We start from the raw sequence: 72,089 nt of genomic DNA, 5'->3' as shown, positions 1-72,089 counted from the left end.
TTAAATAAAATAAAAGAAAAACGAAATTAATTTATATTTTTTAAGTTTAATAACCATTACTCTTGATTATTGCACCTAATTGACACCTCTATGCTTTCTTAGGGAATTTCTATAGTTTCCAGATTTTCCATCACCTGGCAAAACAAAAAATATATATATATATTTTGATTCCATTTTCTTTAACCCAAGATTCGAACCCACATCCTTCCAACCACTCGACACATGCAAACCAAAAAGCCATCACGTTATTCGTATGACCTAAATCATGCTGTCACATTCACAATATAATTGCAAAATAAAACAGAATTAAATAAATCTACTAATGGCCTGCTTGGGACTTGAACCTAAGTCCCTTCAACATAATTAAGTGCTCTAAACCGCTTAGGTTCACATTGTTTCTTGTCTAGGATTCATCAAAGAATTCTCCTAAGGTAGTCTCAAGCCCTCATTTCTTATATTCTATTAATTATTAATTTTCATGAATTTCCTAGATCTCACAGTATGAAATGTATGTTGAATTAAACACATATGCTTTGCTTGTTTCGTAAAATTTTGGGTTTCTGGAAATTTTCCAGAAACCGCCTAGCGGGTCGCTCATGGCCGCCAGGCGACTCATCTCAGTACAATGTATCCTGGGTTTCCAAAGAAGAACCACCTGGCAGTAAATTCCCGACCGCCAAGCGACGCGTGCTATTTTATTCAGTTTTCTAGGCTATTGTTGAGCTGCCTAGCGGTGATGAACTACCGCGAGGCGATGCGAGTCATTTGGACTCAATTTGGATGTTTTGATGTGTCTGGATTGATTTTGAATTGGGAGATTTGGAGTTCTATAGATTGTTCATTAATTGAGTGTGTTATGTGGCTGAATCACATGAGATTGGAGGTTAAAATTAATGACATTGCTATGAAAGCTAGTTTAGGATTGAAATTCCCGGATTTGATTGTATCACGAACAAATGGATATAGTTTGGTTACAAATTTTTATAATAGAGAGAGAGATTGAGTGGGAATTGATGGAGATCAGCGAGCAAGTGGAAACTGGGAAAAATTGGGGTTTCTTAGGTGCATGAATTTTTGGGAAAATCTCCAGAATTCTATGCACCCCCTGGCGACACTTGCATAGCCGCCAGGCGATGGGCGCTAGACCAAATGTGTTGTTGTGGTTAAATGTGCAGTGGGGAAAATATTGGGGAATTGCCTAACAACACTAGAGTATCAAAAGAAATTTCGAATTCGTTTGGATAGTGCATAGGTGGTGAGGTAATACATAAGATAGATAGTGTAGGGAGGTAAAATCATGTTTGTGGAGTGTAATTGAAGGTCATGACAATGGGTTTCAGGTTAACCAATCTCAAGTGGGGTTTTGATAGATAGACATCTTGTGATTTAGGTAAGCAATACAAACTTACGAGTTTAAGCTAGAAGAATCGTGTGATTTTGAGGAACTTATAATGGTATAATATTTGAGGAATTGAAAGGCCATATACTATGTGAGTATAGGTCTATAAGATGGCCAGTGACAAATTAGGTTTTGGCAGGTTGAATGTAAGTAAGTACAAAAAGGGTAAAATCTTGAATTTATGAATCTAAAATGGCATATGTATTGTGGTGACGAGATGAAAATGTTAGAAGTGATATAGTTCACTGAAGGAAGTTTAACATAAGTGTTAATAACCATTTTAGACGTGTGCAACTTGTAACATCCCGACTGGATATTACGGATTTAAATAATAAAATAAAAAAATAAATAAAAAAACTTTATTTATTATAACTTATGTTCCAAAACGCGGGAAAATTTAAACCTTATAGTAGTAATAAATAATCTCAAAACCTCTACTATAACTCAAACATAAAATCCATAATAAAAACCAAGTTTAATAATATAAAATATTACAACTGTTCCAAAACATAATAAAAACTCTGATAAAAATCTTCTCCAATACTAGCTCCGCTCCGTCTCTAGGCCTCACTAGATCCACCTGCAATATCATCTGCTCCCGTGTACCGCGTACATGATAATCGCCAAACACAAGCAGATAGGGTGAGCTAACAGAATAAACATATAAATAAACCAAATATTTTCATCAGATAATCACACAAGTACACCAAAGGAATTTATATCCTTTGATTCCATAACACATGGCCACTACCATGTCAACCGTGTTCTACGTCTTCTAGTGACTACCTCAAGATGTCTTGCTACAATACCTATTGGCCACAACTGATAGAGCACGTGCGGGAAACCATGCTACGGATCATACACCGTAACGTCCTGTGGAGTTCCCATATACGAACATAGTTCGTAACGTCCCAAGACTACCAAACTCGTCAGCTAATTACTGAGGAGGACAATATTTCTGGAACCATCCGTACTAGCCACAACTAGCACACTCACACCGGCAACACTCGCTAACCCGAGCTCAACTCAAGGGTTCCTCGTGTTCATCTGCCATCTCGAGCTTAACTTGAGGGATGTCATTCCGAGCTCAACTCGAGGAATGCCACGTGCTTAACCCCTATCACGAGCTCAACTCAAGGGATACGTTCCGAGCCACCACTCAAGGAACACCAACAAGCCGACCTTTAAGGCATCACTAAAGCTTTGTAGATCACGCACGTCAAGAGTAAGAACACCAATACCGTTGCAGTACAATCGCCTGGCGGGGAACACGTACCGTCAGGCGCTGCTCGCTTCCAGACCGCCTGGAAGGTGTGATGGGTCGAACCTTTGCTCACATTAAATAATTGAATTTTAGGAATTTAATATTGTTTTTGCACTTAAGAAGTGATATTAATTGCATCATATATGTTTGGATAATATTAAGTTTAATAATGCAACTAGAATTTAATTTAGGTCCTTAAGAGTGTATTTAATGAATATTTTAAGTCATAAAATAAGTCCTAAAATCAAAATTTTGGAGAGGAATAGTTCAGGTACTAAATGCACCCCCAATTTTCATGTTTATACCCCCTTTTTCAATTGTAGTATCTATTTCTGAAAAGGAATATTTCTGCAGCTAACTGCACCTCCAGTTTTCATGTTTACACTCCCTTTTGCAATTGGACTTTCTATTCTGTTATGCACCCCTTCTTTTTACTAATTTGCACCCCTAATGTCACTTAAGCTCTAGTCCACCATATTACACCATGTGACAATCCTCTGCTTACTAAATTAACCAATGAAAACATGTCATGTCCTCAATCCCCCACTCACTAAAATAACTAATTATAGAGTGACACCTCATCACTCTCTCTCCACGCCCAAGGCCAACCGTCACCGCACCGCCGTAAACTTCCTCCTCCGCGCCTGTGACTCGTCGGAACAGCCCCCTTTTCGTCGCGCCACCGTCACAGTCTTCTGCCGCAGACCAAAATGAAACTTCGCTGCTCTATCTGCGTGCCACCTGCACCACTGTCTTCTCCGACGCGTCAAGCTGCCACCACCACCTGCTCCTTGCCGTTTAACGTCACGCCGGAAAACCACCATTGCTGCTCCATCAAAGATTACGAGACCTACAACAGCCAACGCGAAGCTCTACTGCGTCGTCCTTGCGCCATCGTCGTGTCCCCTTGAACCCACCATGTGCGACGTTGTCAGCCATGGAAGCCACACGAAATGTCATTTGCACGAACCGGCGAAGTCATCTTCTTCCTCGCTGCAACGAGCTTCATCCCCCACCTGAAGCCACAATGAGTTCGCGCCTGCAATAGTAGCAGTGCTTCACCAACACGAGTCTTTCCTCCCTCTCACACTACCATCACGCATATGAAGAGACGAAGCACAATCATGCATCTCCACGCGAGTTCTAACTATCACAGATCTGCACCAGTTCAAACCAGACTGAACACCACCACGTTGTCATCGTGAGCCTCGTCAGAAGTGCATTCGGAGTCATCGCGAACCATCTACGATAGTTCGATCAGTCATCCTCACTGCGGCCGTCAACCATGGAAGAAACACACATGGGAAACCCTAATTCTAGAGAGAGAAAGCGCACTGCCACATGTCCGCTTCTCAATGGGCAGTCCTATGAGTCAAACTGGTCAACTAGTCAACTCTGAGCAAGGCTTGGTCAAAGTTGGTCAAACAGACTATGTGTCACTATTTTTGGGAGGCGATTCCTCTGTAGGAACCCAAAATAGCCTAGAAAGGAAACAATCGTCTGGTCGTAGTTCATCGCTGGCCAGATAGTTTCTGGAAATATCTAGAAATACTAACTTAATGGAATAAAATCTCAGGCATAATCATACTAAATTTAGCATGCCACTCAGACTTAATCATAAAATTAACACATAAAGTTACTCTATATCAAATTAACACGTAGAGTTACTCTATTTAGCATTTCAGACTTAAAATCAAATTAACGAGTAGAGTTGCTCTATTTAGCATTTCAGACTTAAAATAAAATTAACACGTAGAGTTACTCTATTTAGCATTTCAGACTTAAAAGAAAATTAACACGTAGAGTTACTCTATTTAGCATTTCAGACTTAAATAAACTTAACGTGTAAGGTTACTCTATTTAGCATGCCAATCAGATTTGAAATGGAATTGATGCGTAAGGTTACTCTAGTTAGCATGTCAATCAAACTTAAAGTAAAATTAACGCGTAAAGCTCCCCTAACCTGGATTCCTTTGCTAAAAAGGGAGATTCTTGGGAGTTCCTCTTTGGTCACTCTCCAATTTCGTATTCCTCTGACTATGACACAAAGACAAGCATAGAAACCCTTCTTCTCACCCAAAATTTGTCTTTTAATGATACCTTAATGTACTAAAACGAAAATTGCCATTAACTAGAGTTTAAATTACCATTCAAGGTCCATTTAGTGCCCATTGTCAACTAGGGTTTTTCTAACCTTTCACCTTCATGCCAAACTAATTTTAGCAAAAAGATATTAAATTTATATCTACCAAGGTTCAAACCCATACCCACACCAATGTTAATTCCATGCATAACCACTCAACCAATTCATGTTTCATGATATTTAATATAATTCTATGATTATATTATCACTCAACATGATCAAGCATATTATTAAAAATAATAATAAATTAAATAACAAACAAATGACATACTTAGGACTTGAACCCAAGTCCTCTCACACAGTACTCTCAACCACTTGAGCTAATACTTTTCCACATCATATAAATATATAATTAATGCCTTAAAAGCTCCCACTACCCGCATTTATTAATTAATTAATATTAATTAATTAATTATTTAATTAATTAATTTTCACGGGACTTACATTCTCCCCACCTTAAAAATTTTCGTCCTCGAAAATAGGACTTACCAGAAAACAATTGTGGCTATGATTTCCACGCGATGTCTTCCATTTCCCAAGTCTTCTCATGCTTATCCTTATCCCAACGACCTTCACTAATCCTAGATTAAATTCTAGTATCCATCTCACCACATCTAGGCTCTTCCATCTTTGAGATCCTTTGTCTATTCTTCTCTTATCTTTGTTGGGTAACCCTGGTTCACACAACCCCTATTCCCTCACCTTCTGCCTGATCCACAAATTGTACTTCACGGTCAAGTTATCTCCTTTGTGTCATCGATGCCAGTTTGTTGGTATCCCCTCGCTCGGGAAAGAAAGCAAGGCATAACCAATTTCCTTGCATTTCTGCCCCAATCTTACAAAGAAGTCGATTCCAATTATCGAGATTGAATCCTTTGATCCCCGGTAGACCACCATACAAGAATAATTCTCCCTTGGTCGTACTACAACTGAAAAACCAACCTCTCACTACCAACTACCTCCTGCAGACTATCGGAACCCAAATCCCTTATGGACAAAACCCAAGGTATACGATCTCCATTAACATAAAATTCACATCTCAGGCACTACTTTTATACCTTGTATCCTTGAATGTGCTTGTTTGCTTCAATTAGTCCATCACCATCTATCATTCTACATCCCATAGAACATAGAGGACTGAGAGTTCGTGGCGTCGGGCGGCAGGGATCGTCCCGCCAGGCGATAACGGCAAAATCAGTGGGCTCTTGGAGTGCGTGTGCCTGGCGGTGTGGGCTGTCCTGCCAGGCAGCGACTATTGTGATTGATGGTTTTGAGGCGCTTGGCGATACACATTCCCCGCCAAGCAGACCGGAAGCGGTTGCGCCTGGCAGTATGTGTCCCCCGCCAGACGATTTTGCTACTGCAACCTTGGGTTGTTGGGTTTCCACATGCGTGATCTATAGGGCTTTTAGTGATGTTTCAAAGGTGGGATTGCTAGTGTTCCTTGAGTTGAGCTCGGAACGTATCCCTTGAGTTGTGGCTCAAGATAGGGATTTAAGCATGTGGTATTCCTCGAGTTGTGGCTCAGAATAGCATCTCTTGAGTTGTGGCTCGGGATGGCGGATGAACACGAGAAACTCTTAAGTTGTGGCTTAGGTTGGAGAGTGTTGCCAGTGTGAGTGTGCTGGTTGTGGCCAGTACGGATGGGTCCAAATAGATTGCTTTCCTCAATTGTTGACTGATGAGTTTGGTAGTCTTGGGACGTTACGAACTATGTTCGTATTTGGGAACTCCACCTGGCGTTACGGTGTGTGATCCGTAGCAATGGTTTTCTACACGTGTTCTATCAGTTGTAGCTGATAGGTATGGCAGTAGGTCATCTTGAAGTACTCACTAGGAGATGTAGAACGCAAATAGCATGGTTGTGGCCATGCAATGTGGAATCAAAGGAGAGAATTTCTATGATGCGTTGGGATGATATAAATATATGTGTATATTGGTGATTAATATTAATATATGTGTTTTATATGTTTAATCTATTAAGCTCACCCTATCTGCTTGTGTTTGGCAATGATCGTGTATGCGATACACGTGAGCAGCTGATGTGGATGCAGGTGGTTCTAGTGGAGCTTAGCCACAGAGAGAGGATAGCTCGGGAGTTTTATGCTTTTATTATGATATGCTTTTGGAAATAATATGTAAACTCCAAGGAGACTAATTGTATTGTTTTCGTTTTATAAACTATGGATTTTTGGTTATTATTGAACATTAATAAAATTTTAAATTTCCCGTGTTTTGGGAAATGAGGTATTATTAAATGCTGCGTAATTACTCTTTTCCTCTTTTATTCTTTAAATTCGTAATATCCGGTTGGGATGTTACATCAAGCAATCATTGACATGAGGAGCCCCAAGAACGTCAAAAAGGTACAACGACTACTTGGTCGGCTGACAGCCATATCCAGATTCCTACCAAGGTTGGTTGATAAAATCCAACCCATGATAAAGCTCCTAAAGGAATAAACTAAACTTATGTTGGATGAAGCCTACCAACAAAACTGCGACCAACTTAAGAAACTACTTACCACCCTACCAATTCTAAGCAAACCTAATACCAGCCTCCCCCTAATCGTCTTTATAGTAGCCTCTGCTAGCGTTGTCAGTGTCTTCGTCGTGCAGGAAATTGACTAAACTCAACGACCAATATACTTTGTTAGTTGTGTGCTCCAAGACCCCGAAATGCACTATCAAATGATGGAGAGGATAGCCATATCTTTGATAACAACCATCAGAAGACTTCAAAGGTATTTCAAAAGCCACACTGTAATCATCAAAATGGACTATCCCATATAGAAGATCCTCCAAAAGCCTGATCTGGTCGGAAGGTTGTCTTCTTGGTCGACTATCCAAGTTCAGCATCCATTATGAATTCCACGACCCTATAAAAGCTCAATGTTTAGTTGACTTTACCAATGACCTCAAGACCAATAATCCCTTGAGGAAGGATGGTGGACAATGCACATTGACGGGTCGTCAAACCCAAAGAGCGCTTACATCATTCTAGAAAGACCAGGTGATATCCTAATTGAGCAATTGTTGCACTTCAGCTTTAAAACCCTTAACGACTAGGTTGAATACGAGGCTATCGTTGCCGGCCTTAACCTCTTCAAGGAAGTGGGCACTCATTGTGTGTTGTGCAAAACTGATTCAAGGCCCACTATTGGACACCTTACAAGTGAATACCAAGTGAAAGATCACATGTTGTTGCAGTATTGCCACCTATTCATCAGAATGACTAAGAAGCTTACCAAGTTCAAAATGGAACATGTCCCAAGAAATGACAACACCAGAGCCGACATATTGTCAAAACTCCTAAGCACAAAGAATAAGGGTTGTTATCAATCCTTGCTGCAACAGGTCCTAACCATGTCGTCTATCCAGCGACCAACTGAATGCATGCAAATAGCCACAAAGGTACGTGGATGGAACCATTCATCCAATACTTAGAGAATGGCACAATACTGAAAAATGAGGAAAAAGGGTGGACAAGGAGGGTTGCCTATTACACATTAATCGGAGGAGAGTTATTTAGAAAGGGGTTCAAAAGACCTTTGTTAAAGTGTATAACAAGCGAAAAAGTCGTCTACGTCATGCAAGAAATACATGAAGACATCTACGATTACCACTTTGATCCTAAAACAATGACAACTCGAATCCTACGAGCAAGCAACTTCTGGCCAACCATGGAGGAGGATTGTGCTAATTATGCACGAAAATGCATCCCATGTCAATAGCACGGAGCCACCACTCATGCACACTAAGAAGAGTTCCATCGTATCTCCTATCCGTGGTCGTTTTCTAAATGGGGCATAGATATCATTGGACCATTCATGTTAGGCAAAGGATAAGTGAAATTCCTAATAATAGGGGTGGACTACTTTTCTAAGTGGATTGAGGCCGAACAACTACTCACCATAACAATAAAGCAAGTTCAACGGTTTGTCAGGAAAAACATTATTTGTCGGTAAGACATATCCCACACTATCATAACAGGCAATGATAGTCAGTTTATTGATAAAGGCCTAGTCGAATTTTATCACGACCTTAAAATCAAACATATCACAAGCTTAGTCGAGCATCCACAAATGAACAATTAGGCAGAAGTCGCCAATAAAGTCATCTTGGGATAACTGAAGAAACGATTGAACAGAACATAGGGGAAGTGACCGGAAGAGATATTAAAAGTGCTATGAGCATATAGATGTACATCACAACCGTCAACTCGAGAAACCACTTACAATCTAGTTTACGACACCGACACCATGATATTAGTAAAAGTCGGAGAACCCTCGATGCGGTAAGAACACCATCACCAAGGCCTAAACGAGGAATGCATGAAAATGAACCTAGACTTACTCGTCAAAAGAAGGGAGAAAGCGTATATCCGGGACACAACCACCAAGCTTAGAGCCACCATGAAATATAACTCCAACTACACCCTCGATCCTTCCACAAAGGGGACCTCGTACGAAGAATGGCCAACAAAGCAAGGAAACATTAGCGTAAATTTTTGGCTAATTGGGAAGGACCCTTATGAGTATTTCAAGATGTCGGGAAAGGCGCCTACAGGCTGGAACGACTATCAGGAGAACCTATCCCAAACACTTGGAATGTATTGAATGTAAAGTTTAATTTCAGCTGAATCTTAATTGTAAATTGCATACTTATAACTCAGATGTACTATTTCCTAACCTGACATTTTTTCCCTAAGCGGAGTTTTAACCTGGTAGGTTTTAATGAGGCATCCATCCAATGAAATAAAGGTTACGATAACCCATGTGTTTCACACTACTAGTGTTCTCAGCCACTAATTTAAGTGTCGCTAGTCGAATATACCAAGTAACAAGTTCTTAGTCACTAATCCAAGTGTCGCTAGTCGAATATAACAAGTAACAAGACTAATATAAGTTTAACGGGTCAAATATAACAAGTAACAAGCTCCCAACCACTAATCTAAGCGCCCTTGGTCAAATAACAACTAACAAGTTCCTAGTTACTAACCTAAGTGTTGTTGGTCGAATAACAATTAATAAATTTCAAGCCACTAATCTAAGTACAACTAATTAAATTTAACACTTAATGAGTTCTTAGCTAGTAGTCGCTGAACGGATACTACAGCCACAATTGCTAACTTGAAAAGCTGCTAGCCGAGTAGTTCGTTTAACAAACTCCAAGTTGCTAATTATACAGGGCACTTGTTTGATCTCCCTCAATTATCAAAACATGACTAATTAGCAAAGAAATTCTACAAAATCACACATAACGACATTAAAGAAACAACAACACGAATCATAACGAATAATAATCAATAACCAAGACTTATGCAAAAAATTGATTTCATTGAGCAAAATCAATTACAAACAAATCAACCAAATGTGGGATTTAAAAAAAGGCACTCAAGCTGCCAACCATTTACAAAAAAGGAGGAAAATGATTCACAATTACTCGACATCCTCATGCCCCTTCCCGTCAACATCTTCTTGTGTCATCTCCTCACCCTCCTCTTACACTGCATCATCAACATTCGTCTAGGACCTACCAAAATCATCCCCTTGTCACCTACTTCCAAAGCCTTTAGAGTTGCCTTCAATCGACTGATCTCGCCCACATCAAGCATACAGTTGTCATAAACATCCAAATTAACACCAAAGTGACAATCAATGACAGACACCTCTTTATAAACGAAGTCTGCCTACCTCAACGCTTTCTTGAAAAAGTTGATATGTTAGGACAATACGTGCCGCTGAAGGCCTAGGATCTCGAATTCTGCCTTTGCCACGGTCGTATCCTTTTTGGCATGAACTTCATCCAATTCCACCTGAATGGCCTCCAGCTTCTTCTCACATCACGCCAAGCTCCTCTTGAGTTTCTTGACTTGTTCCTGCAACCTCTTCTTCTCCTTAGCCCATGCACCTTTCTCCTGATCCATCTGCCCCTTCAAGGTGGCAAGCTCCTCACCAACTTTTCTTTTCCCCTTCCGCCAGCTCACTCTGTAGGATACTAGCTACCCTTTAACTAATTATAAACCACTTGCCAGATACTCAACCATGGCCTTCAAAGCCAACCTGTCTCTACTGCCTCCACATTGTCCATCTCATGGTCACTTAGTTTGACCTCAACACCCCACCTCATTTACATCCGCTAGATATTAACCCACCACCCTTTGCAAGGGGCTTTAGCTTTTTCCTGTCCTTCCCCACCCCTTTCAATTTTAAAGGAAGCGACCTCTGACCAGCCATTTGAGGCCTATGAGTATCCACAACAAGCGCCACCAAATTAGGCACTTGAGATTGCCATTCTACCTTAACCATTTCTGTCATCTTATCATAAAGCTACGCAAACAAATCCTTATATGCCCCATTCTTCTTTGAGTAATGAGCCATGACACCTGCAAAAACAAAAATTAATTCATATTAGACCAACATTTGAATAACAAAACATTTAGAATATACCGTAGACATCCCTATCCGGATTATTGGTGAGATAGAAACAAATTATCCATTTTTCGGGCACTCTAGTTGGCAACTACTCTAGGATATCCTCTATTCACCTACTATCAGTAGCAAGGGACTCCTTAGACATCCCGACCAGCCTACATAGGGACTGAGTACAATAGAAAGGAAATTTTGGTTTACCAGCCTTCTTACAATACAAAGAAAGACCACCAGAAGTCATGTTAACCCGAAATAACCCATCCTTGAAACCCTTAAAAGACTACATATACCCGTACAACACACACGACCTTGGTCTACCCACCGAAGATAGCCACATGATGGGATCTCTTGGACGAGTAAGGTAAATGTACAAGAAAATTTCAAGAGTAGGCGATAAGTACAACGCCTTGCATATTAATCTGAAAGCCTGCAAACTACCCTAACAATTCGGATGTAGTTGAGTAGGAATCACGTTCAAAATCCGTAAAACACCCATGCTAAACTCATCCAAAGGGAGGCACACGTGAAGCTTCACAAACATAGAAGCATACATATAAAAGAAATCCTCCTCAGCCCCCTCTCGACCATGGCAAACGCTTTTAACACCATTCACTCTCTGAATGGACATAGTACCTGGATCAACCCTCTTTCAAACAAATAAATACTTCTCATCCATGAATTCAATATCTATTTTGTTTATTAGATTTGATGAAAATTCTTGTCTATTACGATTATCTATTTTGTCTACTTTATTGTCTATTTTGTTCATTTCCATCAAATCTAATAGACAATAATTTCCATCAAATCTAATAAACAATAAATGACTCTGTAGTACCAAATAAAAAGTCTTGATTGCTAAAAATGATAGTTAGATATCTCATTATTAGAGATAAATTCTTTGTAATGTGAGAAACAAAGCTAATCAAAACAAAAATTTCTTTTCAATATTGAATGTTTATGGAGACTCTAACCTCTAACAAGTGAAGAAAAGGCGAGTTGGCAGAGCAACCAATCAATCACTCCAAACAATTGCTTCGATGAAACCGAACTTGAACTCGATGTCGTTGTAACCTCCCCAAACTTGGTTCTCTTCAAAATAGTTAATACATTTAGAAACTTTGTCCTCCAAACCAACTTTGAAAAGAGTGAATGAGAAATGACAAAGTTCGATGTAATTAACCTGATGTAATTAACCTGATTTAGGGAACTGAACCTAACGTCGCTACAACCTCTCCAAACTCCATTCCACTCTTCTCGGCATTGTCTAATGCGAACTCCGAACTTAGAAGCTTTTTGAATAGAAGAGTTTAACTACTTTAAAGGTTTAATATTATTAAGTTTTAAATTTTATCTTTTTAATTTGTTAATTTTTATTTTATATTTAATATCATTTTCTTTTCTTTGTAGTATATATATATATATATATATATATATATATATATATATATATATATATATATATATATATATATATATATATATATATATATATCAATGATTCATTTAAAAAAATCAATTCTTTTAATAAAAATATATAAATACTAAATTAATTTTAAGTGTATAATTAAATTAAATTAAATATTCATGTTTTATAAACAAAATATATACATACAATTTATTTTTATTTATAATGTATCATAAATAATTTATTTCATATTTAAAAAGTTTAAAATATAAACATATAAAACAAATTATATCATAAATATAATAATATGTAACATTATAAATTAATTAATAATCCTTTTATTTGAAATAAAATAACATATAAAATACAAAAAACAGCGTAAAAGATAATAAATAATTTTAAATAATAATTAAATTCCATTTTAAATATAATTAATAAAAATTGTTTTAATACTTTTTATAATAATATTTAAATGAAAAAAATTATTGTATTAGTTAAATGTTAGTTATCATTAAAAAACATATATAATAAATATAAATTACAAATAAAGCATTAATTTAAATAATAATAAAAATATATTTTGATAATTTATTAATACATTGATAGTTGTTAAAAAATAATTTAATAAAATAATTTTTTATAGAGTAGTTTGCATATTATTATTTTTTAATTAGAAATTCCATTTCTTAGCTTTGAATTAAAAATAAAATCATTTTGTAGTTAAAATCATAACTAATTAGCTTCAACTTAGCAACCATATTATGTTGTGTCTAATTTTTAACTACTTAGCTACAAATTAGCTACCATATTATGTTGTGTTTAATTCCTAACTAATTAGTTACAACTTAGCTACCATATTATATTATGTCATAATCCCTAACTAATTAGTTACAACTTAGCTACCACATTATGATGTGTCTAATTCCTAACTAATTAGCTACAACTTAGCTACCATATTATGTTGTGTCTAATCCCTAACTAATTAGCTACAACTTAGCTACCATATTATGTTTTGTCTAACTCTAACTAATTAGCTACAATTTAGCCATATTATGTTGTGTCTAATCCCTAACTAATTAGCTATAACTTAGCTACCATATTATGTTGTGTCTAATTCCTAACTAATTAGCTACAACTTAGCTACCATATTATGTCGTGTCTAATCTCTAACTACTTAGCTACAACTTAGGTATCATATTATGTTGTGTCTAGTTCCTAACTAATTAGCTACAACTTAGCTACCATATTATGTTGTATCTAATCCCTATCTAATTAGCTTCAACTTAGCTACCATATTATGTTGTGTCTAATTCCTAACTAGTTAGCTTCAACTTAGCTATCATATTATGTTATGTCTATTCTCTCACTAATTAGCTACAACTTAGCTACAATATTAGTTTGTCGCTAATACTTCGCTAATTAGTGACAAATTAACGAGCAAAAGTTTATTGCAAATTAACAAATTTGTTGTAGTCTTTGATTTGCTCTTTTTGTCCTTATTGATCACTGTAGGAAAATTTTAAATTGATGCACATAAATGAAATAATGAGTGTGATTATACAACATAATTTACACTATATATGTCATGGAAATTATTATTTTATAACTGTTCTCACTTCCTTTATTTTTCACGTGTATTATGTTTTTTTATAAAAATAATGTAGTTTTGAATAGCTTCAATTTGCATCTGAAATAAACAATCTAGACTTAAGCTTTCATAAAATTGTGAATAGAAAATATACAAATAGTACGTGAGAAATGTGAAAATAAATTAAACTTTCAAAAGTTTAAAATTAATTCAAATAGAAAGCCACAGGAGTAGTGATAGATATAAAGAGAATACACAATTTTTGGCTTCATGAATGGTGGAACACAAGGACATAAAGAGATGGTGATGGACACTCTTCTGATTCTTTTATTTTTTTTTTCTTTTTTTACATTTGTATTAATGCTTTGAGTATGTTTCCAAAATTTTAGATAATAAGTTTTAAACGTCCTTTGAGTATGTTTCCAAAGTTTTAGATAATAAGTTTTAAACATCCTTTTAGTATGTTTCCAAAATTTTAGATAATAAGTGTTAAACGTTGAGCACATAACTCTGTTTTTGATATGTGAAACTATCTTATAATAATTTGCTTAACTGGAATAAATTATTTAATTTTTTATCTAAAATATAATTTACAAGTTATAAACCGTAAAATGTAATTTTAATATTTATTAATAATAAAACATAAAATATAAATTTATAAATAATTAATAAAAAAATTAGTAAAATTTACATTCATAATCTGATAAAAAAATACGTTCATAATATTATAACAAATTGATTACAAATATAAAAACATGTCAAGATAATAAACTATTAATTTGTATAATTTTAATTTTACTTATACCCTTTTTAAATAAATATATACAAATTTAATAGTATTTTGTTTCAACTAACTTCTCATTATCTACTACTTTTTAATTATTTTTTTATAGATTAAAATTTGTAACATTATTCAACAACATTAAATCTCACATTAAAATAAATCATTAATTTCGGTTAAATTGTTGAGGATGAATAAAAAGTAATTTGAAAATATTTAACTAAAAAATATTTTTATTCATTTATTTATTATATTTTTTTTATTGAGAAGGATTAATGGAAAAATGTTTTTCTAGTTAAAAGACTTTAATTTTGTGACAAAATAGCGAGACAAATGTATGTTGTAAAATTGCAGCTATTTTGCTACAAACAAGTTATAAAGCTACAAACAAGTTATAATTTTGATCATGTACCATTTCCTTACATAGCAGCGAAGAGTTAATGAGAAAGTTTTTCCTCACTAAATTTCTTTGTATAATTGCAAATTTTTAATAGTGATTTTTTTAGTGTTTTAAATACATATGCATGGCATCACCAATTGTGGGAACAATTTTTTATAACGTTGAATGCTATGTTTCTAGGGTTGTTGTGGAATGTGGATGTGCAAAATAATACAACAATATTTAGAGACAAAAGTCATCATTTCTAACTTTACTAGACTAAACCACGAAAATATTGGAGTGATGTAACTCTAGAAGGAGATGAATATATCCTATAAACAAATTCAAACAATTTTTGCACAAACAAATAATCAAAGTAAATGCGTAGACAAGGAAAAACACAAAAATTTATACTAGTTCACGCCACCACTAAGGCTATATTTAGTCCCTTCACTACAAAAATAATTGTTTTTAGCGGGGGTTATATTTGGTGTTTCTGGGGGTTTTAACCCCACTAATGGTTTTACCAGGGGTTTGAGATTCCCTTGGAAGTGCAAGCGTGGCTAACGGATTACCAGAGGTTTTTAGTAACCCTTGGAAGTAGCGCAACTTATCGGGGGTTTCGGAAATCCCCATTAATACATGGGGTTTCGAAAACCCCCGTTAATGCTTGGAGTTCCGAAAACCCCCATTAATAGCTGGGGTTCTGAAAACCCCTAGTAATGCATGGGGTTCTGAAAACCCCCATTACTGCCTGGGGTTCTGAAAACCCCTAGTAATGCATGGGGTTTACAAAAACTCCATTAATGCTTGGGGTTCCGAAAACCCCTGTTAATTCCTCGAAAACCCCTATTAATACCAAAAAGTTAGTGCTCATATTATTATGACATTGCTATAATGCTAAAGTTGTACTTTCCTGATAATTAATTTGTTTAATTAATTATTTGAGTACGAAAATAACTTTATTCTATAAAATTTCTTATTTATTACTTAACATTTTGGTATCAATCAATACAAATAAGCAAAACCTTCAATGCCACTTCAAAATAAGTAATCAATACAAATATTCATTCAAATGGTACCAATACAAATATTCATTCAAATGGTACCAATAGTGGACTAGCAGTCATAATGCTCTTAACATAATAAGTGTTGGAGAGGTAGCATTTGAATGACAGTGACATAATAAGCAATGCACTATCTACCTACAATAAAACCAAAATTAACCAAAAGTTTCCTAGAAGCATATTTGTTGACAAATTTCAAAAGTAAACGAAAAATATCATCTAATGCGGTGTTGGATGTTGATAATTTGTTTCTTCGTTAGGAACACTTCCTTGATCAGATACCTAACATATGAAAAATAATGATAATTAATAACTTTCCAAATAATAATATCAAACATATATTAATTTAATCAAGATTTAAATATTACTGTTGGTGCATGATGCATAGTAAAATCACGAGGCAACTCTCCTTGATAATTTTGTACCAAAACATTAACCATTGCCTTCATTTCATTGAGTTGGGATGTCAATGTAGAAACCTATTTTAAAACACAATTAATTAAATTAATCAAAATAATCAAAATAATCAAAATAATCAAAATAGAGAAAATAACTCTTATTTTCTACTTTTGAAGAAACAAAATGGAGCTCTTTTGACAATCTGGGTTTACATAACATATTACTTTAAACATATTCAAACGTGAAATTTGATAAAAGTAATGCATCATGATCAAAACTAAAAAGTTAACCTGATTTTGTAACTAAGCATTAGAAGGATAACTTGAAGATGATCCACTATATGAATGACCCTTGGAGCCAAACACTTTAGATGGGCAAGGACCCAAACCCAAACCCTTAACACGTCCACAGTGCTCTTGGCTTCCGAAAGCAAAAGCTAAGGAATCAGTACTTGATATTTCTTTTGATACAGATGATGATGATGTTGATTCATATACTTGAATTTTTTCCTACAAAGAACATAAGAAGAAACTAATTAAAATAACACAAAGTATGGTTGACAATTATAGACTTTATTAGAATTGAACTTACACTGATTTCCCTCGCTTCATCACTCATAAAGGCTCCATTAGCATGTTTATGTGTTGCTATCCATACCTCTCCTCTACTAACCTTGTGGCCACACTCTTTTTCCTATAAAATTAAAGAAAAAAATATATGACACATAAAGCCTAAAATTGAAACAAAAGGTTCACATCAAGATATGTAGTATTATCACCATTTCATCTATTTTCCTTGCAATGCTCTTAGATCCACATGTGTAAGCAATGGTTTGCTTTGCCCTATTATCTTTATTTTTTAGAGCATGCTCTTAATCATCAATGTATAAAAATTAATAATCATTAACTTGAACGATGTTGATGAAAAATAGTTTCAATATACCTTTGTTTTTGAATTTAGTCGATAATCCACAAAAGAAGCCTAATGATCTCTATCTATTCCTGCTGGAACCATTGTGATCCATTCATCTATAGTACGTGTTCCATCATTTCTAAGTTGCCACAATTCCTGTCAGTGGTCTCTCCACTTTATGTTAAGTGATTTGAGGATGTGGCTTATATGAACATCAGAATGGACATCAAACTTAGCCTTCAAACATAAAACAGTTAAAATTAACAAGAGTTATAGTATAATTAAATCATACATTAAGCTTTTACAATGCTGACCTGAATAGTATTCTTAAGTATGTCTTCTTTATAATCTTTAGGAATCTTCTTCCAACTAGAATAACTAATAGGAAGAGAATTAGAGTTTCTTGCAATGCTACCCAAGAACCTATTCAATAATGCTCCACCATCTGCAATTGCTTGACCCTCATTATTCCACTGCACAACAATCCTTTCATTAGGAGGTAAATGCCACACATCATTGGTTCGTAGTTGCTTTGTAATTCTCTTTCCTTGATCATCTACGAAATGTGAGAAAATAATTGTTACTAATTTATTATAAAGACAAATATATGTATAATATATTATGTAGTACTTTGTATATAGTTGCTTACCAATGACATTAACAAACCATGCTCTTTTTCGGGTTGCAGGCCTTTGTTCATCTACTTGCAACTCAGTCTCCTCATTTTCTTCCTCTTCATTTTCAGAATATGAATGTGATGTAGTTGTGATGAATATCACCCTATAGGGCTTTTCAGCTTGTGCCAATGGCCTGGCTCATTTAGTTTTTCTTTGTCATTAAATAAATAATCATTTTGGGCCTTATACTTTTATTGGGCCATTCTTTTGTGCTATCTTTAATTGTCTTGATTCTTTTTATGGCTAGGAGAATACAAGAAGAATGGGCCTCCAATGCACATACAAGGCCCAAGATGAACTTTACATGGGCCAAAGAAGATGTGAAGACCTAGCCTAAAACTCTTTGTTTGTAAATATTAGAATAAGGTTTATTTTTGGGCTTTGTATTTTGGACCTAGTAGAATAGGATTTTCGTTGGGTCATGTATTGGGCCTTAGAGGAAATTGGGCTTTAGAAGTAATTTTGGATCAAAAAGGGGAATTGGGCCAAATGGGCCAAGAGTAGTGTGTCTACTCTAGAAAAGCCTAGAAGCTTCTCAAACTTGCTCTCCAAGAATGAGAGTTAGCTTCCCATGGCAAGACAAGTGTGACTTGCTTAGGTGGCAAGTCACACCTCCCACATGCTCCTTTTTGGCTCCAAAATTCAACTTTCTAGACTCCTTTTTCCCTCCACTTTTTGGAGGCTCCTTGGTCTCATTTTAGCCTATAAATAGAGAGCTTAGGACCCTTGTATTTTCATTCATGAATATAGTAGAGAAATTCTGTTGAGATGACTCTAGACTCCTCTCTTTTTGTGAATCAACTTAGGCTAGAGTTCTCCTTCTTGGTTTCCTCTAGCCTCCTTCCTTGAGTGTTGGCCCAACCTCACTTGAGAGCTTCTCCAAACACCATTGCTGCATCATTTCTCCTCTCATCCTTCTCCATGGAAGCCTCATCAATTCTGCATGGCTTCTCCTTGGCTTCCTTACTCTTGAAGATGGACTCATCATGTGGTATCTAGAGCCTTGGTTGATCAAGCTTGACGTCAAGAGATAAGTTCATCTTCGGTTTTTCTTTCAATTTTCGTGTTGTTCATCCATTTTTCTTTGCGTTCTTTCATTTTTTGTGTTGTTCTTCCATTTTCTTTGAGTTTTCTTCAAGTTTCCTTCAAATCAACCGAACATCTATAAGTCTACATGAATTCTATGGATTCAAATGGTAGATCTCCATGATTTCTGGTTCACATTTGTTCTTAAGTTCCATTTATTTTTCCAGCAACATTTTCTTTGCTTCCTAGTGTGTGTTCTTCATTTTCATTCGGTGGTTTCCATTTATTTTCAGTTTATCATCTTGTGTTTTGTCTTAAGTCATGTTTAAGTGTTTTGTTTCATCTCCATTTTTGTTTCATTTGCTATTTTCTGCATTTTCTTGATGAGAACCAAGTCCTACATCACACAAAAGAGCAATGAACATCAAAGTGATGCTTGTGGATGTGTAAGGCATGTTCTCACTATTTTTTGATCCATTTCACCCATTGGATTCTTGCTTTTGTGTGTTCTAGATGTTCTTCTATGATTCATGCTTGATTCTAGATCATAATCAAGTTCATTCTACTTGAATTTCATAGAACATCTTCTAGTGCAACTATGCTTCAGTCTCTGTTTTCAATTTTTACTGCACGCGCACCTACTGTTTGTGATTTATCCTGAACACATGGTTCGACAAAAGTTTTTTCTGATTTTCGCCTCTTAAAGAAGAGAGATAGACGAAAATAAAAAAAAAACAATCACTAAAAAATGTTGAGTACAAAAAATATGAAAAATCTGTGAAGTTGAGGCATCAATCAGCGTTTTCTGGACTGCCAGTTTTTGGAAAATTCATTTTCAATACTGTTTTGTGTGCGTTTTGCTGTGTTTTAAGTACTCTTTGTTGATATAATTCTTGGCTTAGGTGTGTGCTCTATATTGCCTCGAGTTGCCTTAATTTCAAGTGGATTCTTCCCTTCATTTGGCACTGTTGCAATGAGTACTATAAGCTTCATGTTTGAGCACTTCTTTTTCAGATTTTCTCTTTAATTCTACTGCCATTCTTTAGGTAATTCATTTGAGTGCTTAACTTGTTTATTTGCCTTATTTCTAGTTTGTCTTTCTTTGTTAAATCTTTGAGTATGTTTCAACTATATTCCACTTGAGTTTAGCTCTTCTTTGATTTATGCTTTTCTTGTTTTTCCTTATTGGCTTCTTTGGTTTGGTGTTACATTCTTGGTGGAAGATTTCTTTGGAGGTAACCAAACACTCAAGGTAGCATCCTAGGAGGTGGAAACCAAAGTGGAACTCCAAGCTACAAGTGAAGTTCACAAAGGACAAAATTCAAAGCAAACACTTGAGGGAGACACACTTTGGAGGCTGGATCGAGAGCTTGAGAGACATAGCTTGGCATATCATAGTTTTATTTTGGTTTTTGCTGTTTTGATGTCACGGATTTTGTGTAATTTTCTTTCTTTCAGTTTTCTCCTTTCATTTGGCTTAGGTGGGAAAATGCTTTAGAGCAATCCCATCCTTAGCATTTAATTGTAATAGTTTAAGGTGTAGTGTGAGGTTCAAGGGGTTCCAAAGGCCACTTGAATTTTCACTTAGGATTTTCGTCTAGTTTATGTTTTCTGCCTTTATGTTTTAAATGTCAAGGTTTTGTGTAATTTGTATGATTGCTTCTATGTTTTAGGTCACCAGATATCTAGGTGCAAATCTTTAAACACTTAGTTGACCTTTCTTTGGTCATAAGAATTCACACACTTTGGAAGTTGTTTTTCACAATTAAGATCTGTCTTGTTGGGAAATTTTATTGAGAATTTTTGTGAAAGAATATTAGAGATTTCTGGCTAGGAAAGGTTTGGTTTCTAAGCTTGTCCATGAGACTCACCTCCCTTTCCTGGGAACATCTCTAGAAATCTTTTCCTTTATATTCTCTTTAAAATTCATAAAGTTTCTTTGTGAAAAGTTGTTTAAATAAGTGTTTCAAAATTGTTTTCCAAAATGAGTTATCGTTTGTACAATAGATTGCATTTAGGTAGTCATAGTGAAGATAAAATGCATCATACACATGAGAGTACATTCCCTTTTTTTGGTGAGGACATAAGTGCATTATCATACATATCTTGGGAGAGGGAAATAAATGATTTGGTGCAATCATTCCATCTTAGACATAGTAAATACTACTTTCTTACTTTGTGCATTTCAAGTTTTGTAGGACATGCAAGAGAGTGGTGGGATTATAGGCAGTTTAGAGTGGAAAAAGGAAGAAAATCTCCCATTCAAAATTGGAGTGAGTTGAGAGCATGCATGAGAAGAACATTCATACCACCTTCCTTTGATTTTGATCGTGAGATAGAGAAAAAGAAAATTGAGATAGCAAGAAGGAAGGAGGAAAAACTCACAATATTCTTAAGAGAGATGAAGGAGTTGGAAGAAAAAGAAAAAATAAGAATTCAGAAAAGAGAGCAAAAAGAAAGAGAGAAATTTGAGCAAGAATTGAGAGAAGAAGAGGAAAAGTTGAGAAAACAAAAGGAGGAAGAAAAGAGAATAGAATATGAAGAGGAAAAGAGAGTAAGACAAGAGGCAGAGTTTAAAAGAAAAGAGGAAGAGATTGAGAGGAAAGAAATAATGCTTAGGGAAGTAGAGATACAACATCCTACGACTCCTTGCATAGACTTCAAGGGAGTAATTCCATCTTTCAACTCTTCTTTATTTGTTGTTAATACTTTTGTCTTAGTTCTCCCTAAAATTGTTTTTCCACCTTCATCATTCATTTTAAACACTTCAAAAGAATTTCCAAAAATCTTCTTTGACTTAGAGTTACCTTTTAGGTATCAATTAAGTCAAAGTGAGAAGCAGTATTTTTATGAAGTAGGCTATGTACCAAATCCTTCCAAAATTAAAAGGCCTTCTTCATATAGCCCTTACAAATATATTCTGCTTCCATTTCGGAAAAGTAACAAAAAAATTGTTTGATGATTACTGCATACATATTTTTGATCCTGGAGGAATCAAGCTTTCAAAGCTGTGGGCCTTAAAGAATCCTCTAGATCTGAGGACAAATCCTCTTCAAGAGGGAGGGGATGATGAATATCACCCTACAGGGCTTTTCAGCTTGGGCCAATGGCCTGGGCCATTTAGTTTTTCTTTGTCATTAAAAAAATAATCATTTTGGGCCTTATACTTTTATTGGGCCATTCTTTTGTGATATCTTTAATTGTCTTGATTCTTTTTATGGCTAGGAGAATACAAGAAGAATGAGCCTCCAATGCACATACAAGGCCCAAGATGAACATTACATTGGCCAAGGAAGATGTGAAGACCTAGCCTAAAACTCTTTGTTTGTAAATATTAGAATAGGGTTTATTTTTGGGCTTTGTATTTTGGGCCTAGTAGAATAGGATTTTCTTTGGGCCATATATTGGGCCTTAGAGGAAATTGGGCTTTATTAGTAATTTTGGACCACAAAGGGGAATTGGGCCAAATGGGCCAAGAGTAGTGTGTCTACTCTAGAAAAGCCTAGAAGCTTCTCAAACTTGCTCTCTAAGGATGGGAGTTAGCTTCCCATGGCAAGACAAGTGTGACTTGCTTAGGTGGCAAGTCACACCTCCCGCATGCTCCTTTTTGGCTCCAAAATTCAACTTTCTAGACTCCTTTTTCCCTCCACTTTTTGGAGACTCCTTGGTCTCATTTTAGCCTATAAATAGAGAGCTTAGGACCCTTGTATTTTCATTCATGAATATAGTAGAGAAATTCTGTTGAGATGACTCCAGACTCCTCTCTTTTTGTGAATCAACTTAGGCTAGAGTTCTCCTTCTTGGTTTCCTCTAGCCCCCTTCCTTGAGTGTTGGCCCAACCTCACTTGAGAGCTTCTCCAAACACCATTGCCGCATCATTTCTCCTTTCATCTTCTACCTTCCGCACCTTCATCCTTCTCCATGGAAGCCTCATCAATTCCGCATGGCTTCTCCTTGGCTTCCTTACTCTTGAGGATGGACTCATCAAGTTGGTATTGTTGGTTCAAAAACATGAAATGATTGATATGGTGGCTGAGAATTAGATTGAGGCACAATTGGGGGTTGGCTAGTTGAAGATATCCTCACTTTCAAGGTTCTTGAAAATAAATTGGTTAGATATTCCTAAAACTGAATATAAAATCTATTTGATATATACAAAATCTAATGTAAAACAAATTATATACATAATACTTATTCATGAAATTTGATAAAACAAATTACTTGGCCGAGGTGCAGATGGAGGTGGAAGGCAAGCATATTTAGGACCTTGTTGAATACTTGCTTGAGATGTAGATGGAAGTGGAGGGGAAAATGAAAATGTAGGACCTTGTTGAATATTTACTTGAGGTGTAATTGGGGTTGGAATTTGTACTTCAAGTCTTAGAGGTTGAGTACTAGGCAGTGAAGAATGAGTACTCACTTCTTCAGATTTTGACTTAGACTTACTTGAGGTTGAAAAGTTCATCTTCAAGTCTCCTGACAACAGATAAATATTGATAAAGTTAGATTGGAAATCCTTACAGGTATGCACCAATTTTTATCCAACTCATCGTCTATATAATACACCATTTGAGCTTCTGATGCCTTAATGTATGGCTCGTCATCATCATTATCACCAATATGGATTAAGCACGCAAAACTTACTAATGTAAATCCGTTCTCATCACTCATAATCCCTCTAGAAGTAGTTGTATTAGCCCAGTTACATTTGAATAAAACAATTGAGAATCGACCATGGTAGCTTATCTCAATTATGTCTACCAGTCGACCATAATATGGCACACCTCCAAACTGCATTTAATTATCACTACTACTTGCATAACTCCTTGTCCCAAATGTACCAAACACTGTAACATCCCAAAGAAATATTACTGATATTAAATAAATAAAAATTTGAAATCCAACAAGTGCTGCATTTAATATAAACTATTTCCCAAAACACGGGAAATTTAAAATTTTAAAAATTAAAATCCATAAATCCAGGAGTCCATAATTCATAAAACCGAATTAAAAGTCAAAGACTCCCAAGAGGGATTACATAATTTTCTCAAAACTAAAAATGTAAACATCTATATACATATACAAAATTATCCCCCTGCTAGCCCTCGCTCCGCGTCTAAGTGTCTCCTGGCCCACCTGTCACATCATCTACTCCCGGATAACAAGTTATCCGATCATCGCCACACACACACACAGAAAGGGTGAGCTATGCACAACATATATAAACAAAACATGATATAAATATGTTTCCCAACCCAAAACAACATAACTAACTTTATAATTTCCAAATCACCCAAACCATGACCTCATAGTCCTTCATGAGTCATATGCATGAACTAAGTCTTGGGACTTCCCTGTGCTCCCACGAAACTAACTCATTCGTGGTCCAACCCTATGAGCCTATCCCGCTCATAGTCCTGCCCTACAGACTCCTCGTCTGTAGTAAAACATCCAAGTCTCACACTTGGACCCTGACACGCACGCAATCACCATACTATGGACTCCTCGCCCAATAGTAGTCGACAAGAACTTAACCAGTTCCATGCCCATCATGTGTCCAACCACCGAGCACATCCCAGACCCCTATTGGACTTAGTCCTTCAAGCCCAAACATCACACCACATGCATATGCAATCCATCCTTATGATAAACAACCAAAACACACACTCACAAACACATGAAACACAGTAACTCGCATAAACTTGCTTAGGCTAGGGACCCCTCGCCCAAACTAAGCTCTCAGCCTCGCCTAGGCTAACCCAACTCGCCTGAGCGAGCTTAAAGCAGAGACCACACCACGTTATCTCGCTTAGGTGAGATACTCTCGCCTAGGCGAGATCATCTCTCGCCCAAACACCCATCTCCAACTCACCTGAGCTAAAACGCAAACAAGCATCACACATGGTCACGACATCTCGCTTAGGCGAGGCCACCTCGCCTGGGCGAGATCCTGGTTCGCTCAAAACCCACAAACCCTTGCCATAGACGAGAAATCACGCTCAATATGAGCACATTTCCTTGTTATCTCGCTTAGGCGAACCACTCTCGCCTAAGCGAGAGTGTCACTCGCTCAACAATAACACAGCTCGCCTAGACGAGCTACAAGACCTTTAAATCAGAAGAGTAGCTCTGCAATTCTCGCTTAGGCGAGATGGACTCACTTGGGCGAGACTTGCAGGGTTTTGCCTCTGTACACGCACACAATCATTCGAAACATACCCAAACCAATCCCAAATCGCAACCAAACATGTTCAATCAATTTGTATCATCAACCAAGCCCTATATATATATGTAGTGCAACACATTTGAATCCTATGAACCCACATATTGGCCATAACCTAAAAATAACAACACCAAAACCCTCATTCTAATTATATAATGCATCACAAGGTTATGCACACAACCTCAAACCAATCAAACTCTCAAGCATTGCACATAATACACGAATTTCATGCCAAACAAAAATCAATTGTGAAATCCATGACACAGAACCAAAGAAAAGCTCAAAATTGAGAAGACAGACACCTTGATTCCAACCTCCCTCTTGCTTCAGCCCTTGCACACCCAAAATTCTACCCACACTCTCAATTTCATGCCTCTCACTATAGCAGTTCACCACAAATGCCAAAACCCACCTAATGGTTACCCTTCTGCTAGGTTTTCTTTACCCCTTCAAATTCATACCACAAGTAATAGCTAGCAAAATTAGAGCTTATTCTTTGCCCACCAAGGTTTGAACCCATGACCTTCCACTCATAATGCCAAAGCACAACCACTATGCCAATTCACATTTAATGATATACACACTCAGCATAAGTTTACATTTCAAGTTCCACACTCTTTCATATTAATAAAACAAAGCATAAAACAACAACACATAATTGGCATACATAGGACTCGAACCCAAGTCCTCTCACACAATCAAAGTACTCTCAACCATATGAGCTAGTACTTTTCCACGTCACATTAAACAACAATTAATGTCATAAAGACGCCTTTCTCCCGCATTTATTAATTAATTAATTATTTAATTAATTAATTTTCTTGGGTCTTACAAATACTCCACTGTTTTGTGTTTTAAGCCATAGATCACGCTCAAATATACGAAATTTGAACCCATTAACATTGTAGGCATTATATCGCTTTGCACAATCAATATGACCCATGGCCAAGAACTTTAAATCATCTAAATGGATATCAAATGATTCATTCCTTATCTAAAACACAAAAAGTAAGAATCATATAAATTATAACATACTCATAAATCAAAGATTTCTAGAGAAAAGATACATACACGACGTGAAAACCACTCAACAAATTCTTTATGAACCCTTTTGTCTATCACAGAGGAAGATCGTGTGCAACTTCTTAGTTGTGTTCGTATAATGCCTCTAAATTCCCTATGTGAAACATGTAAAATATGTTATCTAATGTTAAATGAAAAACCAAATATATAAAAACGCCTTGCTCTATAAATACTTACTTTATAAATGGGTCAACTATGGGGCAATTTGTTAGCACATGACGATGTGCTTGCAACTTTTCCTTTATAGATAGAGTGAAATAAGTAAAACTCCCAACTGGTTTTCCGATTAGTGGGAACAATGTACTTACATTACAAGACACATTATTAGGTTCATCATCAACACGATGCAATTGATTGAATACAGTCTCAATTCCATCTAAATATCTAGAACAAAATGTTAAAGACTCTTCAGCCATGTTTCCTTCAGCTATTGATCCTTTTGCTTGTGCTTTATTACGGACATACGACTTCAATTTTCCAAGATACCTCTCAATGGGATACATCCATCGGTATTGGATGGGTCCTCCAAGCTTAGCATCTTCCACTAAATGAACAATTAAATGAACCATGACCGTAAAAAAGGAAGGAGGAAATAACATCTCCATGTGACACAATGTGAGAACAATTCTACCTTGTAGTTGGTCAAGTTCATCCATTTTCAAAACTTTATTACACAATTGTCTAAAAAACAAACACAAATCAGTCAAAATTGAGCAAACTTCATTAGGGAGTGTCTTTCTAATTGCCAAAGGTAGAAGTTGCTCCATCAAAACATGTGAGTCATGACTTTTTAATGTTCCAAGCTTACGTTGTTTGACATCAATGCATCTGCTAATGTTACTAGAGTAGCCATCTAGAACTGTTATGTTCTTCAAAGTTTTGAGAAAGATATCTTTATTTGCATTTGTCAATGTATATATAGCAGGGAGATATCTACCATTCTCATCAGGCCAAAGATCGGGTCTAATACCCCAGAGTTGTAAATCTTTTCATGCCTTTAGATTGTCTTTACATTTATTTGAACTATCATTCAACAATGTAGACACAACATTATCACATACATTGTTTTCAATGTGCATGACATCCAAATTGTGATGCAATAAGTTGTCTACCCAATAAGGAAGTTCAAAAAATATACTTTTTTTTTTCGCCATTGTTGAGTGTCTAACTTAGCATCATTAACTCCCCGTTGTCTTTTGGCCCATTCTTCAAGTAATGGTTCTTTCCCAAATTCAACATTAAGATTTTGAACTTGTTGTAACACATCATATCCTGAGATCGCCAAAGGTGGATTTCTATTTTCTATAGTTCCATCAAATCTCATTCGAGCCAGTCTAAATCTATGTCTTCCATCTAACCAACGACGATGACTCATGAAACAAAATTTACCACCTTTAATAAGTTTCTTAGGAGTTGTGTCAAAATTACATCTAGGACATGCCAACCCAGTATGTGTGTTCCATCCAAATAAGGTTCCAAGACCTGGAAAATCACTAATGGTCCACAATATAACTGCATGCATATCAAACATTTCACTTCCATATGAATCAAAAGTTTTGATACCCGTATTCCATAGCTCTTTCAACTCTTCTATTAGTGGCTGTAAATATACATCAATATCATTTCTTGGAGCTCGCTTTCCAGGAATAATCATGGAGAGAATGAATGAAATTTGTTCCATACACATCCAAGGCGGAAGGTTGTACGGTATGAGCACAACTGGCCAAATATTGTGGCTAGTGCTTAAATTACCATATGGATTAAACCCATCCGTAGCCAAACAAAGTCTCACATTTTGAGGGTCTGAGGCAAATTGAGGATGCTTAAAGTCAAATGTCTTCCATGCTTTAGAATCTCTTGGATGCCTTAAGATGACTTCATTTGTACTTCCCGATGAATGTCATCGTATAGGCTCAGCTATTTTGAAGGACATAAACATCCTCTGTAAGTGTGGCTTCAAAGGAAAATACCTCAACACCTTTGCAGGAATCCTTTTTCTTTTATTACTTGTAGCACCAATTGTACCTTTTCTTTTTGCCTTCCATCTAGACGTTTTACATTTCTTACAAAAGTCCTTATTTGCGTCTTCTCCAAAGTACAACATGCAATCATTCAGATAAGCATCGATTTTGGTGTAATGAAGACCAAGCTTGTTAATGGTTTTCTTTGCCTCATAGAATGAGCGTGGAATTTTAGCATGTTCAAAGACATCTGCCAACAACTCCAATATCATGGACATTCCCTTGTCACTTATTTTGTAAAGACATTTGATGTGATACAACTTGATCAAGAATGAAAGTTTAGAATATTTATCACACCCTTCATATTAACTCAACAAAATCTCCAATATCATCATTTCCGGCATGGCTTGACTCTGGACCCATTTTCTTATCGTCCACCGTGTCATTGCTATATTGATGATACCCAAATGCATCATTAACCATGTCAAACATTGGATTTATTTCATTATCTCCTTGCGACATTACACGTGTTTCATCAGTCACATTTACTCCTCTTCTCTCCCCGTGTAGAAGCCACATTGTATATCCTTTTGGAAAAGGTTTAAGAATCAAGTGCTCATACACTAATTCACGATCATGCCATTTGTTAAAGTTGCATTTTTTACATGGGCATACTATTTTCCTCCTTACACCACTATTAGCAAATGCAAAGTCCAAAAATTTGTTTAAGCCATCCATATATTAAGGTGTGTTTCTTGGCATGTCTATCCAAGATTTATCCATTGGAAATAGGGTCTATTCAAGCCAAAATAATTCATACATTATTTTAGGATAACAATAATGAATATAATAAAGGAGAATAATGAATTCTCCTTTCCTATCTAAAGTAAACATTTGTTGAAAAAACCATATGTATATATAATTTTTGTGTGAAGAAAGCAAAGGTGAGAGACAGAAACCTGTAGAACTATTATTATTGGTGTTATTATTAGTAAATATTAAGACCAAAATGGTTAACTATTTGTACCAGTAGATAGAAACTTAAACATTATTACAAATATGGAATGAATTTGGAATATATAATAAAATAGAAGGATAAAATATAATGATTAAACTATAATACATAATATATAAGGATAAGAAATTCTTACATTAACTCTATTTCCAAAAACTGAATTAGTTGGTGAATTTGCAAAGAGCCTTCGTCCTTTTCCTTCTTCACGTATTGTTGTATAATAAAGATGAAAAGGCATTGATGATTAAATTAGAGTCCCAAGAGAGAGAAATTCCAAATAAAGTTCGAGCTTTCTCTGCATTTGACATCAATGCTTCTTCTGCTACGCTCAAACACAAAGCCAGTGTTCAAGGAAAGAAAGTTTGCATGTGTGAACTTTGTTTTCCAACATCAGACACAAACAAAGATATATGGAAGGTTATGAATGTAACTATGATTCGAATGTTTTCTCTGTACAAATGACATAATACACAAAAATAAATATTTTTTTTTTAAATTTTAAAGTTAAAAAATAATATCTTAATTGTGTATTTTAAAATTATAATTACAAATTTACCAGCGTTTAAAGTTTGTTATTAAAAAAAATTAATTGGATGAAAAATTTCAATGAAAATGACTTCAAGAAGAGATGGAAACCCCCCTTATACATCACATTTTATTAATTGTCGTATCATCTATTCTTACTGCATTTATTTATATAGTAAAGTATATATATATATATATATATATATATATATATATATATATATATATAATTGCAAATTTTAAATATTAGCAATAATTGAATGATATATAATTAAGACACTACAAAAATAATGATTTTTAGGTGGGGTTTATTACTTGGGGTTATTATAACCTCCAATAAAATATACACATTGTGAAGGTTTTAAAAGCCCCATTTAACTATCTGGGGTTTTTTTAAGAAACCCAAGGAATGCCTCTTTATTTTTTTTCTCCTTTTTCATAATTTTTAATTACTTGACCCGTTACCCTTTCCTCTTTTCTTTCTCTTTGTTTTACCCTAGTAGTAAGAAAATAAACCCTTCTCGTGCATGCCTCCACTATGTCTCCACTAAGCCTCATCGTGCCTCCACCGTAGCTTCACCATTTTTGCTTGAAGTTTAAGGTAATGAAGATCGTTATCTTGCTTTCAATTTCATCTCCTTGCTTTTTATTGTTCTTTCTCGTTCGATTTCATCTCCTATTTTCTATTTCGTCTCATTTCAATTTCGATTTTGTTCCCTGCATCATTGTTTTTGATTTCGTTTTCTTGTATTGCTGCTTTCGATTTCGTTTTCCTCTTTCAATTTCATCTCTCTTACTCATGCCCTATCTCACTGATTATTTTTCCACCATCAAGTAGTAGCTTTGACACTACCATAGCTAGAGATGTCAATGTGAGCCAGAACCCGTGAGCCAACCCAGCTCACCACGGGTTCGAGCCGGGTCGGGTTGGGAAAAATTTTTTTTTTTTTTGCGATAATGGGTCAAAACGGGTTGAGCTCACTTAACCCGTGGGCTATGTGGGTTCGAGCCGGGTTATGGTGAGCTGACCCACCAACCCACCTTTATTTAAAAACTGTAATTTAATAAAATTAATATTTCATTCAGAATCAGAAAAATGCAACGCAATCCCTAACTTCTTTCTCATTTTCATATTTGACCCACGCAGACGCAGTTCCCTTCCCTCTCACTGGTGTCCGTCGCGGTGGTGCCACAGGTGGTGGTCGTCGATCGTTCTTTGGCGGCGGTGGTCGACGTTGGTGTCGGCCGTTCCGTGGTGGTTAAGCCGCAATCCCCAACCTAGTTCTCTTCTCATTTTAATTTTTGACCCATACAGACTCAATTCCCTTCCCTCTCACTGGTGTCCGTCGCGGTGGTGCATAGAGGTGGTGGTCGTCGGTCGTTCTTTGGCGGCGGTGGTCGACGTTGGCGCCGGCCGTTCGGTGGTGGTCGAGTCGAGAAAAAACGCAATCCCTAACCTAATCCTCTTCTTATTTTCAATTTCGACCCACTCGCAGTTCCCTTCCCTCTAACTCCTGTCCGTCACGGTGGTGCATGAAGGTGGTGGTCATCGGTCGTTCTTTGGCGGTGGTGGTCGACGTTGGTGCCGGTCGTTCGGTGGTGGTCAAGCCGACGCTTCTTCTGCTCCCGCTGCTCCTCTGCTTAGCCACTCTCACTCGGTACTACGACGTCATTTTCATGTTTCTTTCTTTCTCTGTTTACATCTCAAATGAAACTTTTCATCTGTGCATTTGTTTTCTTGACTTAGGTGAAGTTGCGATTGAACACCCATCAATGTGGAGTTCGTCCTTGCTCTGTATAAAGATATAACTATTCTGTTAAGGTATGCTCTATAAACTCTCTCTTGTATGTGCGCACATGCTTTGGGCAGATTTGTTTATGTGTTGATTATTCTTTTTAGTAAGTTTTTCACTTTTATTTTTTACACAAATTAATGTGCAGCATGGAATCTGAAACTATTCATCGGAGTGTTAATGTGAATCTTAACGTTGATGGTTATATAAATAATGAAAAACCTAATGAGCAAGAGCCACCTTCTGTTAATAATGAAGATAATGAGGTTCAAAAAGAAAGTAAGAAGGCTAAGACATCTACCTCTGAAGTTTGGAAATATTTTACTAAAGTTGGAGTGAAAGATGGTAAAGAGAAGGCCAAATGTAATGCATGTAGGCAAGAATATGTAATTGGTGGCACTAAAATAGGTACTTCAACACTATTGCGTCATTTGAAAAAGTGCAATGTTACCCCAAAATATAAAGATGTAGGGGGGATGATAATTGATCATATGGGAAAGTTAAGGGGTAGGGAACTTGATCACAAGCATGTTAGAGAGATTATGACAATGGCAATTGTAAAACATGGTTTGCCATTTAAGTTTGTTGAGTACAAATGGATTAGAGAATTGCTTTCATATTTGAATCCTGATGTGAAGCATGTAAGTAGGAATACAGCTATTTCTGATCTATGGAAATTCCATCTTGAGATGAAAGCGAAATTGAAACATGAAATGCATCATTGTCATAATCAAATTTGTTTGACTTCAGATTGTTGGACTGCTTGTACTCAAAAGGGATACATTTGTTTGACAGCCCATTTTGTTGATGACAACTGGAAATTGAATAGTAAAATTCTTGCTTTCTGTAAAATGGAACCTCCGCATACGGGTCATGATTTAGCAAATAAAGTGTTTGAATGTTTGACTGATTGGGGAATTGATAGGAAAATTTTTTCTATAACTTTAGACAATGCTACTGCCAATGATCGTATGCAACAAATTTTGGATGAACAATTAAGCTTACAAAATAGCTTATTGTGTGAGGGTGAATTTTTTCATGTGAGGTGTTGTGCTCATATCTTAAATCTGATAGTTCAAGAGGGTTTAAAAGTGGCTGAAGTTGCTTTGCACAAAATTAGAGAAAGCATTAAATATGTGAAAGAGTCAGAGGCAAGAAAAATAGCATTTACTGAATGTGTTGTTCAAGTGAGGGGTATTGATACTAAAGTGGGCTTAAGGTTAGATGTACCTACTAGATGGAATTCTACTTTTCTGATGCTTGAAAGTGGTCTTAAGTATCGTCGAGCTTTTGGAAGTTTCACTATACGTGATAGAAACTTTAAACATTGTCCAACAAATGATGAGTGGAAAAGAGCTGAAAGGATGTGTGAATTTTTAAGGCCATTTTATAAGATAACCAATTTGATTTCAGGGACATCTTATCCAACCTCTAATGAATATTTTATGCAAGTATGGAAAATTGAGTGGTTGTTAAGGGATACTCTAACAAGTGATGATCCTTTAATGAAAGACATGGCAAAAAGGATGATGGATAAATTTGACAAGTATTGGAGTGAATATAGTATCATTCTTTCAATTGCCATGATTCTTGACCCACGGATGAAACTTGAAGCACTCCGATTCTATTATTCAAAGCTTGATCCTTCCACTTGTGATGAAAAGCTTAATCATATAAAAGGAAAGATGTACAAACTTTTTGAAGAATATGTGAGTGTGAGGTCAAATTCATCCAATGCATCAAGTTCTCAAGTCACATGTTCAACAGAAGAACATTTGAATATGGAAGAAGACCAAGAGATTGATCCATATAATGTAAGTTAGTCATTATTCCTAACTAATTTTGTTATTTATTATTGTCTTATCTTTATTTTAAACAACTTTTATGTTTGCATTATATTGTTATAGGAATATATCAATTACGTAAGCCAAAATGTGAATGTAACTGGCAAGTCTGAGTTGGATCTATATCTAACTGAAACACCACTTGAGCCAAAGTATTTTCCAAAGTTAGATGTTCTGAGCTATTGGAAGGATCAACAAGAACGCTATCCAAATCTATGTAGACTAGCATGTGAGGTGTTAAGTATTCCAATAACAACTGTTGCTAGTGAATCTGCATTTAGTTTAGCAAATATCGATCTAATCTTCTTCCTGACAATGTTCAAGCTCTAATTTTAACTCAAAATTGGTTACATGGATTTGAAAATATTGGTAATTTAATTTATATTACTTTTCAATCCTTTTACATCATACTTCTTATTCTAATAGCTTATATCATTTGTTAATATTCTGTTTTTAATTTTCAAGATGATGATAATGAAGATTGTCAAAAAGAGGAGGAAATTGTTCTAGACTTTTCAATCCATGACTCCAATGGAGTAATTTGAGGTTAGCATATCTTTCTGGTTTGTACAAATATTGAATTTGAGGAGTAATTTGATTTGAGGTTAACATGACTCCGTGATTGTTTCTGTACGAATACTGAATTCTGCATATGTCCAGGGGCCATTGTTGAAGCATTCTGCATTAGTTTCTGCCTTACCACATGTTGGATATACTGAATTAGTCCATCTCATGCATACCAATTAATCATTTGCCTATTGGGAAGTATTAATTGCACATCAATCTCAATGGCAGATTTAACATCAATCTCCAAAATTCAAACATTTCAAATCATGCCAACGACAGTTGATTCAATTTGCAGCACGAAAATCTACTGGTTGCTTCTGTTTATTTTTCATAAATTGTGTTAGTAATTGGTTAAATCTTTGTCGCATAACTTTCCCTGTTAGAATATTTCATAAGGAAGAAAAATCCAAACCAATTAAACGACCCTATCATGTATCTACGTGAGTGGCTTTTGGAAAAATTAAACAAAGCGTCACTACTGTACAGTTTCATGCACGTGATTAAAAAGTATATATAGTTATTGGATATAATTTTATTTTTTTTATGAAAACCTTAATAAATAGTTGACAATGCTGACTTTTGATCATGGTGGAGCTCTAGAATATTCAACACAGTATAGCATCACCTTTTTCTACTACTGAATTCAATTGCTGAATTATTTTTCTGTTGTCATAGTTTATAGTATTATTCTGCTATTGTAATTTAAACAGAATATTGAGCATTATGTTGTTGTTGTTTAAGTATATGCAAAATTGTATGCTTTTGAGTTGGAGTATACGTGTATTTTTTCATGTGATCTGATTCAAGGTGATCTGAATCAACCCTTTCATTATCTATGCAGGTCATTGTAGCATTGGATTCACTCTGTTATGGTGTTGCATATGCAGGCTAAGAAATATTTGGAGGCTAAATGAATAGCAACTTTTGAACATGTTTAGTTAGTTAGTTTAAAGTGCTTGTTTGTATGTATATGGCAGTCCAAGCTCTAAATACTATGGTTCTCTGGAGAAAATGACATCTTTGCTTTTATCAAATTTGATTGTAAATATTGTTATGATTACTAGAAATATTTCAATACTTGAAAAAAAAAAATTCAATTTTGTAGGTGGGTTGGTGAGCCAACCCACTTAACCCACCAACCCGTGGTGGGTTGAGCCGGGTTACAAAAAATCTGGCTCACCTAAAAGTGAGCCGGGTTGGGCTCACTAATATTTTGACCCGGCCCGTGGTGAGCCAACCCGTGTGAGCCGGGTTGGCTCACTTTGACATGTCTAACCATAGCTACCACAATCGGAGTATGTTACTGGTTTATAGTCCCTACCTTGTTCCTTAAGGTTTAAATGTTAAATTGTGTTGTGGTACTGATGTTTGCTTATTAATAGTATAAAGGAAGGATTTTATCTTGGTCCTCCACCAAAAGACAAACTTCCCAAGGTACATTGTCCTCCTTGCTTTATGTATCTCCATTAGAGTATTGTTAAAATTTAGTAACTTTTGTAATTTTACTTTGACAGAACTCTCTACAAGGATCTGTGTTGGTGGGATCAATATCATATGGTAAACTATCATTTGCTGGTCTACAGGATGGTAAACGTCCAGAAAAGCATCCTGTGTCACATCAAGTTTCTTATATCATTCCCCCAAATAAGGTTATCATCTACCTATGCACTTACCCACCTTAAGGTCTTCCTTTGTGCTCTGTAATTGTACATATCAATACGTTCTGATTTGGACAAGCACCAAGCTTGCTGATGTATCAACTGGTATAGTTCTGTTCTATTTATTGTTGACACTGCGCATGGGTAATAAGATTCAGTGATTCACTTGTAACTGGTTACTTTTAGAATACAAATGCACTTGACAATTTTACACTTTGTTGCCTTATGTTTCAACTTCACAGACAAGGACTGGGAAGATATCAAGTTTGGGGTGGACAATCAAGTACACTTCTATGTTGTCTCATTTGTCAATTATGCTAGAGTGGTGCACGAGTTAAAAGAGTATCTCAGAAGTAATATTTTAGATGTCTAATTTCCTTTTTATGCTTTTGTATCTAGGTGTGTGGCTTTGTGCATCTGTGTGGAAATTTCTTCTTTCTCGGTGTTTATTGCTTCTCTAATGTGACAACCATGTATTATTAGATATTAGTGTAGTCATAACCATTGTCAGAAACCCCCTTTCACTACTGTCACCCACCTGAACTGTGGTTACCCTTATCCCACCTTAGTTGTAGCTCTTTTGGGAGTTGTCTTAATTGTTGCATAGGGTAGTGTTTAGTCCCTTTTCTACTACATATATGACTTAAAGTTTATAAAGCTTTCGTAGTTGATAGAGACTTGGGTATTATGGGATTTCTAAGTATCATATTGGATCGTATGTGTTGCTTGGTAGAGTATGTAAATGTTTTTGTACCCGATGTGTTTGAGTACTTAGTATCATTAGTATACTGACACAGGATGCTAACTAATGAGAAAGTTGAGTGAAATATTATAGGGTGTCTATGTGCCTTAAAAGCTGGTTTGAGTTAGGTCCTAATGAGTCATAAGGTGTTTTTATTTGTTGTTGTGGACAAAGAGTACTATATGTAGAAAGTGAATGTATTGTATGTGAGTTTTGTTTCAGCATTAAATTATATTTCAAAACAACTGTTAGAGAGGCAATTTCTAATTTTAATACGAAACAACTAATGTAGGACAAGTTATTCTGTAATACTACCACATGATCTAATAGATAATAATACTACGTTATTTCTCCTAGGTTCTATCCATAACTGCCAACATGACCATTATTATTAGACTTATTCAATATTTAATAATACATGAGTTCTCATGACAGTGATTATGTATGGGCCCCACCATTCTCATTATCAACTAAATTATTGTAAACCTTTTTCTATAGGTCATAATGTTGATATACACGTGATTATAAAAATTGAAAGTGCAGATTCCATACCAAATCTTCATTCCATACTTTCTGCTTCAGATGGGGTTAGTTTCATAATGTTCAGATCATGTATTTGTAGATATTTCATACCTTCAATAACTTTCAGTTAAAAGGGATTGGAATTTTGATTATGTTGGTGATCAATATTGTTTTGGTCTACATGTTTTTATTTATTTATTTATTTTGGTCTAGTTAGTATTCAACATACGAGAATTGGAATTGATTACATGGAGGAATGGATAAATATAATGTATAGAAGTTTTATGCTTCATGTGAACATAGTACCCAAAAAAGAAATTGGAAAATGGAACATTTCAAGTTAATTATCTCACTATTTTTACACACACACACACATATACACACACACACACACATATACACACACACACACACACACACACACACACATATATATATATATATATATATATATATATATATATATATATATATATATATATAGTTTCTTCCTGGTTTGTTGAAGTTGAGGATTTTCAATTCTTATCTGTATTTTATACCCTTGAAGAGAAGGTAAATACTACATATTATTTTATGTAAAGCTTTTGTTTGTGGTTGGGTGGTGGTGATTGATTGCTGATTTTTGCATGGTAAATACAGGTATATTTGATAGCTGATAACAGAATATTGGTGATTAAATATGGAAGGATTGTAGCTTTTGAGCCAGAAGCATAAGTTTTCTTTGGTCCAAGACCAGGTGAACCAGTCGAGGCTGAAATTATTGGTCTCTCAGTGAGCACATCAGGTTCAACTGTTTACATCAATGTCAAGAAAAAAGGACTCTTTGCATATCACTCACATGGATATTAAATGTTTTTTGAACTATCAAGATTGTAAATAATTTTAGTTTTTTTAATCTTTAAGCAATTAAGGTCCTGAAGTTGTGTTGTGAGGGTATAGGATCTCTCTAAATGTAAATAAATAACATAAAGAATAGCAAGAGAGAATAAGAAAAAACCAATCCTAAGAATCAACCTATTTAAATAGTTAATTGTTTACAATAACATTCAGGAACAAAAAATGGGGTGATACTAAACTTTGTTTCCATACCTTTCCAACATTTATATTATTCTTCTCTCCTTTAAGGAAAAAGAGCACTATGATTGTTAATTCAATACTTGTCTCGTCCCACTTGAATGAAATAAATAAGGTAATAGAACTGTTATAATTGTGATCTTGATTAGGTTGATTCATTTGCCACACAACAAAGATATTTGAAATTACAACACCTTTCAAAATACAAGAATAAGCACCTTTCAAAATAAATACAAGAATAAGCACCTTTCTAAACCTCTGGTAGTACCAGGGGTTTTCTAAACCCCCAGTAAATTGCGCAAGTTCCAGGGGTTGCTAGAAACCCCCCAGTAATTTGTTAGCTACGTTGGTTGTTCCAGAGAAATTTCAAACCCCTAGTAAAGCCATTAGTGGGGGTTAAAACCCCCAGAAACGCCAAAAATAACCCCACCTAAAAATCATTATTTTTGTAGTGAGATTACCAGAAATATTTTTTAGAAGATGACAAAATGAAGTAATACTCGATAGAGATTTTAAAAGATTAAAAAGATCTATCTCATATTAAAAATCATGCATATTTGAATGCTAGAATTTTTGATAAATTTGACTGATTTTGTATTTCATGAAACAATTTCCCTGATGTGGGACTTTTTTCTATTTACATTAAAATGATAAATGAAATAAGAAAATAGTCCTTTTTCCAAGTGACCCCAACCATTTATTCATTGTGCATGTTGCTTTCTCTCACTTTTCATTTAAGCACATATAAACAACTAGAAAACCATTATCTTCTTACACAGAAATGAAAGTTCAAAATACTCATTTTTTCTTACATGAAAAATTAATTAATCAGTTCATTCCCACTGATTAAATAAATTAAGTTATATGTTCGCTGATGAAACGAGTCAAAACATCATTTTTTTTCTCATTCATAGAAAATGCCAATATTGAGAATAAAAAGATGGGTTCCACTACTACTACCAATTTCTAAGAAAAGTACTATATATATTACACAGTTTGTTTTTGCATAGCTTCACTGAATTAATAAAGCTTAAAATAGGAAAAAAGAGTGGAAACTATCTAAATTCAAGAAAGTGTTCAAAGACATCATATAATCTAGATGAACTGTTTTACCAAACACGTCATAGCAGTCATAGCAATAATTATAATAATAGGATATAATAAAAATGATTATTATATTGAAATGATGCTTTTAAAATCACAATAGTTAATTATGGTGTTAAACCTTCTTCAGTATATGGTTTCTGCCTTCTAAGTAGAAGTAGTAAAAGACAAGGCATTGAATGTATGCATAAAAATCTCATAGTTCATGAAATGGATATTGCAAACATAGAGTAGCTGAAGCCTTTCATGTCAAGATCTTTAATGTCTTGTTGAAGAACTTTGTTTCTGCCTTTGATATATGTGAAAAAACCCTCAATCTGATGTTATTGTGTAATGAGAATGAAAGTCCCACTTGAAGAAAGTAAAAGTCTACATCAACAAGGGATAATTTACTTTTACCAATATATTCTGTAAGGTTTGACTTCCATTTCTGCTATCAGGGGGCAAAGAAAGTAGTTGCAGAAGGTGGCAAAATTCCTAAAGTGGCTACTCGCACTTTAGGAATAGTTTACTTTTCGGTTAATGTTATGTATAATATTAGATAGGACAAAAAGGGTTTTTGATTTGTGAGATGTTGTGAGAACTTTTGATGACAGTTTGGGTGTGATTTTCTTTGCATGATTAATGGAAAAGAAAAAAAAAGTGATTATAAGAGAGAAGAAAAAAAGGATTAAGGTGGTGTTATTTAGTAGCGGGAGGAGGCTTAGGGAACAGTGAGCATGTGCATGTGTAATTGGGAGGCAAGGGGTGTCAGTTTGCTTTCTAGACCATGTGACCCATCAGACTTTGCATTATTTGGTTCCCTTTAACAACTTGTGTGTGATACTTGTAAGAGGGGAGTGTAGGACCACCCTCCCCTCCCTTTTTCTTTTCTTTCTTTGTTTATGGGGTTGTTATCTTTACTGTATTCTCTAACTTTTTGGCTTGCCTCATATAAATTATATACCCCAATATATTTTGGAGTTGGTGTGGATGTTTTGAGGGCCCTTCAATACATTTCCCATGTGCTTCTCTACTGTTTCATCCCTAACATACTTTCCAAAACGTTAACCAGATAAGATAAGTATCTTACTATCTCCCCCATGTGCTCATTCACCTTCTATGTTAAACAAATTCTCATACTTTCAAGTATGAGTATTGTTCGATCCAAAGTCTAACGAGATATTATTGGATATAGTAGAGTAAACATTCAAATATGAATCTAAATCTCACTTATTTTCTTTAAAGTTTTGAATAGAAATCGATGTTAATTCTGATGTGAATTAGGCTTAGATCACAAATGTGATTTCTCTTTAATGAACCACTCTTCTTTCCTCTTTTCCTTGTTTTCATTTTCTCCTATCTGATAGTACTTTCAGAGATAGTGAAACTCACTGCTACCACCACTACTGTAGCAGCATTTAACATGGTACACATGCATGCAAGGACTTGGAAAATGCATGAGAGTGTTATTATTAGTGGGATTGGTCCTAACATGAAGGCTAGTATAACATCCTAGACAAAAGAGCATCCAATAAAGAATAAATGGGCAATTAATGTGAGGTAGTTGACAATACCAAAATCTGTAAAACAAGGACAATCCACTAAAGTACTCACCAAGTATCCCTCTATTGCAAGGTGTAAGCAACTTCGTGAACCATGCCAACGAACATTGTACCAACTATTTAATTTTAAGAAGTTAATAATAAGCGTAAATAAATGGTTGACTATTATGTCTCTATCTTCTTATAACAGATACATTAAGAACACAATGAGAAATATAATATTCATGCATTTCTTTCATCAATCCAAATGCAGATAGGTTTTTCCTCATTGTTTTCTAGGCTATGCTAGGATGATATATATGTAGATTCTGCAGAAAGTTATAGGCCCATGTCCTTCATATTCTCTGTTTTTTTCAAAAGTGTTATTCTACATTAGTGATCTTCATTGTTCTTTCTTCCCTTTTTCTAACTCCTAGGTGAAGTTATTGTACAAAAAATCAAGCACTTTCAGCTTTGTATAGAGTTTCAGGCTAGGGTAATATGAGTTCATACTAGATAATAGGCAAATGTTGTTGAAATGTTGTTGTGCATCAATAAATAATTTTGAAAATAACTATAGGTAAATCTAATTTCTTGCATTAATTTGTAATTAATATTTCTTGCAAATTTAAGAGATTATAAATATTTTTTATACAATATATATTACAGACAGGAGGAATAGGAAAAAAAGTGTGATAGGATAATTGATCTATGCATTAGTTACTCGCGAACAAACTCACAAATTCGATGGTGTTCTTGAATCTCTTAAACAAGCTAGAATATCCCTACAACACAAAATATTTTATTTGAAAGCTACTGTGCAAAACCTTAATAATCAATTACGATTGGAGATGAAAAAAGAGTTGAACAAAGAAGTGACAAAGCAGAAAAAACTTTTTCAGTATTCTCCATGTTCGTGAATGCTGTGATGAAAACAAACTCATGCGTATAGCAAAGAAATCACAAAATTTGCTCACAGTTTAGCAATTGAGTAAAGAATCATAAAAAAACATATATGAAAGGTTGAGTAGCAAAAAAGAAGTTGAAGATGATGATAGTTAGAAAATAAAAATGAACAGACCTCATCTGTGATGCAAAACAAAGACTGAAACTAAAAATTAAAGAAAGTACCGAAAGAGCAAAAATTGAACGCACTCTGATTGAACGCACGAAAATTGAACGCACTCCGATTGAACGCCCGAAAAGAGGAGCACGAAAATTGAACGCACGATTCTTGGCAATGGCAAATCTGAACTCAATCCGATTGCAATGGCTATGGCACGGTTACTTGGCAAAATCGCACGTAGTGACAAAATCAAAAAGAGAAATGAAATTAGAGCAAAATCGAAAGCAAAAATTGAACGTAATAGCAAATGAAATGAAAACAAAACCAAGGGAGATGAAGTATGAAAATGAAATTGAGAGATCGAAAGAGAAAAATCGAAAGACGAAATAGGGAGATGAAGTATGAAAACGAAATTGGAAGCAAGGGAGAGCAATCTTCGTTATCTCAAGCGGTGGTGGAGGAAGTTTCCATGAGACAGTGAGGAAGAACGGTGGAGAACGATGTGCAGCGGTGGAAGACGATGGAGAGTGGAGAACGATCTTCTCCTTTGAGAAACGACCACGCTACAAAGGAAAGCAGCACTGCACCTCTGAGACGGTGAAGAAGTGAGGAAGAACGATGGAAGATGTGCGACGACGGTAGAGGACGGTGGAGACACGACCACGACAAAGGAAAGCAACACCGCACTGAGACAACACTGCACTGATACACTAATGTTTCTAAAACATTAAAAATTAAAAAATTAATTAAAATTTAAATTTTACAGGGGTTCTTTAAAAAACCTTGGTACTCTGGGGTTTTTAAAACCTCCGGTATATTATATTTTACTGAAGGTTATTATAACCCTAACTAATTAACTCCTTCTAAAATTAAATATTTTTGTAGTGTAAGCAACCTATTTAGAAAGTTTCACTAATTAATTCCCTTAAATAGAATAAGTATTACCCTCTACAGGTTACAACGAGTATGATGGAAACCAACTCCATAGACTTAAAGCTCTTCCATGTTGAAATGCAGAATAGTCATGCTTCAAATGAGACTGACCAACTTTAATGTCATGCTTTCAACATAAATCTACTTTGTTGCACATGTGCTTGATTAATTAATTAATTTTCCACTTCATCGGATAATCCAAAAAAAAATCATATACTAGGTGGCCAAATTACATAACCCAAAAATTATTTAGCTTGGCACAAAATAATGATGTTTACAATTTTACAATGTTATAAGAGAAGGAACATAAAAGCAAATAAACTACACTCCACAAAAGTATATTCCTTTGAGCTCCTTCTTCTTCTTCTTCCATTGTCCTAGCCATAGTCCTAGTTAAAGGCCCAATGTGAGTCCTTTCAAATGGTCCTCAATCATATCCTCCCTCTTGAAAAGGATTTATGTTAGTACAAATGACTTTGATGCTTAGAGATTTGATGAAGATATAGCATAGTGACTTGATGAGGTTATGAACAATTGGTAGAGATTAATGAAGGCTTGATAAATTTATGAAGACTTGATAAAATGATGAAGACTTGAAGAAATGGTGTGTTGTTCAGGCTTAAAGTGTGCTTAATCTAGCTAACACGTGAAGAACTTGAAGCTTGAAGATTGAAGCTTTACTTGAAAATTATTTGACCCAAAATAGGTGTCTTGTGTTTGGTTGTAGTCTTTTAATTTGTTAAAAAGGTTTTTAAAAAGTTAATTGGCTTGTTGTTATAGTTCTAATATTAACATATTAAATCAACTAACTTATAATTTAATCAACTGATTTCACTAAAGTCAAGTGAAATGAACAAATTGAACAAACGAATCATCATGTTGAATATGTTAATTGATAGACTATAAAGCCTGTTGTTTTCATAGAGGTTTGTGACAAAATCATTCTGAGCGTGAAATTAGTGTGAAATCTCAGAAAATCACGTCCTCTCTAAATTACACAGTGTTGTAAACGTTAGTGAATAGCTTCTTGCAAGCTTGAAGCCTTTGTGGCCTTGTGTGGGTGCCTTGAAGAAAGCTTTACATTGGCTAGAGAGAGCCACCACCAAGGCTTGGTCTTTCTTGGGTGTTTGGGTGTTGTCTGGTGTTATTTCTGATGAGTTCAAATTTTTGCCCTCATTTAATATTTAAATTTTGGGATTTAATTGAATTTTAGTGTTATAAGATTGATTTAATCAGGATTTATGATTATTGGATTTTGGAAAGAAAAAGTTCAGGAGCTAAATGCACTCCCAATTTTTATTTTACACACTCCTCCTGCAAGTGGACCATTTAAAAACCTGTTTTGTACCCCTAGTTTCTACTAAATTACACCCTTCTTACCACTTAAATCCAACTTAACCAGATCATGCCATGTGGCAATCCTCTACTAATTCAACTGGCCAACAAAAACATGACACATGTGTATATTCAAGCATTCATAAACCAGCCAATTAGAGCTTGCCACGTCATCATCTCCTTCCATCTCCAAAATCAGAAACCTTAGCCTCCATCTCTTCAATCTGCCGCACCTACACCTCGTCGATAGCCACCGCAAACTCGCAATCAGCCTTGCACCTTGCCAGAAATCACCTTAGCAGCCACCACACTGGTAGCCACCGGAAACTATGGAATACAAGCACCTTGGCAGAAATCACCTTGGCATCTGCAGAAAACACACAGCCACCATGAATACAAGCACGAATCACCTGCACCATCTTCTTGTACGAAGCTGCAATGGAGAACGCCACCACGAGGAACAAAAACGCGCACAGCAGCCATGCTTGAATCGGAGCTCCACCGCAAGTAGACGCTGCAACATCGTCAAACCATCACGCACCAGATTTGCACGACCACCAAGTGCCATGAACGAGCCAGAACCAGCACCACCACTTTCTGCATCTACACCGTGAAGCCATTGCAACAACAACACCTCCATTCTTCACCACTGTAGTGAACGCGAACAACACCACCATCCTCCATGTTTGTAACTCGTCAAAGCAACACCTATTCGAACATCAAAGGCACCACTACGGGTACCTGTAGAAAATGCGAGCCATTATTGACGCAACAACCACGACGCAGATCTGCGGGAACGAAGTAAACCTGCACAAAACACCAGAAGAGCATCGCACTATGGTTCCCACCATCACGTTTCAACAACCATTGCGAGTAGCAACCTCGCCGGAAAACGTGAAGCAACGCCATGGAACGCCTTCGTGAATGCACTTGCAGCTAAAATGTCGTCAATCTGCACCATCACGAACCGGCGGCAACAGCCGGTGCAAGTGAATCATGGTGGAGGTAGAAACCCTAGTTCTAGAGAGAGAAAGCGCACTGCCACATGTCAATCTATCATTGCATAATCAAATGATCAACGAGTCAAAATTTGGTCAAACAGTGGGCAAATTCTAGTAAAAAATCCGGTCAATATTGCAAAAATATTCAAACAAGAGGGACATAATTGGAAATTGGACAAAAATTAAGTTGCTAAATAATTCATTAATGATTTTTAATTAATTATCTTTGATATATCTCAAATTATCAACAAAGAAAATCATTTAAATATTTTAAAAACTGATAAAATCTATTAATTCTTTAAGAAATATTATATCAAAGATAAAAGATTTCATCAATACAAAAGATAAAGTCCAAGTCCAATCAATGTCGATATAAAGAGACCCAAGGGAGCACATGAGGGGCACTTAGAAATCTCTGGTTTTGGCAACTATCATCCATCCATCACATCTCTCGTTCTTCCATCTCTTTTATTTTTCTTTCATTCATCATTTATCATATATTCCATCCAACCCATGAAGAGTTAAGCTTTTAAGGTTGATTCCACTATAATTTCTTAACTGGATTCTAAGGTTAGATGAATTAATGTATTTGTTCTATTGATTTTTGTTGAGATTTATTTTTCATCTATGTCTTTTAGTTCTTAATCTAGTAATGATTTTTACATTATAGCAAGTTAGCATAGTGTTAAATCTACATAACATAACAATCGTATAAGTCTAAGGGTTTTAAAATTTTACTTAAGTTACTTTGATTAATTTTAGAAACTTTCATATGATTGCATGAGTTTTTGCTAATAAGTGAGAAGTTACTTTGATTAGAGCCAAAAACTTAGATTAGAATTAATCAAGTTACTTTGATTAATTAGTTTTTTACTAGATATAAGGGATAAAATAATAGACATGATTAAGAATAACAATGTTTAATTTTGAAGTTACTTTGGTTAAATTTACTATGATTAATCTACAAAATTCTTGCTTTTGATCGAGAAGTTACTTTGGTTAAAAGTGAGGACGTCAACAAATTAATTAAAAAGTTACATTGATTAATTTGAAATCTTAGACAAGAAATCAATAACAATAATCTTTAGAAAACCAATGATGAATCCTATTTTGAAATAGTAGTGAAATTGACCTATTTACTATTAATGTGTTTACAATCTTTTATTTGCGTGTCATTTATTCTTTGCATATCAAAACCCCATATTTTTATAGTTACTATTTTTAATTGCATTTTGGATAAATTTTTATAAAACTCAAATATTTGAAATCAATTCCGTATTCATTGAGAGACGACTCAAGGTTAGCTTAACCCTAACTAGTTTGTTCACTACTAACTTGGCAATACTAAAGTTGCTAAAGTTAAGTAGTGGTAATTTGATTGCTTCACGACAACGATATCAATTCCAGATTTGCAAGTGAGATTCTTGTTGTGTTGAATTAGATTATTGTGGGATTCAAGAGTCTTGGTGTGGTGTTTGGTTGTTAAAAGTGTAATCTTCTGAGGATTGTGTAAAATTTTTGATATACTGAAAAAGTCAGGTTGAGGTTGTCTTGACTAACTAGATGTAGCTCACCATGAGTGAACCAATATAAAAATCCTTGTGCATTGGTTTGATTACTCTTCTCTTAATTGATCTTTGATAAAATCATCAAGAAACCTATTTTAATCAATCTTTTTGTATAATGCAGATGCCTTATTATAATATGTTGTGTAAACCTATTTTAATCTTGATTGACAGTTTGATTAAATTTTGTGTTATGTGTTAATTGCATTTTTTGCATAATTTTGCTAGTTTTTCAACCTGTTGACCTGGTTTCTTAATCGATTGAATTATATTGATTTCACTGCATGATTCTCTATGAAGTGATTTTAATTTGTTGATTTTGTTTTTAATTTGTTAAAATGTATGTTCTAGGTGTGATAGATTGCTAGAGACTTGGTCAATTGAATTCAAACAAGAGATTTTTAAAAAGTATAAAGTTGAACCTATTTTTCAGAAAGAGCCAATTCAATTCTCACCCTTTTCTTGGGTTAGAACATCTTTCACATCTTACAATTTGTCCCCAAATCAATTCTTCTTCATAGCCAACAATATTTGTAGAAGGAGTCAAATCACAAACATTAAAACTAGAGTTGACTCCATAAGCAATAGGAAGATTGATGAAGGATTATCTTGTTTTCTTTTAGAGTTATGAATATGGTGAAGTTGTTTAAGAAAGCTTTTGAAAATTCCCACTGGACATTAAGATAACAAGCTATCTAGATGTGAAGGTTCATTTCTCAAGCTCATGAAAGGAAGAAGAGAGTTGGATTCAAGCTTAAAACACACATGAAAATTATAACATTTAAATAGCAAAATGAAAGAAGAAACAATAAAAATGGAAAGCATAGAAGATGAACAATGGAAGAAGCACGCCACTCATAGGGGGGATCTAAGCCAACTAAACCCTAGAGATGAGTGATGGTGCCGCCACTTGCAAGCAAGATAAGGCAAAGGTGAGTTCACTTATAGGAAGGAGAGCTCGCGGAATGGTGGTTGAATACACAAAGTTTATAACAAAATGATCAAACCTTTTACAAGACAATGAGCACCCTTTAAAAAGGAGTTCATAGGGGTCCTTTAGTAAATACAAAAACATGAAAAAGATTAACTTTGCAAACCCTAAACCTAATGCTAGAGTGATTCTCGGCCAAGTGAAAGGAGGTGATTGGTGGATGCATTCCCATGAGGATTTTAGGCCAAAAGAGGAAGGAGACCAAGTAGCCTTCTAAGGAATACACCAAAAAGGCAAAAGGAGACAAGGTACATGTCTACTTTTACTTTTACTTTTTGCTTTTTTCTTTCCTCTCTCTTCCACATCATCCACGTGCTCCAATCACCATGTGCCACCTAGCCATGCTCTACTTTCTCTTAATTACCTACAAAACAAGACAAACAAGGATTAGCATGTTGTTTTAAGTTAATATAATCTTGGTCAAAGGTCAACTTTGGGTCAAAGTCAACAAGTCAACCAAAATAAGTCAACTAGAAACCAACTTAGGGAATTCAAACTAAAGTGATGCAAAACAAAGATAAAGGTGATGGAATAGAAGACTCCCCTTTAGACATGCTTCTAGTGATCCTTCTTGATTGAGCTTCTAAGGAGGTAGTATGGTTGGTCACGCCTTCATCAAAGATCTAACCTATATGCATTATCATTTATTAAGACATGAGTGAACAAGTATAAAAATCCTTATGCACTGGTTTGATTGTTCTTCTCTTAGTTGATCTTTGATAAAACCATCAAGAAAATTATTTTAATCAATCTTTTTGTATAATTCAAATACCTTAATGTAATATGTTGTGTTAACAATTCTTATACTATAAATATGAATTAATCTTGATTAGTAGTTTGATCAGATTTTGTGTTCTATGTTAATTGCGTTTTCTGCATAATTTTTCTAGTTTTTCAACTTGTTGATCTTGTTTCTTATTCAGTTGAATTATACTCATATCACTACATGATTCTCTGTTAAGTGATTTCAATTTGTTGATTCTATTTTTAATTTATTAAAATCTATGTTCCATGTGTGATATATTGCTGAAAACTTGGTCCATTAAATTCAAACAAGAGATTTTGTAAAAGTCTAAAATTGAACCTAATTTTCAGAAAAAGCCAATTCAAAGCCTACCCCCTCCTTCTTGGATGAGAAAATCTTTTACATCTTATAATTTGTCCCCAAATCTATTCTTCTTCATAGTTAGCAACACTTGTAGAAGGAGTCAAATCATAAACATTAAAACTAGGGTTGACTGCATAATCAATAGGAAGATCTAACCTATATGCATTATCATTTATTTCATGGATCACTTAGAAAGGACCATCTCTGCTTGGACTAAGTTTAGACTTCCTTTGGGAGGGAAATATATCTTTTCTTAAAGGTAGCCAAACCCAATCTCTTTGTCAAAAACCATTTTCTTTATCCCCTTGTTGTTGTATACAATGTATTTCTAAGTTTTCTTTTCAATTTGGTTTAGAAACAACCATTTCCATTGGACAAAGTTGAGACTTCCTTTGAGAGGGAAATCTATCTTTTCATAAGTGTAGCAAAAACCAATCTCCTTTGTCAAAACCCATTTTCTTTGTTCCCTTGTTGTTGTATTCAATGAATTTCTAAGTTTGCTTTTCAATTTGGTTTTTTATATTCTCATGAAGTTTTTTAATGAACTCCACTTTAGACACTCATTCCTTATGTACTAAAGAAGTCGTATCCAAAAGTGGTTGTAAATCAAGTAGTGTGAGAGGGCTAAAACCATAAACAACCTCGAAGGGAGAAAGGTTAGTAGTCTTATGAACTACTCAATTATAAGCAAACTCAACTTGTGGAAGAGGTTCATATCAAGACTGCTTATTGCCTCTCCAAATGACCTTTCACAAATTGGACAAGGATCTGTTTACTACCTCAACTTGCGTATCTTTTTTAGGGTGACTTGTAGTAAAAAACAAAAGTTTATCTCGTAACTTTTCCCTTAAAGTTTTCCAAAAATGGCTAAGGAACTTAACATCCCTATCAAACACTATAGTCTTAGGTAGACCATGCAAACAAACAAGGTATGAAGTGAGCCATTTTTAAAGTTGAAGTCGTGCAAAAATGACATCACTTTAGTTCAAATCATTTTTGAAGTTGAAGTCGTGTTAAGGTGGCACGACTTTAGTTCAGAGCATTTTAAGCTGAAGTCGTGTCACCCTAGCGTAACTTTAGTTTAAAATGCGATGAAACAAAGTCACTTCACCTTGACACGACTTTAGCTTAAAACTCTACACGTGTCATCCTGAAATTACTTCTTCACAATGAAATCACTACAAGAATGTTGGATTGTAGCTTCTAAAAAATAATGTTGGACCCTAGTATGATGCAAATGGCGTCAACTTAATTGTTGCAAGCCTGATTCTAAGAAAAAATATTTAAAAATGAAAATATGTATTCTCGTGAGCTTTAACAATATGGTTTTATTTGTAATTTAAATGTAGTGTAGGTTTGGTTGTTGCTTAAAGTGAATTAATTGGTAAAAAAAAATAGGTTTAATTACTTAGATGATACCCACTTTGGTAGAGGTGTGTTAATATGGTACCCGCTTTTAAAAAAGTGTCAATTGCATCCTAACTTTTGGAAAGGTGCTTCAATGAGATCCCTTTCAAATGGAAATGACTAACACTGTTAACGACGTGCCAGGTGTTAGTCTGTGCTTTTTTTATATATTTTTTAATTTTTTTAATTTTCTAATTTTTTTGCAAAACAAAAAGAAATGCCATGTGTCAGGTCCCTGGTATGACATGTGGCATTGTCATTGCCACATGGCAATGCAATGCCATGTGACAATGCAATGCCACGTGACAATGCAATGCCACGTCTCAGTGTCAATATCAAATGTCATTGTCTTGATTTCAATTTAGTCCCCATATACGTCTCAATGATTCAATTTAGTCCCTACTATGTATCTCTTATTCAATTTTGACCCAATTTTTTTTAATAATTAAAATCCATTTTTAGAGAATTAAAACTTATTAAGTATAAATATTTTTACAAAAATTAAGTATTGATATTTATATTAAAATTTAGAGGTAAAAGTCTTTTTATTTTAGTCATTTTTAATAAAAAAATATTAGTATAACATTCATACAAATAAAAAATTTTGTTTAAAATTAGTGAGAGACAATATTGTTCTATTTTGAAAAAAAAAGTAATAATTAACAAAACATGAGTACTTAATAAAAAGTAATCAATAAAGTAGTTTTTAAAAAGTCAAATTTAATAAAAAATATTCGTATAACATTTAATAATAAATTTGGTCTGAAATTGGAGCGAAATAATATAAATATCAATACTTAATTTTCTAAAAATATTTATAATTAATTAGTTTTAATCTTATAAAAAATAGATTACAAAAATATTTTAATTATTAAAAAAAATTGAGACAAAATTGTATCAAATACACATAAGTAGGGACTAAATTGAATCAAGAACACATATATAGGGACTAAATTGAAATCAACCCAATGATATTTCATAGTGACACTAACATGTGACATTGCATTGCCACGTGGCACTGACAATGCCAAGTGTCACACCAGGGACATGAGACATGACATTTTTTTTGTAAAAGAATTTAAAAAACTTAAAGAAAAAATAAAAAAACACAGACTGACACGTGGCACGCCGTTAACAACGTTAATAACTTCTACATGAAATATACCTAATTGAAACACTTTTTCAAAAGTTTGGATGCAATTGATATTTTTTTTACAAGCAGGTACCAGATTGACACACCTCTACCAAAGTGGGTACCATCCGAGTAATTATACCAAAAAATTATTAATGTTTTTGTTGTCTTAGCTAACGCATGTATGTCGCAACCGAAATCACGACGGCACGGCAAACCAAAAATTAAAATTTTGAAAAAAAAAACAGTTTGGAGTCACCACCATAGTTTATTCTGGAAAACTACGGAAAAACCAAAAAGATAAGACGAGGTCTGCAAAAAAAAAAACAGATTTTGGGTCCACGAGTCGGTTACGAGTGGGGAAGGTATTAGCATCCCACAACACCCATCCTAACACGATACCTTTAATTAAACATGCAAAAGGATGCGATTTTTCAAAATATTTATTTTCCCCAAAAATAATAAAAAATGAATTTACAAAAGAAACAAAAATAATTTTTTGATTTTTTTTGGATCGACGAGGATTAATCCTCACTTCTCCATTCACAATGGAGAATCAGGGGTAACATCATTCTTTGAAATCTTTTAAAAATTGTTGATTTGATTTTTTCTTATTTTTATAATTATAAAATTTTTTTATGTTTTTTTGGTATTTTTTAATTATTTGAAAATGAGTATCACGTGACGCAAGCGGCCAGACAAACACTAAAACTAAACAAAGAAAATTATTTTTTTATATTTAGTTCTTTATATTATTTTTTATATATTTTCTAGAAAAATAAATTTGAAAATTGGTGTCACAGAGCGCGAGCGACCAAACACACAGTAAAAGAGATGAAGAAAAATATTTGTTTATGATTAAAAAATATAGAAAGAAAAACGAAAAAAAAAATAAATCAAAAGAATTAGAAATTGACAATGACATACCTTCAAAAAAATTTTATATATGTTCTCTTCTATATCAATCTCACCCTTTCGTTTTTCCAACAAAGGAGGTAAGAAGGAGGTGCGTTTATGTGGGTGGTAAGGGAAGAGAAAGAGGAAGTGCAACTAATATTTTCTTTCGATTTTCTACCTCCTTCAATATGTTTTTTTGTTTGTTTTGAAAGAGGGATAAAAAAAGGAGGTGTATACGTGGGAGAGGTGATGGGAAAGAATTAGAGAAGTGTAGAGAATATGTTTTTTTCGGTCCCTTTTCATGGAACAGACTATCTATTTATATTCACAAATTGCAATCCTACCCTTAATTGTAATGAACAATATAAGGAAGAAATTGGTCATGATAACAACACATTACGGGAATCAAATCATAGCAAATTAGAACACAAAATCAATCAGGATCAGTAATGTTGATTCTAACCATTAACAAATCAGAGCACAAATGTCAATCCCAATTAATAATATTGATTCTAATCATATAAAGAAATATTGCTTCTAATTATTAGAATCAATCCCAATTATTAATATTGATTCTAACCATATGAAGATATATTGCTTCTAATTATTAGAAAATAAATAATTGAGTTGTTGGGCTCATGAGAATGAGTGTGATAATTAAAAATAAATTGAGCTCTTCCTTTCTTTCCTTTTTTTTCTTTTTTTTCATCTCTTTTTTTTTGCTAAAATTAAAGTTTGAAAATCTTGGAAGAAAATTTTATTTCACCCTTTTTTATTTTCCATTAACTAATTTTTTTTTTTTAAAAATAAATTTATTCACCCGAACGAATTTGGGTGTTGACAATGTGTCTCAAACTAATAGCATTAAATGGCGAATGCATACGTGATTGAATTAAAAAAAATAAATTATTTAGTTAAGTGTTAGGTGGGAAAATTTTGAGATTGCACTTCCCCCCTTTTACCCATCTTTGGTTGTGAAGTGAGTGCAAAGAGTGACAAGTGACGAGCCTTCAACGAGCATCAGGAGCCTTGAGCGAGCTTCACCTTTCTTTGTGAGTTCATTCACCCTGCCAACCTTGTGCGAATATTGTGTGAACAACATTTGCAAATGAAATCCATTTCTTTGTGAACACGTAGAAGAGCAAAACCCATTTCTATGACAACAAAACCCCTTTCTCTACGAACGACATGGAGGGGAAGGATTTTTTGTGAGTTGAAATCTTGAACCTTATGTGTGTCAAGGTGAGCTAGTTTTGAATAGGTGTTCAACTATATATTATTTGTTTTTTTATGTCGTTTTACACTTGGAATCAGGTGGTCCTATGATTGGAATTAGTGAGTGTTAGGGTGAAGCAAAGATTTTGGAGTAGAGGTCAACATTGTGTTTACAACTACACAAGGTCAGTTTTATCTTTGGATAATAATTAACTAATGTTTATGCATGAATGGTTGATACATATATGTTCATCATTTACCGATTAGTTTTAACTTTAGACTGATGCCAATTTTGTAAACCTTTTACTTTTGAATTTATAGTGACTTCAAGGCAAAAAGATTTACCAAGTAATTTGATGTTTGCCATTTTAGTTTTGAATGAATTAAATCATATATTGAATGCAAAACTTGAATGAATTGGCAACTTTTGAAAGTGAAAGAATTGCATTTAGGTAGATTCTGGGATGTCTTGAAACAAGCTTTGCATTTTCAATACCAAATTCAATTGCATCAGCTTAGCCTATGCTGCATCGACACCAATTTTCTCATTTTACGTTAGCTAGGTCCCAAATAATATTTTACTCCTAAAATGCACAAGCTTAGTTGACACATAATCTGTTCATTAGCGTCTGTCCAACCATTGGGAAGAACACGACAATTCTTTTTCCCCATTTGACTAACACAATGTGATGTAACTTCCATGATATTGTTGTCGACCATCCCCCCATTGCTAGGACGATACTATCTTAGTAATCGACTTTTGCCTTGTAATGTACCGTTTTAGCCTATGCTATATGCAAACATTCATTTAATGAATTGTGACAAGGTAAGATGACTTATATTTGTATATTTTCTTTATCCACATCCATTTCTTTATAAATAAATTAGGAATGATTTTTCGTTTAAATCCACTATGGGCAGTTCCTTAATTAGGAAAAGAACAACCCTTATATTCAATATCAAGATTTTCACAAGTCCCCCCTCCCTAGTCTTTACAAATTGACTACATAAACATCCTAATAAAAGATCCTTTTATTTCAATTCAAGTATCCTAAAGTAAAATAAAATGTAATAAAAGAGTATTGTCTAGACTTGAGAATATTTTCATAAATTCATGTGGTAAGGAAATAAGACTAGTTCTTTAGTAAAAATAGGTTACTGTTATAAAATAAAGCTAATAATAGAGAGAAGAAGTAAAGGAAGAATAGAGAATGAGAGAATGAGAAGCAACTTTTTTGTGTCTTATTACTGATAGGAAGAGTCCTATTTACATCTACAACATGGTAACTCATAAAGGATACAATACAAATATTTACATAAAGAGTAATGAACCATATGAGTATCAATCATATCAATTATATGAGTAGCTTTATCAAATCAATGGACGACCATTAATTCATAACACTCCCCCTTGGATGTTCATTGATAAGAGAATGTGTCTCGTTAAAACCTTACTAGGACAAATCTTTTGGGATAAAAACCTAGTGAATGAAAAAAAGTACACCATTCTATATAATATTGTTCTTTACATCTTCTATTTCTCCTTCTCATGTAAACTTACATCATTAAGACGATGAAATTCAATCTTGTGAACCAATTGCTCAAAAGTTCTCCTTGACAAATACTTTGTAAATAAATTTGCTACATTTTTGCATGAATAACTCTTTTGGATCTCTACATCATCTTTTCAATTGAACAATGCACTATTGTCTTCATATATGGTTGTTGATTCCATTCTTCTCAAAGATAGACCACAAGTTTGTCGCACATATTATATTTATAAATAGGACTCTTCCTATCCATAATAAGACACATAAAAGTTGCTTCTCATTCTCTCATTCTCTATTGTTCCTTTACTTTTTCTCTCTATTATTAGCTTTATTTTATAACAATTATAACATTTTTATTACTCAGTGATATTTTCTTTCTAAGCTTTTTAACATTAAATAATAAGGTACGAAAGGCATCTATATAACTTTTGTCTCCTAAAAAATTGACATTAACAATGACAACCTTTAACTTTAAAGAAATATTCATCAACATCGATCAAGAAAATAATATCATGTACAATAAGGTCTTATCTATGAGAAAGTAGACGACATCTCAACCAAAATAGAGTTTCAATATCTTGATCAAGACTTATTCAAAGAGAAAAATATGAAAAGAAGATGTATGAATTTGAGAGAGTAGAAAGTATGAAATTTTCAAACTCTTTCTTCCAATTTCTTTTAAAATTTCGTTTCTAAATAATATATTTTATTCTAAAGCATTTTAAATTACTTATAAAAAATTATCTTATAAAAATTTTGTATCCAAGCAAAAGATTAAAAAATTATAACAAATATAAATCTTAGATGATATATGGTCAAAAATTTTAAAGATTTTGCCTACACTCAAGAACAAGGAAAGTCAGAATATGTTAGGTATTTGTTGGTAAATTTATTAGACATTTAAATAATTTTATTTCGTATATATTTAACAAATATAAACATATGCCATTAGAAGTTTTGCCTACATTAAACATTTGAAGGTTCAGAGTATTGATAATTGACTATTTTGTTTACAATCCTTGATAATTTTGACACTCATTTAACTTTAAAGGAATTAAGTTTGTATTTTAACTCCTAAAACTTTAGAAAAACGAAAAAGGATGTGTAACTAAATTTGTAAAGAGTTGGTGGAAATTTTACTCATAAACTTTAGTTTTATGTCTTGAAGAATGCAAAAGAGATTCAAAATCTCAAAACAATCAAAAGTGTTCAATGGATTTAGAATGAACACGACACTACATTTTTTTTACTATCATTTGACATTTGACATTGTTCCTTATTACTTTTTTTTTATATATAAAAGTTAACTCTAGTCGTAACTATTTTATTTTTATAAAAATTGTTAAATGGTCGTGTGTGAAACAATTTTTTTTCAATTTTCCATTTAGAATAAAAGGACCAGTGCCAACTTTTCACTCGGTGAAATAAAAAAACAGCCTAGCGAAAATTAACTTTTAGATTAATACTGTCTAGCTTTTTCCACTTTAGTTTTTTTTAATCGGGAGGTATATCAATATTTGACCAATGATAATTATTTTTTAACAGCGAACAATCATTGTGCTTATCGTACTCGCCTTCGTCTTGTATATACGAATGATGTCCACGACATGAGTTATTGTCTTTTCAAGAGCCACGTATAACACAATCCAGTAAATTCATCCATAGTTGCATGGCAAGAAAAATCCAAAGAAATCAGATCCATGCAGAGACAGTAAAAAGAAAAACGCTGTATCCTTTCAAAAACCATGTCCAAGTTCACAAAATAGAGACAAATACAACCGCACCCCGGTTCAATCACACTCTTGCTGGCTGATCAAAATGCCATGCACACCAACACGTACTCAACATACCCTTCAACTTTAATACAGTTCTTCCATCATCATCACCACAACCACATTCTCTTTCGCCACCTCAATTTCTTCACTTCAACACACGTCAACCTCGGCAAATTCGTGTCATCGCATAACCAAATCTCCATGCATGTTCCAAGGACCTTCTCTCTTATATAATACCTATAAATACCCCTAACAGCCCTTACTTCATTCATCATCCATCCATCCACTACTCTACTCTAATATTCAATACTACTAAACTATGCTGAGAGCAAGGGTTTCGTTGTTGCTGGGAATTCTTTTCCTGGCATCACTTTCTGTCTCCTTTGGCATTGTACACCGGCAGCAGCACCATGAGAGCCAGGAAGAGTCTGATTCAAGAACACAAAACAACCCCTTCTACTTCAGCTCCGACAGGTTCCACACTCTATTCAGCAACAAATATGGTCACCTTCGGGTCCTCCACAGGTTCGACCAACGCTCCAAACAAATTCAGAATCTTGAAAACTACCGTGTTGTAGAGTTCAAGTCCAAACCCAACACCCTCCTTCTTCCTAAACATGCTGATGCCGATTTCCTCCTTGTTGTCCTTAATGGTAAGTAATCAACTAATCACTACTCTCACTCGACATCATCACACTTGCTTCTCCTAATGGTAATCAATTTGTTAATTACAGGGAAAGCCATACTCACCTTGGTGAACCCTGACGGCAGAGACTCCTTCATTCTTGAGCAAGGCCATGCTCAGAAGATCCCTGCAGGAACCACTTTCTTTTTGGTTAACCCTAATGAAAACGAGAATCTCAGAATAATCAAACTCGCCATACCTGTTAACAACCCTCACAGATTTCAAGTAGCGCCTTTTTTCTGATCCTGAACTATAACTTTTTTTATTCTAACTTGCAATTTCTCTCTAAATTAAATGCTTGTTCTGCAGGACTTTTTCCTTTCTAGCACAGAAGCCCAACAATCCTACTTGCAAGGATTCAGCAAGAATATTCTAGAGGCCTCCTTCGATGTAAGCAAGAACACAACATCTAACCACACTAGTTTGTCTAAATTTCACATTTATTGAACGATATCATTATCTATATTTGCACGGTTTTTATAGACCGACTTCAAGGAGATAAACAGGGTTCTGTTTGGAGAGGATGAGACTCAGGAGGAGACTGAGGAAGAGGGAGTGATTGTGGAACTTAAAAGGGAACAGATTCGGGAACTGATGAAACATGCCAAATCTTCTAGTTCAAGGAAAGACCTTTCCTCCAAAGATGAACCATTCAACCTGAGAAACCGCAAACCCATCTACTCCAACAAATTTGGAAGGTGGTATGAGATCACCCCGGAGAAGAACCCCCAACTTAAGGACTTGGACGTGTTCATCAGTAATGTGGATATGAAAGAGGTAATACAAAGGAAAACCATATGAACAAACTCAACAATCTTAGTACTGAGACCGTGATTAATAATTCTCTTTCTTAACAAATTCAGGGAGGCCTTCTTGTGCCACACTACAATTCTAAGGCGATGGTGATACTGGTGATTAACAAGGGAGAAGCAAACATTGAACTTGTTGGTCTAAGAGAACAGCAGCAGCAAGAACAGCAAGAAGAACAGGAGGAACGCTTGGAAGTGCAGAGGTATAGAGCTGAGTTGTCTGAAAACGATGTGTTTGTTATCCCAGCAGCATATCCAGTTGCCATCAACGCAATCTCGGATCTAAATTTCTTTGCTTTCGGTATCAATGCCGAGAACAACCAGAGGAACTTCCTTGCAGGTATAGATATTACATTATAGTGGTGTTGTTTGTTTTATGGTTGATGGGGTTGTTTATTTACAATTGGTAATGCGTGATTGAAAATTTGAAGGTGAGGAAGACAATGTGATGAGCGAGATACCTACAGAGGTGTTGGATGTTACCTTCCCTGAGTCTGGTGAGAGGGTTGAGAAGTTGATAAACGAACAGAGTGAATCCTACTTTGTGGATGCACAGCCTGAGCAACAGCAGAGGGAGGAGAGGCATAAGGGAAGAAAGGTTTCATTATCTTCAATTTTGGGCAGTTTCTACTGAAAAAGTTTCTAGTAAGATACATGTGAGAGAGCTCACAGTGAGCGTGGAATTAACGTGTCCGACATTGTAACAAATAAGTAGACCTCCACATGGTTTTTTCTACTATGAATAATGCATAAATTGAGCCTTTATATGATGCTTCTGTTTTACGTCCTTCAACTGTCTGGTTTGTGTATCGGAATTAAGGTCGGGCAAAATGTACTGAAGTACAAGAAACTATACTATACTGTATTAAAATTAAAAATTGTATTATATTGTATTAAAAATTGTATTGAACCAAAAAATAGTTCGAACAAACTAACAAACTTAATTGAACTATTTTTTTTAAACAAACTAACAAACTGAAATTGAACTGTACTGTACAATTGTATTGTACTCATTTTTTAAACAAACTAACAAACTGAAATTGAACTGTACTGTACAATTGTATTGTACTCATTTTTTAAACAAACTAACAAACTGAAATTGAACTGTACTGTACAATTGTATTGTACTCAATTGAATTGAAATTGAACTCAATTGTACTGAATTAAAATTGATTCAACTGAACTGTACTAAATTGAAATTGAAATTGTATTGAATACTGAATTGAAATTGAACTGTACTGAATATTGAACTGAATACTGACTGAACTGTACTAAATACTATGAACTGAACTGTACTAAATACTATGAACTGAACTGTACTAAATACTATGAACTGAACTGTACTAAATATTATGAACCGAAATTGTACTGAATTCGAATTGAAATTGAAATTGAACTGTACTGAATACTATGAACTGTACTGAATATTATGAACTGAAATTGTACTGTACTGAATTCGAATTGAAATTGAAATTGAACTGTACTGAATACTATGAACTGAACTGTACTGATGAATTGAACTGTACTGAATACTATGAACTGAACTGTACTGATGAACTGAAATTGTACTGTATTGAAATTGAAATTGAACTGTACTGTACTAAATTCAAAAATTGAAATGTACTGAATTGAACTAAATTATTTTTATTTTGAACCAAAATATTTTTGAACCAAATTGCTTTTATTTTGAACCAAAATATATTTTAATCGAAATCCACTAATTTGGAACCAAATCCACTAATTTGAAACCAAATGCAATTTTTTGAATTGAACTGTACAACCAAATTTACTGTGTTAATACAATGGTTTATATCTTAATACATATGTTTATGTAACTAAAATTAATTATTAATTACAAATCAGTAAAAGTATGACTTAAATTTAAATTTTACATTTTGTTTTCTTAAAAATATAATATATTTTCTCAATTTTAGTTTCTAAATATAACATATTTAAATATTTATAAGTATATTATTAATTTTATATAAATAAAAATTAATTTATTATATTTATTTTATAAATAAATTTAAATTTTCATTGATCGTTATAATTCTTTTATAAGCAACCTTTTAAAAATATAATACTTTTAAAAATATAATACTATATTACTTATTTATGGTTACTGTTGCTACATTTATTTATTTTTAGTCAGAGTATATTCATATTTATATTGTTTTATAATTATTTTATATGTCATTCTTTGCAACTTAATTAATTATTCATATTTATATTGTTTTATAATTACTTTATATATCATTTTTTGCAACTTAATTAATTATTCACAACATCAATTATTTTTATGCTAAACCATGTATTCCAAAAATGTAAAAAAATATTATTATTTCCAAATACTAATTTCTTAAAAAGTTTTATTATCTTTCTTGAAATATTAAAATTAGAATTTAATTATATTAAACTAAGAAAACGAAAAATTTATTTAAAACTTTTGTCTACCAAGTGAAATCAATCTTATAAATCTTATAGTAACCTCTATTGTTAACTAAGGAAAAATAAACTTAATCATGAATAGTATAATAATTAACTATTAACTATTTCGAGTACAGTTTTTTAAAATTTTAATTAATTAATAATACAGTTCAGTTTTATTATTAATAGTTCAGTTATTTGATATAGTTTAGTTAACTATAATTTAGTATAATTAAATTATTTTTGTCCAGATAGGAATACTTATCTAGTTTACTATTAAGTGAAATATCTGAGTTATGTATGACTCGTTGATTAAATAAGTAAAGGCTTTAATATCAAATATATCTTGTTCTTATAAAATCTTGAAATATATCAAATATATGTAACGAGGTGGTCGGGGAGAATCAGACTATGGATCTAAAATCTTGATCCCAATACAACTGTTGTCCCTGTACAACCTTTCTAAGTTAAGCCAACAACACTAAGAACGTATCAAGGTGCCCCAAATAGCCTCCGTGATGCAGATCCTCTATAAGATTTAAACATTGAATACCAAAGTAAAATACCTTCGTCACTTAGAGAATCAAATTTTCCTAAAATAAAACATTTAATACAAAAGGATGAATGAAAGTATAAAATGTTGTGTTTACTGTCTCTCCATAATTTATAGTTTGTAAATAAAAAGCACTTAGTCGTGGAATTAACATTTAATATTGTTCTTGTCATTTCCCTGTAATAAAGCTCTATTTTTTCTTTCCAAGATTTTCATTTTGAAATGAATTTCATTTGCTCTAATCATCAACAATGACTATGATATTCTTTTATAATGACAAAAATTCGTCCATATCAATCTTATACAAATTATTTTGTCTATTTGTGATGAATAGATGTATTCCATCGCTTTTATTTATGATTCAAATATCTTTATTGAAAACTACATCACAAACTATTAATAAATAGAGATTATTTGAGACTTACCTAATCAGTTCCTATTATTCTCTTATGCCAGCTACTCCAAATATTATCTTTTCTCCTCTCTTAGGTTTAGAAATATAGATCTTTCGTCCGTTATGCGAGCGCCAATGGAACCATGATAGGGGTCTTTTTTTAGAGTTGGAGATTTTTGCAAGGAATTATTTGTATTTTAGGTACCCAACATTCTATGGATCCTTTGGTTACTTTTCCTTCATAAAGCTCTTCGATTAAGGTTGTATTGAATTCTTTGCTCGGATTTAGATTCATTTTCTTTTCATATCCTATCTCTATTTTTCGCTATTATTGGCTTCTAACTTTTTTAATTCACTATTTTCTACTTATCTAACAAGAAGTAATTCCTTTCTGAATTCATTATTTTTGACAATTTGTTCTTCTAGCTTCTCTTCCAGGCCTAACTTTATGTTATTTAGAGTACTGTTGTTCTCGTTAGACGTATCATTAGACAACATGATTTTACTTTCTAATTCTCTACACTTTTCTTTAAAAAAAAAATTATGATATGTAGATTTCTATTAGTCTACCATTATTAAAAACAACTTCATATTAAGCTTGCCTAACATAATCAATCTTTTGGTAAACACAAAAATATATATATATAAATTAAGAACAATAAAAGGAAAAGAGAATAGAATAAGATCAATAAAAGAACACTTGAAGTGAATAGTTTAGAAGACAAAATGAAGCAAACATAACACAAAACAAGAACAAGTACATCAAGATTGTTAAAGAAATGGAGATGGTTATAAAATGTGTCATGTAAAGTTGAGAACTCATCTCTAAAATTATTGTATAGGACAATCATCACTTGAATCATAAAATATATAAAATATAGAAAAGTCATTCTCACATTAGACAATGCTCTAAAAACCTTCAATTTCTCTTATATTCTTAGCTCCTTATATTACTTTTAATCCATGTCATTATTATATTGATGGAATCGGTAATTCAAATATCTCATGAGCATGACTTAAGACAACAATTATTCTACATTTGATCTAATTTTATTATGCTTCTACTTAAGATTTCAATGTTCTATCACTTTCACAATTAACTTTAATCCATGTTATGTTAATATTTTTTTTTTATTACCAATCGAATGATATATTAACGATAAACTAGGATTGCTTAATTTGAAAAATTGTAGATCAAACTTATGACTAAAATATTTTTTGAAAATATTTTAATATAATTTAAAAAATATATAATTAAAATATTATCCTACAGTTACTAATTTTAATATTTTTGTGAACTTTTAATTTGATGGGTTAATGTTATTTATGGTTAACCGCTATGTCTTTTTTTATTTATGGTTAATGTTCATATTAAAAATTGGGGGAATGACCAAGTAAAATTAAACTTCTCTTCTAGAAACTATCTTATTTGTTTGAAACTGAATTTTTCATGTTTCTGGATTTATAAAATTCCTCGTTGTTGAACAAGGTTATAACAACAAGGTTATAAAGTAGTTTTTTATTACAATAAATTGTTAATTATATACATGTGTTTTGATTGGTAAATGATATATTTGTGATGGCTTATTTGAATTCATTATATGACATACTATTATTATAAAATTTGAAAAGTTTGGTTAGAAACCATTAAAATTATAAAATTTTGAGGTACAAAATTAATTAAAAAGGAAAGTGATGAATATATTAGAAATGAGAATACACATCTTTATAAATGAGTGTTTTGTGTGAAACTCATAGTATTATTCATTAAATAATATCTTCATAAAGTGTTAATCTAATGGTGCAGCGAAAGATAATAAATGTTCTTGTTTGATATGATAAATGTTATGCTTCATGTTCTAGCTTGCCTAACATTGTATCAATGAAACTTTATATTATGTTTGTCATGTCTTCAAATATATTTCCTTGTAAAAGGTTGTGATAAAACTCTTACGAGTTAAAAAAAAAACACATCTAAAATATTTCAAAGTGAGAGGCATATGTTGCAATGGTTAATATACCTCTTAATAAAAATAAATAAAAATTATTGGTTGTATATTCTAAAGTGAGTGAAAATATACCTCTAATACTATTTTTCCATCTAGTAATAATATTATTTGTGTTTCTTCAAGTTATGACATTCAATATGTCTAATTTCTTGAGATCATTGAAGGATATATAATGTAAATTGGATATTGATTCTAGTGACACAAAATCAATTACTGGTTATGGTTATGTTTTAACTTTGGATGGAGGTGCATTATCATTGAAATATGTTTAAAAGTTGTTGTTCTATCATGATCTGCTATGCAAGCATAAATTATTCCTATTTTCAATGCATTCTGACAATTAAATTGTTATATTTAAAGTTTCTAGTAAAAATGTTAATGAAATATTTAATGTTTCTAGTAAAAATGTCAATGAAAAATTGACATATGGGAATGAGAGACAAATTCATTAAAAACTTAATTACTATCTCTTTTGACTTTGTCAGGACAGAAAAAAATATTGCAAAAAATATAAAGAAGTATTTGATTTGTCGAGGAGAATGAGACTAAAATCCATAAATTAGTTGCAACGACAAACACCCATCTCCACGTGAATAGCGATCCCGTGGAATGGATAGTTCAATGGGTAACAACGAAGTTGTTGTTGACTAAAGTACACCAACTAATTTGATTAAATGTTATGTCTCATTCCTATGACGAGATGTACTATAAATATTGGCAATAATTAGGTTGAGGTATATGCATTATCATGTTTAAATTTTTTAAAATACCTCTTAATAAACCCAATGACAATTATTGTAGGGGTGTGAGTCACAAAACCACCCTTTGAGGGTTTACCGAGTGAGTGTGATGGTGGGGTCGCCATTGTGAGACATGGGCAAGTCTCTAAGTGACACTCATGAAACAAGATACATGCATAAGACTGTAACGTGCAATCACTGATTAGAACCTAAAATGAACACTAATATTGTATGTGTTATTTATTAAAACCCGGTCACAAGGGGTGTAGCTCAAGACAATTAAGTCTCTGCATTTTTTCATATGGAAGTTTATAAGTACTAGGAGTAAGGCTTAAACCCGGAAGGTTCCTTATATTGAACTACAATATTTTGTTTTAAAAGATAGTATATTTGTTTTATTACAATTGACTATTGTGTCTCCCTTTTCTACCTTTAAATACCACTTAGGTGTATTGAGAAAGACACAACAAACACTAAATTTCTCTCAAAAGTGTTCTTATTTTTTTTTTCTATATTATCTCATAAATCAGTGGTGAAGATTGTTGATATTGCTGCGAGCTCAAATTATTTCTAGGTACATGTCCCCAAATGCAAGGGAACAAGAATGTTCTTGCAACTTCAATAGTGACACAGCATGTAGAAAAAGCCTTCTTATTTGTTGAAGCTACTCTAAAGGCTATTAGACAGCTTCTGCTCAAAGCATATATTGTTATTGCAAATAAGCCAAGTACAGTACATGGTAATTACATGCTTTAAGCGTCACCTTCTTTACATTGATTATATCCCTTCTATGTTCGGTTTCAACCTAGAAACACGATTCAAGTTATGTTTTCTTAATATTGTTTCTAGTTAGATAAGCTCTTTTATTGGTTTACCTTGTTTTGTTTCAAGTCTATGTAATTTTGGTACCCATAAAACGTGTGTGAGATGGTGATATCTTGTAATTTTTTTTTGTGAAAGGGTTTTTGACTATACCAAATGTTCTACTTTTATTATATTATTTTTTGTCCATAAAAAAAATAAGAGAAAGTTGTAACATCCCAATTTTTAGCAGCTTAAGACTAATAAAAATAGGAAGTTTCATCATAGTTCCAAAACAAGTAATTCAGAGTACACAATATATTAATACAGTCTTACAAAAGATATCACTATAAAAATATATCACTTATACACTTACACTAAATTAATAAAAATATACCTAAACTGACCACCACTAAAGCTTCCACCTAAAATGATGGCTCCTCATCCTCCAGAAGTGCCTCTGACATTGCAACCACATCTGCTCCCACCATTAAGGTGATCATCGCAAAAAGAAACATACAACACGAGACAGAAACACAGAAAGCAAGGGTAAGCTAATAATGATTTAAAGAAGGTTACATTAGAGTAAGAGCGTAATAACAATCAATTATCACAAATTCACACAGGAATATTCCAATAATCACACACCATTCAACTCTAAACTCAATTATCCAGATATATGCAATTAACATCGGACCTCTTGGTGGCTTGCATCGTGTATGATTCCCAAACTCTGTAGAGTTTGGCCTCAAGGGGTTATCACCTAATCATCACACCAGGTAAGTCTCCTTCGCGCCAAAGACTTGATCGAGTCTAGTGGCTAAGACCTCCTGCTACTCCTCACGACATAACCCATTATACTCTATATGAGCCTTAATGGTTATTGGAGCGTCAAGATACCAACCAAAATTGAGTCCTTATGTCTTTGCATACCCTACCTCATCCACACTTAGAATTTCTCCACGAAATTCCTCCATAATTCACATACAACAGATCCATATTCACCCAATCTCACTCAAAGCATACCAAGACAGTCAAAATAATCCATTTCAGATCAGTTAATGCAATGAAACACATCAAAACAACAAACACATGAAATCTGGTAGTTCAGCGCTCAGCCTCAGATTGCAACGCTCAGCCTCAGCATCAAATTTTCGTTCCAGACCTGTAGGGGTCCCAGCGTTGGGGCATCGCTCGGCTGGCACAAAGCCTCATTCTTCTCACATTTTTCAACGCTAGGCACCGCTGGGCTGGCGCTCAGCGTTGATCCTCTTGCATTTTTCAAGGCTCAACCTTGAATTCTAAGGCTCATCCTTGCATCAAAAAACAACACATATTATGGTTTTCGTTGGGAGATGTTTCACTTGATTTCATGACCCAAATTGACACCTTCATGGCAGTGTTGTATAGTTTTCAAAATGGTTTTCAAGCAAAGTGAGATGATACCAACTAGAGCCCTGATTCAAGTGTTCATTTTCCAATTCAACCTCAATTCACACAATGTAATCAAAATTTTACCTATACCAAACATCAAACAATTCACATTCCATCACACTTCAAACAATCAATTCTAATTACACACAATTACATTCGTTGTATCCTCTAATTAAATTCAATTATCAGCTTCTTTTACCTGACAAAGCGATTATGCAGACCCAAACCGCTCAAAGAACACCAAAACGCATCTAACTCCACATGATGCTTTATCTACACACAAAAACATCACAAGAACGATCAGGACCTACCATTATGATCATTGATCAGCAAAGACTCATATTGATTATTAAAACGTCACATGCAAGCGGAAGAGAGCTCGCATGCAACAGAAAACAAAAAAGACTAAAAGGAGAGCGAAAACTCAACTTACACGAACCGAGAAACTGATCGGTCCAATTTGAAGAGCTCACCGAGAGGATCAATCCTACGGTCTCGGTTTTTCAATCAGACGATCAAAGAGACGGAACCTCTAGAGAGAAGTTAGAGAACTCTAGAAAAGTAGTTTCTAGAGAGATTGTGTGTTTTAAAATAATGAAACTCTTTTATAACGATTCTATTTATACTAAAATATTTTAATATTAAAATAGTCGAGTCTCACTATTTTTAAACCACTATTACTTTTAAAACGTCATTTTCTAGGATCTTACACAAGCTCTTTTATATTGTTAGACCTAAAAAAGTAAAATAATTATTTATTTATAATATCTAAATATACTTTATCTAAATAATTTTTCGAAAATCGTTGGATTAAAAGTGACTAAAAACAGTCTATCTACAAATTTAAAAAGAATGAACGTTAAATGTAAGTTAAAGGTAATTTTTTCTGACGAGGACCAGGTCATTAATTTTACCATATAAAAAAAATAACTAAATCTAATTGAATTTTAGGTGTAAGATTTGGGTTCAAGTACGACCATTAAAAATGATGAAGTTCTACCTGCCATTCTTCTAAGTTATTATAGCTCAAGATGGAATCTTAATTTCAAAATCAAACAACCACTTAATGATGGGAATTTCTTCCTACGCCTCCAAAATTTTGTTTGCACCTCTAAAATTTTTTTAAAACCCAAAACTAATTTTTGACAATTTGAGAAAAGATACACGTATATTGTGTTTGTGTGTACACATTTTTTAATGATATTATATTAATAGGTGATGATAATATAATATTATTAAGTTAATATATAATAAAATTATATTTATTAAAAATAAAGTGAAATATATAAGAAAAAAAAAGAGAATAATTATTGATAAATTGAGAAAAAAAGTTTGTAAAAATAATGGTCAATTTTGTAAGGCCCTCTTATTTCAGCCCCAATCTTTAAGGGTTGTCCCAAAATCTTATAGACCTAAGGGTTGACCCATAGTGAGCTAAATGACTCAAATCTGACCTAACCCACTTAATCTATCTCATTTCAGAAAAAACAGAACCCCCTACTCCTCTCTTGAGCAGCTACGAACCTCTACTAGGGTCTTGCTTCCACTTTTACGTTGAGCTAGAAGGACTCCGTTGTTCCACGTAAGTTAACCTCCCAACTATTTTTCCCCTATTCTAGCTCTGTTGTCTTGGTTTCAACTGAAGTTCCCCTATTGATCCAGTTTCCCCTCTGTTCCACTAATCTCTAGTTCACTAAGTTGACCTCGGAGCTACTGTGCTTGCTAGTTTTGGTTTAGAAGTCTTGTGCTAGCTTATTTCCAAGTAAGGGAAGCTAAATCCTTTTGTACATTCCGTGAAACCTACTACTTTTTCGTTATTTTCGTGATTGAATGAACTGTGTGCGAATATGAGCTGTTGGGAATGCCTGTTTGGACTGCTTGGGTGTGTGTAGGTGACTGTTGCACGAGAGAATAGTGGTGAGCACTAGTTTTCTCGCCCAAGTGAGCCTGTCTCGCCTAGGCGAGAGTAATAGGGGCTCGCCCAGGTTATTTCACGCGAGTTGTCGCTCAGGTGACCAACTCTGTTTTGAGCGAGAGAGCGTCTCGCCCAGGCGAGGGGAGTCTCGCCTAAGCGAGAATGCGCAGAAGCCACTGTTCTTGTGTGTCGAGCTTTCACCTAGGTGAAGGGAGCTCGCTTGAGCGAGAGACCCTCTCGCTTGAGCGAGACCCTTCAGCCTGAGTGAAGGGCTGGGCGAGAGTGCATTTTGGTTTGATATTTTCTCTGTTCTTGGATGTTTGGCATGTATTTGATTGGATTATTATACAATGGCATGAGGTGAATGAATATGCATGAGTGGGAGGGTGTATGAGTTGTGAATGATGAACTTGGATAATCCTTGGCATGTAATGAACATGAAATGGTTAGTTATAAAAGTGGCATGGTATTGATATGAGATAAAATTCTATATTCATGGATGGAGGATGATGAGTTGGTATGGGTTTGACCTGGCATATAAAAGAGGTTGGTTATAAAGGTTGACATGAGATGCATATGCATGATAAATATTACTTGGTTGTTTGAATATGACTGGTATGTGGTCAGTACGTAATTCCTTGAAATTTCTAGATGAGATTTCAGAGTCGTGCCCTGTTAGTGGGAGTTCATGGTGGTGCCCCATCTATATAATTTGGTAAGGATTCAAGGTAAGGTTGCATCCTGACGCTTTAAGGAGTCAGTTAGTCTCACATAGAACGGACTGACTCTTGTGGTGAGAGTAGCAGGAGGCCCGAAACTCATTAATGGCTAACCTTGTGTGTGGGGGATTGAGACATTGTAACACTTGTACCACTTAGTTCGGGGGTGAGCAGAGAAATCCACCACAAGTTCAAGCATCTACTGAATCCGACTAAATTATACGTATCTGGATGAGTCGTGTCGAGTCTTAGTGTATTATGTGTAAGGTCATAACATGCTTGAGTTATGTATGTATAATTGACTGTGAAAGTGTATATGATTGCATGATAAAACTATTTTAGCTCTAGCTTACTCTTCTGTTTGTTGTATGTTTGTCTGGTGTGATTTTTCTCTTTTGCGATGATCATCAACTTGTTGATGTGAGCAGATGCGAGGAACACCTGTGGCCAACAAGGAAGAGATGATTCTGCTGCATAGTCTACCTGTGCTAGACTTCATGTTTTCTTTTAGGCTTTTCTGTAGGGCTATGGCCCATATATTGCTTTACTCTTTAATACTTTATCAACTATCGTTAAGTCTTTGGTTTTCGTTTGTATCTGGCATTGTGGTGTGCCTTGGTCTCTCCTAGTATTTTCTAGATATTGTAAGGAGTAGTGTTTATACTCCAAGACTTGTCTCTAAATTTCTATTTGTGTGGCATTTCATTTAAATTAAAGTTATTATTTAAATTGGGTGTTACAAATTTTCAAAAATTTAATAAATAATTATATTTTAAAAGATAAAAATTGGTATTTTGAAATGTGGACACAAAAGATGGAATCCTCTTTATATATTAATATTATTAAGTTAATATATAATAACATTATATTTATTAAAAATAAAGTGAAATATATAAGAAAAAAGAAGAGAAAAATAATAATTAATAGAGAAAAAAAGTTTGTAAAAGTAATGGTTAATTTTCAAAAATTTGATAAATAATTATATTTTAAAGGGTAAAATTGGTATTTTGAAATGTGTACACAAAAGATGGAATCCTCTTTACATTTTATTTTATATATATGTATTATATATATATATATATATATATATATATATATATTCATTTTTCAAAAAACTTAAATTTTACTTTTTTTAATTACTTTTTTATTTGTACTTTTATTAAATTTTTAACAAATTATATTAAAATAAATTTGAATTTAAAAATATAACAAGTATATAATGAAAACAATTAAGAAAATATAATTTAAATTAAATATTTAAATTCTAAATAGAATTAAAAATTTCAAATAAAATATAAAATACTATATACATTAATTATATAAATAAATAATTATAAAAATACCTACAAAATTAATAAAATTAAAAATAATATTGAAAAATAATTTATATTAAAATATAAGAAAACTTCAAATTAATATATATATATATATATATATATATATATATATATTATTTTCATTCTTTTAAAAACTTAAAATTTGCTTTTTTAATTATTTTTATTTTTAATTTTATTAATTTTTGACAAACCATATTAAAATAAATTTGAATTTAAAAATATAAAAAGTATGTAATGATAAAAATTAAGAAAATATAATTAAAATTAAATATTTAAACTCTAAATAGAATTAAAAAAATTCAAATAAAATATAAAATACTATATACAATAATTATAGAAATAAAATAATTATAAAAATACCTATAAAATAAATAAATTAAAAAATAATTTAAATTAATATATTAAAACTTTAAATTAAATATATATATATATATACATATATATATTTCTTTTTTTAATTTAATTTTTTATTATTTAATTTCAATGCATTTTTAATTTTATTTTTAGTTTTTTCTTTAACATTTTTTTTACTTATTTTTGTATTTTTTAAAGTAATTTTTGTTTTAAATTTATATATTTTATAATTTTTAATATTTTTAATATGTATTTAAAAATAAAATAAAATCTAAATATATTTATATTTATATTTATATATATAATTTTTTTATAATGTATTGAAAAGTAAATAAAATTAAATGTAATTAAATTTTAAATTTAAGAAAATAAATAAAAAGCAAATATATATAAATATATATATATATATATATATATATATATATATATATTTCTTGGACATCTGAAAGTCTAAAATTTTAACTAGATGTCGACTTCCGAAAGTATCTTGTACCGAGATAGACATCTGAAAATAATTTTGACAATCTTGAGATCGTGATCTACGCAGCTTCACTCAAATGGTCAAAGTGTAGTTTTGGAATTTTAAAAATTTTGGAGATGCAGAAGAAATCTTTGAAAGTGTAGGAAGAAAGACCCTTAATAATGCTACCCCAATCTGCATCACTCACGTGTAAGCGAGTTATTCTTATTCAGTATTACTCTTAACTGATGCCTCTATTAAAGATGATATTGAATGAAACAAATTCACCAAGACACTTATGTTTTCTATATCCTATGTAATACATAGTTCAAAGAAAAAGAGGATCTTTCAGAACTTAACATAAACTTTA

The 72,089-nt window shown here is 33.6% G+C and overlaps 1 protein-coding gene and 3 long non-coding RNA genes across 4 annotated transcripts; 2 read left to right on the top strand and 2 right to left on the bottom strand.

Moving 5' to 3' along the window:
- Positions 1 to 17,928: 17,928 nt before the first annotated feature.
- Positions 17,929 to 18,533, bottom strand: LOC114165799. The gene is made up of 3 exons (XR_003599794.1): positions 18,420 to 18,533; positions 18,085 to 18,326; positions 17,929 to 18,007 (listed from the first exon to the last, which is right to left on the bottom strand). It is a non-coding gene; the product is annotated as an uncharacterized LOC114165799 (long non-coding RNA).
- An 11,242-nt stretch (positions 18,534 to 29,775) lies between these two features.
- LOC114166351 lies at positions 29,776 to 42,877 on the bottom strand. The gene is made up of 3 exons (XR_003599900.1): positions 42,263 to 42,877; positions 41,181 to 41,244; positions 29,776 to 30,074 (listed from the first exon to the last, which is right to left on the bottom strand). It is a non-coding gene; the product is annotated as an uncharacterized LOC114166351 (long non-coding RNA).
- Positions 30,807 to 36,114, top strand: LOC114166350. The gene is made up of 3 exons (XR_003599899.1): positions 30,807 to 30,881; positions 35,867 to 35,918; positions 35,999 to 36,114. It is a non-coding gene; the product is annotated as an uncharacterized LOC114166350 (long non-coding RNA).
- A 14,467-nt stretch (positions 42,878 to 57,344) lies between the features above and the next one.
- On the top strand, positions 57,345 to 59,357 carry LOC114165948 (beta-conglycinin beta subunit 1-like). Its single transcript, XM_028050590.1, has 6 exons — positions 57,345 to 57,735; positions 57,817 to 57,992; positions 58,077 to 58,157; positions 58,251 to 58,544; positions 58,631 to 58,916; positions 59,008 to 59,357. Exons 1-6 carry the CDS (start codon positions 57,402 to 57,404, stop codon positions 59,208 to 59,210), a joined length of 1,374 nt encoding a protein of 457 aa, XP_027906391.1. The 5' UTR covers positions 57,345 to 57,401; the 3' UTR covers positions 59,211 to 59,357.
- Positions 59,358 to 72,089: the final 12,732 nt, after the last annotated feature.

Source organism: Vigna unguiculata, chromosome 10, assembly GCF_004118075.2.
Source record: "Vigna unguiculata cultivar IT97K-499-35 chromosome 10, ASM411807v1, whole genome shotgun sequence".
Classification (NCBI taxonomy): Eukaryota; Viridiplantae; Streptophyta; class Magnoliopsida; order Fabales; family Fabaceae; genus Vigna; species Vigna unguiculata.
The sequence above is the reverse complement of the archived record's forward strand: the minus strand, read 5'-3'. Positions and strand labels throughout refer to the sequence as shown.

Bases quoted from the DNA above. Each gene is read 5' to 3' on its own strand.
- LOC114165948 (XM_028050590.1), top strand. From the start codon at position 57,402: ATGCTGAGAGCAAGGGTTTCGTTGTTGCTGGGAATTCTTTTCCTGGCA. The intron at 57,993-58,076 runs GTAGCGCCTTTT...CTTGTTCTGCAG, and splicing joins ACAACCCTCACAGATTTCAA to GACTTTTTCCTTTCTAGCAC. The intron at 58,158-58,250 runs GTAAGCAAGAAC...CGGTTTTTATAG, and splicing joins TTCTAGAGGCCTCCTTCGAT to ACCGACTTCAAGGAGATAAA.